At 43.3% G+C, this 60,948-nt stretch overlaps 1 protein-coding gene across 5 annotated transcripts; it reads left to right on the top strand.

Moving 5' to 3' along the window:
• Positions 1-11,512: 11,512 nt before the first annotated feature.
• atad1 (ATPase family AAA domain containing 1) lies at positions 11,513-51,880 on the top strand. 5 transcript variants are annotated; one of them, XM_033034363.1, is made up of 10 exons: positions 11,513-11,711; positions 19,999-20,177; positions 30,034-30,132; positions 32,731-32,851; positions 38,941-39,141; positions 43,280-43,386; positions 45,321-45,410; positions 48,237-48,287; positions 49,705-49,841; positions 50,831-51,880. In XM_033034363.1, exons 2-10 carry the CDS (start codon positions 20,004-20,006, stop codon positions 50,946-50,948), a joined length of 1,098 nt encoding a protein of 365 aa, XP_032890254.1. In that variant the 5' UTR covers positions 11,513-11,711; positions 19,999-20,003; the 3' UTR covers positions 50,949-51,880. The 5 variants fall into 5 exon arrangements, with proteins under 5 accessions (XP_032890254.1, XP_032890256.1, XP_032890257.1 ...); XM_033034365.1 differs by having other exon boundaries at positions 11,519-11,609; XM_033034366.1 differs by lacking the exon at positions 11,513-11,711 and adding an exon at positions 11,848-11,870.
• The last annotated feature ends 9,068 nt before the right edge of the window (positions 51,881-60,948 follow it).

Genomic DNA, 60,948 nt, shown 5'->3' with positions numbered 1-60,948 from the left:
GTTTATTATATTGTTTACAATGTACTATGTTTACATATTCTGTTGTGCTGCTAAGTAAGAATTTAATTGTTCTATCAGGGACATATGACAATAAAACTCTTGACTCTCCAGGTGTTGGCATTGCCTTTACATCCCCCAACATTATCCTGGTCTCAATATAAGGCCGTACCAAAGATATTAGAGGAGCTAGTATCTTTGGGCCTTACTAGGGTTTCCCAGCATTGTGATGTGAATTACCTTTCTGATCTCATACCAGGACAGGCCCAGTGTAGAATTGGACATTCTGTTGAATTCATTTATGGATTCTTGGCCTATGCCAGATTTTTTTAAAATCTTTTTAATTATGTGCATCAATTTTAATACCTTTTATATCGTTTGTAATGTTGGAGGTCTTTGAAAAACGATTTAAAAGCCTCAGGTTTGAAATAATTCAATGTTATGAATTTTCTTGCCATTGAACCTTCCTAATTGGTCCTAGTGTAGGCGGTCAGTGCAATAAGACCCTGTTTTTGGCCTGGATGTACCAGGTCAAAGAAGAGTCCAGACCCGAAAAGTCACCTATTTGAAGAAAGGTTCTGGCTTGAAACGTCACCTTTCCATGTTTTCCAGAGATCCTGCCTGATCTGCTAAGTTACGCAAGATTTTGTGTCTTTCAAAGAAAATCCAGCACATTGCAACAAGAACATTTCTTCCCGAGGTCTGTGTTCATTTTGTATCATGTTGTTCCTACCTGGGCAAAGTGGAACAAAATGCTGGTTAAGAAAAAATTGCATTGTAATCAGATGTGAAAAAATTATTTCATGACATAGACAGAGGTGAGGAAAGTTTTGGTAATATAATTTAGTTTGTCTCCAGGGTATGCACACCATAATAATTGATTTAGACTTTAGAGATAGTGTGGAAACAGGCCCTTCGGCCCACTGAGTCCTGGCTGACCAACGATCACTCCGTACACTAATTTTATCCTACACACTAGGGATAATTTACATTTTCTTTTACCAAAGCCAATTAACCTACAAACTTGCACATCTTTGGAGTATGGGAAGAAACTGGGGAAAACACGCAGTCACAGGAAAACGTACAAACGCCATACAGACATCACCCGTACTCAGGATCATGACCTTTAAATTGGTGATGAGTAATTCCACAGAGGATTAAGATACAAGGTTATTAGATTATTATTAAAATGTTCTGTTATGTTGTGAACGGTGCCATGTTCTCCAGAGATGCTGCCTGACCCGTTGAGCTGCTCCAGCACTTTGTATCTTTTTTTGTTAACCAGCATCTGCAGTTCCTTTATTTGTCACATGTACTGAGATACAGTGAAATTCATTTGTGACAAGTTCAGTACAAGTATCACTATACATAGGCACTTAGATATACCCTAGAAAAGCATATCAGATACAGTACAAGTGTATAGTAGTAGTAATGACACAATATACATTTTTTGAGACAGTGCCATTTTCAAGCCATTTATTGGTCGTTATAATAATAGACATAGTGCTGTTCCACCACCAACTCATTACTTAATCTAGTAGATCAGGATTTGGAGCTTATGGTGAACCACCCATGCTCACCACAACTGTGTACAATGACCAGAAACGTATTTTCCCTGATCTACTGGTATCAACGTGTTCTGAAGCAATTTGATCTTTTTGGAACATAACATTCATGTGGGCGTGCCAAAACTAACCCCGTCCACATATTTTGGAAAGAAAATTAACAGTCTGCTAAGCAAAGCTAGCTGACAAAGCTGTTATGGGTTTAAATGCTCCTGGATATTCAGAACATTCAAAAGCTTGAAAAAATAGAAATTAAAAAATGAGAAACATTAACAACATAAGTACATTTTAAAATGGATAAATGTTAACACGCAAGGACAAATAGTCTTGGAGTAACTCAGCGGGTCAAGCAATGTCTCTGGAGAACTTGGATAGGTGACATTTCTGGTCTGGACCATTCTTCAGATGGATTGCCTGATCCACTGAATTACTCTAGCACTTTGAAATTATATATTGCCTTGGCAAAATCATATCTGGAATAAAATGCACAGATGTGATCTCCTTACTGAAGAAAGGTAAAAACCTATGATTGAGGATAGACACCAAAAGCTGGTGTAACTCAGCGGGACAGGCAGTATTTCTGGAGAAAAGGAATGGGTGATGTTTCTGGTTGAGACCCTTCTTCAGACTGAAGCTTCTCAAGCAGCTGCAGTTCCTTGTTTCTACACCTCGTCAAATGACTGACTTGTCACCTCAAGAATCAATGTGTTTTACTTGCACTGAACCTCAATCATAAGTTGTGCAGGAAGGAACTGCAGATGCTGGTTTAAACCGAAGATAGACACAAAAATCTGGAGTAACTCAGTGGCAGCATCTCTGGAGAGAAGGAATGGGTGACGTTTCAGATCGAGACTCTTCTGTGCCATTCAAAGACATCATTACCTAAGCTACCACAGTTTCATTATTTCCTTAATATCCAATAATCTATTTATTTTGCATTAATATCTGAAGAAGGGTCTCGATATTAACAACGTCACCCATTCCTTCTCTCTAGAGATGCTGCCTGTCCCCTGCTGAATTACTACAGCTTTTTGTTTTTATCTTTGGTTTAAACCAGCATCTGCAGTTCCTTCCTACACAACATTCATTTGAAGAAACTGTCTAAAGAGTATAGTTAGGTTAAACAAGGTCAAAAATGGAGAGGAATGAGATCATGAATGAATTCTTAATGTGTATGAGCAGCAAATTTAAATGGATGGCTGAAAGATTTGAAGGAAAATATCATCTAATCCGTCTTAATTTCACATTCTTACTATTTTTATGTTTCATTTATATCACCTTTCATTCTTCCGGAGAGTATGGTACATTCATTCAAAGTCTCCTCAGAGAATAATCCCGTCAACCAAAAAAATCAATGAAGTAAACCTTTGCTGCAGCCTTTTTAGAGAAGACACAGAAAGCACTTTGGAAAGCAAATGGTAAATTAAATTTTATTGAATGGGATTTAGAGGAAGGAAGTCTTACTGCAACACAAGACTTTGGTGAGAACACACAGTTGTGTGCGTGTGCGCGCGCAATTTCAATCTCCAAAATTAATTATTCTCTAAAAAAGGCCGCAGAAATGTTTTTACTTGATTGATTCTTTTTATCCTTTGTGAAGATTTTGAAAGAATAGGCTATATTCTTTCATCTAATCAAAACTAATATATATAAATCAGAAGAACATGAAATTAAGAAATACGGTATTTGGCTTTTCAACTCTGCTCTGCCATTCAAAGACATCTTTGCCTAAGTTACCTCAGTTTCATTATTCTCTTAATATCCAACAATACTCCAAGACTTAACCAAAATTGATATACGTTTAGAAAAAAAATACATGTCTGAAACATTGAAAATTGGTTTCAAAACGTATTTAAAATATAAACTTAATACTTTAAATTATTAGATGCTCGAAGACACGAGTAAAGTTCATAATATTGATCAAACATAGAAGAAGGCATCGACATAACTGATCTGGCAGAACCAAAACTACACAAGTTAACTTAAAATTTGATCCTTTCAATAAATATAGAATATAGAAAAGTGCAGGACACAAATTGCTGAAGTAACTCAGCAGGTCAGGCAGCATCTTTGGTGACGTTTCGGGTCGGGTCGCTTCTTGAAGATGCTGACTGAACCGCTGAGTTATTCCAGCACTCTGTGTCTTTTTGTGTAAACAAGCATGTGCAGTTCCTTGCTTGTACATAGAAAAGTACAGCACAGGAACAGGCCATTTGGTCCATAATCTTTGTGCTGAACATGATACCAAGATAAACTAATCTCAACTGCCTGTACATGATCCATATCCATGTGCCTTTCTAAAAGCCTCTCAAACACAGTTATTGAATCTGCCTCCACCACCCCTGGCAGCACATTTTAGGCACCCACCATCCTCTGTGTAAGGAAAAGTTACCCAGTACATTTAATTTAAACGTTGTCCCTCTCACCTTACCATATAACCATATAACAATTACAGCACGGAAACAGGCCATCTCGACCCTTCTAGTCCGTGCCAAACACGTATTCCCCCCCTAGTCCCATATACCTGCGCTCAGACCATAACCCTCCATTCCTTTCCCGTCCATATAACTATCCAATTTATTTTTAAATGATAAAAACGAACCTGCCTCCACCACCTTCACTGGAAGCTCATTCCACACAGCCACCACTCTCTGAGTAAAGAAGTTCCCCCTCATGTTACCCCTAAACTTCTGTCCCTTAATTCTCAAGTCATGTCCCCTTGTTTGAATCTTCCCTACTCTCAGTGGGGAAAAGCTTATCCACGTCAACTCTGTCTATCCCTCTCATCATTTTAAAGACCTCTATCAAGTCCCCCCTTAACCTTCTGCGCTCCAAAGAATAAAGCCATAACTTGTTCAACCTTTCTCTGTAACTTAGTTGCTGAAACCCAGGCAACATTCTAGTAAATCTCCTTTGTACTCTCTCTATTTTGTTGACATCCTTCCTATAATTAGGCGACCAAAATTGTACACCATACTCCAGAATTGGCCTCACCAATGCCTTGTACAATTTTAACATTACATCCCAACTTCTATACTCAATGCTCTGATTTATAAAGGCCAGCACACCAAAAGCTTTCTTTACCACCCTATCTACATGAGATTCCACTTTCAGGGAACTGTGCACAGTTATTCCCAGATCCCTCTGTTCACCTGCATTCTTCAATTCCCTACCATTTACCATGTACGTCCTATTTTGATTTGTCCTGCCAAGATGTAGCACCTCACACTTATCAGCATTAAACTCCATCTGCCATCTTTCAGCCCACTCTTCCAACTGGCATAAATCTCTCTGTAGACTTTGAAAATCTACTTCATTATCCACAACCCCACCTATCTTAGTATCATCTGCATACTTACTAATCCAATTTACCACACCATCATCCAGATCATTGATGTACATGACAAACAACAGTGGACCCAACACAGATCTCTGTGGCACCCCACTAGTCACTGGCCTCCAACCTGACAAACAACCATCCACCATTACTCTCTGGCATCTCCCATTCAGCCACTGTTGAATCCATCTTGCTACTCCACCATTAATACCCAACAATTGAACCTTCTTAACCAACCTTCCGTGAGGAACCTTGTCAAAGGCCTTACTGAAGTCCATATATAGAACATCCACTGCTTTACCCTCATCAATTTCCCGAGTAACCTCTTCAAAAAATTCAAGAAGATTAGTCAAACATGACCTTCCAGGCACAAATCCATGTTGACTGTTCCTAATCAGACCCTGTTTATCCAGATGCTTATATATATTATCTCTAAGTATCCTTTCCATTAATTTGCCCACCACTGATGTCAAACTAACAGGTCTATAATTGCTAGGTTTACTCTTAGACCCCTTTTTAAACAATGGAACAACATGCGCAGAACACCAATCCTCCGGCACTATTCCCGTTTCTAATGACATTTGAAATATTTCTGTCATAGCCCCTGCTATTTCTACACTAACTTCCCTCAATGTCCTACGGAATATCCTGTCCGGACCTGGAGACTTATCCACTTTTATATTTCTCAAAAGTGTCAGTACTCTACTTGTTTCCCTTACCTCACATAATTCAATATCCTTCTCCTTGGTGAATACCGAAGAAAAGAAATTGTTCAATATCTCCCCCATCTCTTTTGGCTCTGCAGATAGCTGTCCACTCTGACTCTCTAATGGACCAATTCTATCCCTCGTTATCCTTTTGCTATTAATATAGCTGTAGAAACCCTTTGGATTTACTTTCACCTTACTTGCCAAAGCAACCTCATATCTTCTTTTAGCTTTTCTAATTTCTTTAAGATTCTTTTTACATTCTTTATACTCCTCAAGCACCTCATTACAGCTATGCCTATGATGTTAAATCTACAACGAATAAACTATGGTGCCTTTCTGTTGTCTGCACATCAATATAATGTTATTACGCAGGAATTAACAGCAGTTTGATGCATTAAATAATAGCAATATTGTCTATTATAAATAAAGCTTATTTTCTGTGGGGTCCATAAAAATTACAAGCTTTATAACTAATATCAGTGTTTGAATGAGAATATTACAACTGTCAGACATACCTGATTGCACATTGATGACATGGTCAAAAGAATAATATATAAATTGATGCTGAATTTTATCTGATAAGATTGCCAAATCAGTTTAAGTGATTTCCTTAATAGTGGATTAGCAGTGAGTGAGATAAGTAGAAAGAGGAATATCAGGTTGTTAATAATTTATGCGTGGAAAGCAAAGCTGCCAATAAATATTGAACAGAAAAATAAGATCATTTTGGCAAGACCCTACATTAAGCTCCAATTCAGAGGTTCTGTTTAATTGATAATTTCCAAATACCTTTATACTTTGTGGTTTCAAAAAGGATATCTTTCAATAATATCTTCAGATAACCACAAATTTCAGAATATTTCGGAGAACCTATTAACTACCTTTAATTTGGAATAAAGCACACACACAGAGAAGGGCCAGGGCGAGTTTTATTTTCTTGTGAAGATCAAACGCACTGCTGATTAAAAATATTTGTCGGTGGTTGTAATAAGGTTCAGTTCACAAGTTAACTATACTATGCGTCTTCACCTGTATTCAGTGAGAGAACCCAGATGCCACAGGGCTGCATTGAAATCACTGCACACTTAAAATGTCACAAGTGATAGGAGCAGAACTAGGCCATTTGGCCCACCAAGTCTACTCTGCCATTCAATCATGGCTGATCTATCTCTCCCTCATAATCCCATTCTCTTGCCATCTCCCCACAACCTCTGACACCCGTACTAATCAAGAATCAATCTATCTCTGCCTTAAAAATATCCACTGACTTGGCCTCCACAGCCTCCTGTGGTTAACTTCTCCATACAAGATTATTGGTCTGAAGGTTTCCAAAGTGCCAGTAAATTAACTCAATAAAACATCTAAAACTAAAATTTTATGGGGTTAGAAGATGGCAGAAATCCACAGGAATCATTTTGTGGGGGTGCAAGGTTTGGCTGTGACCACATTAACACTTGCGGTAGGGTGAACTTATGCAATATATTTTATTTACAGTTGTAAGAAAGTACAGGACCACAAGGGGGGCCTCGTTGTCCCTCATTGGCAGCACACATGTGCGTTGGCAATCTTGGGGTTGTCCCGGCAGCTCAGTCCTGGTCTTCGAAGGAGGAAGCGTAGTAATCTTAGGCTTCTCCCTGAGGTTCACCCTTGCTTCGAGAGGAGGCGCTGGCTGTTTCAGATTTATCCTGGAGATCTCAGGTTTATCCTGGTGGCTCAGCTTTGTGGTTGAAGAGGTGGTACTGGTGGCTCAGTCTTTGTCTCTATGTTTGGGTACAGCCCCTCATTGTCTGTGTGCAGGAAGAAGCACTGGCATCTCAGAGTTGCCCCTGCCACTCAATAAAGTTACTGGCTGTCTAGGGCTTCTTCCCAGTAGCTCAATCATGATCACACAGGGGTACTGGTGGTCTCAGATTTATCCCAGAGGCTCAGTCTTCCTCGAACCTGCGACAGGAGAGCACAGCTAGCAGGGAGGTGTCCCACTTTGGTCCTCTTCCCTCTGGTTGGGATGCCTGGGTTTCATTGGGAGTAGGCTGACATGGTTCAAGTGGCCAACCAATATTAGCTAATTAGATCCACGTGTTACCAGTGATGCTGGGGAATGTTGCTTAATGCCTGGGATCCTGGAGAAATGACTCAGAACAACTCCTGACCTTGAAAAAGAGGAACTCCATAATATGGAGTTCACCAGCTCTTTATGAACATTATTTTTTGAAATCAGCAGATTATACTGACTGCAACATCTAGACTGTAGACACCTCTATCTCACGAGCTGCAGCAGATGGTTGTTTGGGAATTTCAAACGTGTGAGAACACACTTTAAAGTACTCTTTGAAATTTTCAAATCATTTCAAAGTACATACGACAACGTACTTCAACAACCAATTATGAGTGTGTTGGAATAGATGTTGTATTTATTTTGTCACCAATTTGAGATGCAAACATGTTTGCTTTGGTCACTTATGACAGCGCCGCCCATCCTGATCAGTCAGCCAGTGGGAGGGGGCACTGTCACAGATGACCAAAGCAAACATTTTCGCAACTCAAATTGGTGACAAAATAAATACATCTATTTCAACACACTCATTGGTTGTTGAAGTATGTTGTCATATGTACGTTGAAATGATTTGAAAATTTCAAGGTGTACTTTAATGTGTGTTCACACAAGTTTTAATTTCCCAAACAGCCATCTGCTGCAGCTCGTGAGATAGAGGTGTCGACAGTCTAGATGTTGCAGTCAGTAAACTCTGCTGATTTCGAAAAATAATTTTCATAAAGAGCTGGTGAACTCCATAATATGGAGTTCCTCTTTTTCAAGGTCAGGAGCTGTTCCGAGTCATTTCTACAGGATCCCAGGCATTAAGCAACAGCGATGTCCCCCAATTGAGTCAGCAACCTATGACACAAGACTTACAGGAAGAAAAACAGGCACATTTATATTTTTAAAAGGGTACAAAAGTGCTGGAGTAACTCAGCAGGTCATGCAGCATCTCTGGAGAACATTAATAGGAAATGTTTCAGGTCCAAGTTCTCCAGAGATGCTGCCAGATCTGTTCAGTTACTCCAGCAGTTTTTAAAAATTTTATTGCAAACCAGAACTGCAGTTCCATATATCTACAGGTTTAAGTTAATAGTGTAAATATTTTACAAACCATGTACAAATAATTGGAATATACATGAGATGGAAGTAACTGAAATATCAAACTTAACAAAAGCAATCAATGTGCGATTTAATTTTATTGAAATTTGTGATAAAAAGAGAAATTATGTCAGAGTGAAATTATTTGTCAGAGAAGTACAAACCACAACGTTTATTTTTGGGGCGAGAGAATTTACAAAGGAGTAATTATGTATGAGTTCATCATGTAAAGCTGGCTCACACTTATTACAAAAATAAGTACAGCCTATTTTACAGGCAGCAAAATTGGCAATAAGCTTGAATACTTTTTTGTCAAATTATTGTTTTTTCTTGGTTGTGTTGGATAACGTGTAAAAAGAAAATGGTCTGTGGAGGGAAAGGAAGTCACTGACAGCAATTTCTAGATTTCAATATTTGCACGATTGTACTCCAAAACTTGCTAAGTGTTAGTTTCACAGTGAGATGACAGTGAACGCTGGCACTTGCAGCATAATTACAACTGGAAAATCTGAGCCATTATTTAATGAGCCAGGTCTTGGCAATGTTTTTTACAACCACTAGGGGCTGGAAAATAATCTCTTTAAAAACACAACCTTGGAATGTTTCTGAAAAGACGCCATGTAGATATAATGTAAAGGTAACGTGTCAGGTACAATGAAGGGGGAACTTTAAGTTGAAAGGGGAAAAAATGTAATAGGAATCTGAGGGGTAACTTTTTCCCACAAAGAGTGGTGGGTGTATGGAACAAGCTGCCAGAGGAGGTAGTTGAGGCAGGGACTATCCCAACTTTTAAGAAACAGTTAGACTGGTACATGTTTGGAGGGATATGGACCATACGTGAACAGGTGGGATGAGTGCAGCTGGGTCATGTTGGTCGGTGTAGGCAAGTTGGGCTGAAGGGCTTGTTTCCACACTGTATTACTAACAGGTGAATGATTTGTACATTTGCAAATTTTAATAAAATCAATTTTTTCAACAAAAAAAAATTCCACAATCATTGCTGTGACCTGTAGAAACAGGAAAACCTACTGTATCCTTTCCTGGTATCAGTGTTACCAGCAATAAACTAAACTAACTATTGAACAAGTTGGCAAATGTTGTACATCTGCTAACCTGAACTAAAAAGGGAAAGTAACTATTTTCCAAAAATCTTCTGTGGTACAAGACATTGGTGAGGCCCCATTTGGAGTATTGAGCACAGTTTTCATCACTCTGCTATAGGAAAGATGTTGTTTATACTGGAAAGAGTGACAGAGAAGATTTATAAGCATGTTGTCAATACTTTAAGGCCTGTGCTCTAGGGAGAAATTGGGCAGACTAGGACTTTATTCCTTAGAGCGCAGCTTTACATGATGAACTCATACATTATTTTCCTTAGAGCGCAGGAAGATGAGACTGGCAGATTAGGGGTCCCATAGGCAACATAAACAAAGACCATTAAAAGATGCCAGTTATACTTCGCTAATGCTCGCGCTGCCCCAGCAAGGCCACCAGCATAATCAAGGACAAGTCACACTCTCTTCTCTTGCACCAGGCAAGTGGTACAGAAGTGTGAAAATGCATCCCTCCAGATTCAGAGATGATTCTACTAGCTCCCTCACCCAAGACCCTCATACTATCTTGCTTGACTTTAACTTCCCCAGATGTTGCCCCAGGATGAATAGTAAATGAGCAATTGTTAACAGCAAAGTTAAGCTAATGCCTGCATAAGTATGAACACCTTCCATGCAATATATTTTCTATAATCTATCACAAATCTAGAAAGAAGGAAAAAAAGACAAAATAAGATATTGGCCTCCTGCAAACCATTCTTCCATGGGTCTTAGTTTATTTACAGGAATCAAAACCATCACTTGGGAACTGAAGTAACAACAGTCTTAAATGTAGAAAAAAGGACAAAAAGTGCAGGAGCAACACAGCGGGCCAGGCAGCATCTCTGGAGAACATGGATAACTTTGTGCCACCTATCCATGTTCTCCAGAGATGTTGCCCGACCTGCTGAGTTACTCCAGCACTATGTCTTTGGTTTTGGTAAACCAGCATCTGCAGTTTCTTGTTTCTGAATCTGCCCCCTGCAATAGATGCTGGTTTACAAAGAAAATGTCACAAAGTGATGGAGTAACTCAGCAGGTCAGGCAGTTTGTGTCACCTATCCATATTCTCCAGAGATGCTGCCTGACCTGCTGAGTTAGTCCAGCTCTTTGTGTTTTCTTTCTATCAATCAGCATTTAGTTTTTCCCCCTAAATTTGCATTTCCTTGTTTCTACATTTACCCCTTACTGGATTACAAAAAAAGATTCAAAATGCTGGAGTAACTCAACGGGTCAGGCAGCATCTCTGGAGAACATGGATAGGTTGAGTTACTCCAGCACTTTGTATCTTTTTTTTTGTGGTAAAGCAACATCTGCTGTTCCTTGCTTCTCAATTTACTCCTTAATGTAGATGCTGGTTTACAAAAGAAAAGACACAAAGTGCTGGAGCAACTCAACAGGTTGCTCCAGCACTTTGTGTTTTTTTTGGGGGGGGGACCATCATTTGTATTTCCTTGTTTCTACATTTACTCCTTAACTTAGAGGCTGGTTTACAACAACAAAAAAAGACATAAAGTGCTGGAGCAACTCAGCGGGTCAGGCAGCATCTCTGGAGGACATTGGCTGACGACGTGTGTGTGTGTGTGGTGGTGGTCGAGACCCTTCTTTAGCAAAGATCCTATAGGATCTTTGTTCTTTAGATTCACTCAACTCTCTGACGAGTCGTCGGAACCACGGAGAGGGTTTGGTGTTGCCCGTACGTTGTGTGGCGGAGGACACGGAAGCGGGCCGGGGCCGGGTAACCATGCGCATTCCCCCCCGCTCTAGGCCCAGGTGAGTCCGTGTGAGGAGCCGGTACCGCCATCCCTGCTTCTCTTCACCTCCCGGAGAACGGCCGCGTCGGGCGCCCTTTGTCGGCAGAATACAAGCACTCAGGTCGGTTGGGCATCGGCTGGAACAGAGGGCCGCTTCTCCGGGGGGAGGGGGCGGATATCACTGCGCCGGGCATCGAGCGACAGCGCGAGCCTGTCAGACCGCCGGGCCGGGCCGGGCGGACGCTGAGTGAGGGCCTCTCGCCGCCGCTTTAACCTTGAGGTGGGGGCCGCAGCTGAATGAACCAATTCAAAAACGCATTTGAATTATATCCATATATTGTTTCTGATGTCACCGTGTCCAACCAGAGCGCCGGGGGGGGGGGCGACGCGACGCGACCTGTCCGGAGATGTTTATAAAACCAACCACCCACCAGGGCAGTCAGTGGGAAAATGACCCTGGAGGTTCACTCAAGGTCTTCGATGTCTCAGCACTTGCGGGCCCGATTTTCAGTGTAAGGAGATCAACACTTTTCCCTCAAAGGTTGTCTTTAAAACCAAAACAATATGCAACCAAAAAAAACCCAATTATTATTCCCGCGTGACGCAGTGTGTTCCGCATGTTTGACTTGTGTCACCACGTCCTCACACTGTTCCCCTCAATCTCTGCCATTTAATAATATTTTATATCATTATAAAAATAATTAATGTTCCTTTTGGCGGTAGGGATAGACTGCTGCAGAAACGAGAATGCTTATGTGATTTATTTTATGATGTTTTATTTCATTTGGGTGTGTGGAATAATTGGAAACAGAAACTGAACTCGCAGGTGTTTGGAAGAATGAGGGGGGAAGGGAGGCTCATTGAAGAATAGTGAAAGTCAAGGATAGAGTGGATGTGGAGAGGATGTTTCCACCAGTGGGAGAGTCTAGGACTAGAGGTCAGAGCCTCAGAATAAAAGGACCGTTTAGGAAGGAGATGAAGAGACATTTCTTTAGTTGGAGGGTGGTGAATCTGTGGAATTCTTTGCCAGGCCAAGTCAGTGGATAATTTTCAGGTGGAGATAGAAAGAATTGTGATTAGTACAGGTGTCAGAGGTAATGGGGAGAAGGCAGGAAAATTGGGTTAGTCGGGAGAGACATCAGCCATGATTAAATGGCGGAGTAGACGATTCTAATTCTACCCCTATTCCTTATGACCATATAAAACACTGTAGATGTTGGATTTTGAAACTAAAGCAAAAATTACAGGAAATACTTGTGGATTGTGTGTGGAAGGGCTCCATCCATTCAAGGCAGTTCATCTTGGCAGACGTGATCTCCCGATTGTCAAACATTGTATCTCCCCTTCCCATACTGTCCTTTCTGTCCTGGGCCTCGTCCATTGTCAGAGTGGTGCCACACACAAATTGGAGGAACAGAACCTCCTATTTCGCTTGAACAGCTTACAACCCAGCGGTATGAACATTGATTTATCTAATTTCAAGTAACTCCCGCATTCCTCTCCCCCACCCCCGTCCAGGTCATCCTATTAGTTCCACTGTTCACAACCTTCTATCCCTATCGGAAGCACATCTTCCCCAGCCAACAATGAGCTGTTATGGACTCCAACCTTCCTGAGGTCATCTTGTTGCCAGCCCTGCTTTGTTCTGGCCTTTTCTATCTTTCAATCTGAAGAATGGTTCTGACCCGAAAAGTCACCTGTTCCTCCAGAGATGCTGCCTGACCCGATGAGTTACTCCAGCATTTTGTGTCTATCTTTGACTCCATCCATTTGTTTGTTTATTCTCATGCATCTGTTCTGGCAATATCACCTTCATATTTCATCCCATGTGTCATTGGGTGATTTCTCCTCAATCTGAAGAAGGGTTCCGACCCTATCCATATTCACCAGAGATGCTGCCTGACCTGCTGAGTTACTCCGGCACTTTGTGTCTTTAAAGTCACCTATACATTTTCTCCAGAGACACTGCCTGACCTCCTGAGTTACATCACCATTTTGTGCCTGTACATCTCAATTAGTTTTATTCTTGCTTCTTGTTCCCAATTCAAGGAAATTGCTCAGGGCCTGTACTCACTGGAGTTTAGAAGGATGAGGGGGAATCAATTTGAAACCTACCAAATGATGAAAAGCCTGTATAGAGAGGATGTGGAGAGTACGTTTCCAATAGTGGGATAGTCTAGAACCAGAGGGCACCGCCTCAGAATAAAATGATGTTCCTTTTGGAATGGAGATGAGGAATTTCTTTATGCAGGGGGTGGTGAATCTGTAGAATTCATTGCCACAGACAGCTGCAAAGGCCAAGTCAATGGGTATTTTTAAAGTGGAGTTTGATAAGTTCTTATTTAGTAAGGATGTCAAAGGTTACAGGGAAAAGGAAGAAGAGTAGGGTATGGCGAGAATAATAATCAGCCGTGATTGAATGGCAGAGCAGACTCAATGGGCCGAATGGCCTAATTTTGCACCAGCATCTTATGGTTCCACTTACCTTGCCTTCCATCCTTGCAGTTCAACTGAGATGTAATTCTCAACATCTCCAAAGTAATGTTACTCATGATAGGTCAACCCTCTCATTCCAGGAATTAGCCTAGAGGATCTTCCTCTAATGTAGTATGTCTTCTCATAAATAAAGGACCAAAACTATGAGCAATAAAAACGTTGTTTAATATCACTAGCATCCTATATAGTTGCAGCAAACGTTCCCATTTTAGTTTAGTTTAGTTTAGAGATACAGCACAGAAACAGGCCCTCCGGCCCACTGAGTCCGCACTGACCAGCACATTAACATTAGGGACATTTTTTTACATTTATATCAAGCAAATTTAACTACAAACCAGTACGTCTTTGGAGTGTGGGAGGAAACTGAAGATCTCAGAGAAAACCCACGCAGTCACGGGGAGAACATACAAACTCCGTACAGACAGCACCCCTAGTCAGGATCGAACCTGGGTCTCTGGCACTGCAAGCGCTGTAACACAGCAACTCTGTGCCGCCTATTTGTGCCCATTGTTCCCTCCACACTTGCTTTCCCAGCTATAGTAGTCCCACCTGCCTGAATTAGCTCCATATCCCTCCAAAACTGTCCTATCCATGTCTCCAGTAACTCTTACAAGCTTCTACAGATGTACCATAGAAAGCATACTGTCGGGTTGCATCACAGCTTGTTTAGTTTAGAGTTATAGCATTGGCCCAATGAATCTTTGCCGACCATCGATCACCCTTTCAAGCTTGAAAGGGTTCAGAGAAGATTTATGAGGATGTTGCCAGGACTAGAAGGTGTGAGCTATAGGGAGAGGTTGATTAGGCTGAGTCTCTATTCCTTGGAGCACAGGAGGATGAGAGGTGATCTTATAGTGGTGAACAAAATCATGAGAGGAATAGATGGGGTATTGCACAGAATCTCTTGCCCAGAGAAGGGGAATTGAGGACCAGAGGACATAGGTTCAAGGTGAAGGGGAAAAGGTTTAATAGGAATCTGAGGGGTTACTTTTTCACACATAGGGTGGTGGGCATATGGGACAAGCTGCCAGATGATGTAGTTGAGGCTGGGACTATCCCAACGTTTAAGAAACAGTTAGACAGGTACATGGATAGGACAGATTTGGAGGTATTTGAACCAAGCACAGTCAGGTGGGACTGGTGTAGCTGGGACATGTTGGTCAGTGTGGGCACGTTAGGCCGAAGGGCCTGTTTCCACACTGTATCACTCTGTGACCCGTTCACGCTAGTTTTATGTTATCCCACTTTTGCATCCACTCCCTTCGCACTTGGGGGCAAATTACAGAGGCCAATTAATCTACAAACCTGCATGTCTTTGGGATGTGGGAGGAAACCGGTGCACCTGGTGGTACCCTACATGGATACAGGGGGAACGTGCTCAATCCACACAGACAGCACCCGAGGTCCGGGTCTTTGGCTCTGTGATGCAGCAACTCCACCATGCCGCTTGGTTTTGGGAACAGCTCAGCCCAAGACGGCATGAAATTGCAGAGAGTTGTAGATGTAGCCAGTCCATCAAATAGACCAGACATCCCACCATTGACCCTGTCTACACTTCACGCTGCCTTGGAAAAGCAGCCAACATAATCAAAGACTTGTACTACCCTAGCCATTCCTCCTCCTTTTGCTCTCTTCCAGCAGAAGCTTGAAAGCACACTCCACCAAATTCAGGAACAGCTTCTTCCCCTTTGTAATCGGGTCTCTGCGCAGTCCATCCATGAGTTAGGGTACTGTCCGATTCACCTCTACCCCATTGAGGAGATTGAACTTTGTCTATGGAATTGATGCACTACAATACTGAGAACTATATTCTGCATGTAATACCTTCCCCTTTGCTCTATCTATTGTACTTGAGTGTGACGATTGAATTTATGTAGTATACAGCTTCTTGATTAATACGGGTGTCAGAGGTTATGGGGAGAAGGCAGGAGAATGGGGTTAGGAGAAAGAGATAGATCAGCCACGATCGAATGGCGGAGTAGACTTGATGGGCCGAATGGCCTAATTCTACTCGTATTCCTTCTGACCTTATATCTGATCTGATTGAATAGCATGCAAAACAAAGCTTTTTACTGTACTTTGGTACACGTGACAATAATTAGCCTAAACCTAAACACTTATTTGAGCATCTATCTTCAATGAATCATTTCGGCTCATGGGAAAGTTTTCTGCTGCCATGGTTTCTGCCTCTCCCCATGAGGTAAATATTATGAAGGGCAAGTCATTTTTGAAATGTCAAACCAGCCACAGCTGGTCTTCAATGCGTGGGCACTTTCAGAAGTCTTTCCACCCACCCTCTCTTTTAAAAAAAAAAAAAATCAAAAAAAAAAATCACTTGCCTTAATGACCCCACTCTCTCCAAGAATATCATCAGACTCCTACCATTAATTCTGATCTTCCGGCTCAAACTTGCTCAACCCTCCTTGCGTTCTCATAATCCCATAATAACATTTCTGCCATTCGCAGCACATAGCCAGGAAACCATTTTGGGCACTATCTTTTATTTTGTCTTTGTCATCGAGGATGGTTCGCACAGTCAATGCCTCAAGATTTAACAAACAGCTGGCATTAACACTTCTGCATGGTGATTTCTTAGAGGGGTTGCGTTTCTCAGAACAAATAGAGCATTTTGAAGCATGATTAAGGATGCACAGAATAAATCATGATGAATTCTGACCACAAATAGATCTCCATGACCTTGTATCATTGTATCTTATATCCGAGGGCAGCACAGTGTTGCTTTACAGCACCACAGACTCGGGTTCCATCCTGACTACGGGTGCTGTCTGTACGAAGTTTGCACGTTCCTCCTGTATTTCCTCCGGGTGCTCTGGTTTACTCCCACATCCCAAAGACTTGCTGCAGGTTTGTAGGTTAATTGGCTTCTCTAAATTATCCCTAGTGTGTAGGATAGAACTAGTGAACGGGTGCTCGCTGGTCGGCACACACTCGGTGGGCCGAAGGGCCTGTTTCCATGCCGCATCTCTAAATTAAACCAAATAAAACAAAATGCTGGAGTAATTCAGTGGGTCAGGCAGCATCTCTGGAGGGAGCGGACAGGAAATGTTTTGGGTCGGGACTCTTTTTCAGTCTGGAGAAGAGTCCCGACCATAAACGTCGCAGGTCCCTTCCCTCCAGAGATGCTGCCTGACCCGCTGAGTTACTCCAGCATTTTGTGTTTTACCCAAGCTTCCAGCATCTGCATTTCCTTGTCTCTAGTTTGTTGTACCTTCTGATTATCTTGCTGTATCTCATGAACCACCAGATGTCTTTGCGCCAACATTTGCTGGTTTCTCAAGTTTGAAAACATAATTGCCTATCGGTTCTTCCTACTAAAGTCAATGAACTTTTCTTCATCTCGGCATTAATATAAACATGAAAATCTTGAGGTCCATGAAAATCTTGATTCCTGACCCACCCTATCCACGACAGTCTGTTGACATAAATATTTTTTAGCATCTTTAGTTTAGTTTTTTTAGTTTGAATTTTTACACTATTATCTTCCTTTATCCCACCCTCCAAGCCTTATTCATGTAACTATTTTTTGCATGATGCCTTTTTAAAAATCAGAGGTGATATACCCATTGTTTGCTGGTTTCATCCTCAATTTACCTTTTAGATTTGTCTAAAGTTATTTTCTCTTCTTAAAACCACAGCAAAGTATATATGCCTTTTTGTGATTTTCTAAGTCTCTTATTACCAATACCATGAAGATCAGTTCATGTTTTGTTGACAGACAAATATCCTTAATTGTATTGGGGGCAGCAAAGTGGCGCAGCGGTAGTGTTGCTGCCATACAACGCCAGAGACCCAGGTTCGATCCTGGCTACGGGTGCTGCCTGTACGGAGTTTGTACGTTCTCCCTGATACTCCGTGGGTTTTCTCCTATTGCTCCGGTTTTCTCCCACATTCCAAAGACTTACAGGTTTGTAGGTTAATTGGCTTCAGTAATATTATAAATTGTCCCTAGTGTGTAGGATAGTGCTGGTGTACGGGGTGATTGCTGGTCGGCGCGGATTCGGTGGGCCAAAGGGCCTGTTTCCGCGCTGTATTTTTAAAGTTGAAAGTGTCGATCTACAGAGGGATCTTGGGGTGCATGTTAATAATCTTTTGAAAATGGTGACACAGTTGGGTAGGATTATTGAAGAAGGCATTTGGTAGGCTTGCCTTCATAGGCTGAAGTTCGACAGTAAGGAAGGCAAATTCAATGCTAGCAGTTATATCAAGAGGACTGGGATACAAAAACAGATGTAGTGCTGATGCTCTATAAGGCGCTGGTCAGGCCGCATTTCGAGTACAAATTTGGGCCCCATATCTGAAAAAGGATGTGCTGGTTCTGGAGAAGGTCCAGAGGAGGTTTACAGGAATGATTCCAGCAATGAGCGGGTTAGCATATGATGGCAGCGCTGGGCCTCTACTCGCTGGAGTTTGGAAAGTTGAGGGGAATCGTCATTGAAAGTTACAGAATAATGAAAGGACATAGCCTCAGAATTAAAGGGCGCTCCTTTAGAAATGAGGTGAGGAGGAACTTCTTTAGTCAGAGGGTAGTTAATCTGTGGGACTCATTGCCACAGAGGGCTGTGGAGGCCAAGTCAGTGGATATTTTTAAGGCAGAGATAGACAAATTCTTGATTAGAGTGGGTGTCAAAGGGTTATGGGGAGAAGGCAGGAAAATGGGATCAGGAGTCAGCCATGATTGAATGGCGGAGTAGACTCGATGGGCCGAATGACCTAATTCTACACCTATAACTTATGAACATGTTTGAAGATCTGAGAATCACGATTGTGATGTCTTCTTGCAGCTGGATAAAACATTGATTAGGCTGCATTTGAAGTATTGTGTTCTGGTCGCCACTGTACGGAAAGGACATGATAGCAATAGTGGGAAAGAGAGAGTGCAGAAGAGATTCACCTGGATGTTGCTTGGAATGGAGGGCTCCACGTATAAGGAGATATTGAATAGGCTGCATTTATTCTCACTGGAACATTGAAGGCTGAGGGGTGACCTTACAGAAGGTTATAAAATTATACGAGAGGGCATAGATAAGGTAGGTAGTCAGTCTTTTTTTTCTTTTCTTTGGTAGGGAGTCTAAAACTAAAGGACGCAAGGGAGAGGAGTTTAAAGGAGATCTGAGGGGTACATTGTTCCCACAGTGGGTGGTGGTTATGTGCAATAAGCTAGCAGAAGAACAACTGAACCATCCTATCACCATCTAGAGAACGGTCCTGACCTACCATCTACCTCATTGGAAACCCTTGGACTATTTTTAATCGGACTCTGCTGGATTTTATCTCTTTATCCTGTGTCTGCATACTGTGGTTGAGTTGATTGTAATCAATTATAAGCTTTCGACTGACTTGATAGTTCGCACAAAAAAGCGTTTCATTGTACCTCGTTCATGCGACAATAAACTAAACTAAAACAGGCCGAATGTGAATAACTAGGATTAGAGTATTGGGCGGCACGGTGGCACAGCGGTAGAGTTGCTGCCTTGCAGATCTTGCAGCACCAGAGACCCGGGTTCGATACCGACTACGGGTGCTGTCTGTACGGAGTTTGTACGTTCTCCCTGTGACCTGCGTGGGTTTTCTCCAAGATCTTCAGTTTCCTCCTACACTCCAAAGACGTACAGGATTGTAGGTTAATTGGCTTGGTACAAGTGTAAATTGTCCGCAGTGTGTGTAGGATAGTGTTAGTGTGCGGGAATGGCTGGTTAGTGCAGACTCGGTGGGCTGAAGGGCCTGTTTCCGCGCTGTATCTCTAAACTAAATTCTAGTAGGCATGGTTGGCATGGGCAAGTTAAGCAGAATGTCCTATCGCTAAGCAGTGCAGCGCTATGACTCTAATAGCTGGAAAATTGACCGTAACGTTGTATGTTTTCTTACCCCCCTCTCCATCATTTATCTTGCAGCAAAGATGGTCTTAAAAGATATCCCAACGGAGTCTTTGGCCCGACCCCTGTCACGGAATGAAATCGTTGGCTTAATCTTTCGCCTGACAATATTTGGTGCCGTGACTTACTACACCATCAAATGGATGGTAGATGCCATTGATCCCACAAGAAAACAGAAAGTGGAAGCACAGAAACAGGTTGGTTTTGTTTCAATTTATAACACGCACAGACCACGGGCAACATGGTTGAGTGTGCCAAAAGGAGCTTTTTCACAATTAACATACATCTATATACATTGATATACATTAATGTACAATTCTATGAAAATGAAATTGGTTTAGAATATTTTTCGCCTTTTCTCATTTTGTACATAGAAAATAGGTGCAGGAGGAGGCCATTTGGCCCTTCAAGCCAGCACCTCCATTCATTGGGATCATGGCAGATCGTCCCCAATCAATAACCCGTGCCTGCCTCTCCCCATATCCCTTGATTCCACTAGCCCCTAGAGCTCCATCTAACTCTCTCTTAAATATAATCCAGTGATTTGGCCTCCACTGCCCTCTGTCAGGGAATTCCACAAATTCACAACTCTCTGGGTGAAAACGTTTTTTCTTACCTCAGTCTTAAGTGGTCTCCCCTTTAATTCTAAGACTGTGGCCCCTGGTTCTGGACTCGCCCAACATTGGGAACATTTTTCCTGCATCTAGCTTGTCCAGTCCTTTTATAATTTTATATGTTTCTATAAGATAACCCCTCATCCTTCTAAACTCCAGTGAATACAAGCCTAGTCTTTTCAATATTTTTACAGTTCAATCTTTTCAACAGTAATTTATAATCTGCAGGATGTGGTATTGTCAGCTGTAAGATGTATATTACGTACATGAACAGAATGTTCATGAAAGGCCTGGTTAGAGGATGTGGAGAGGATGTTTCTACTAGTGGGAGATGCAAGGACCAAAGGCCCTAGCCTCCGAATAAAAGGAAGTACCTTTGGAAAGGAGATGAGGAGGAATTTCTTTAGTCAGAGGGCGGTGAATCTGTGGAGTTCATTGCCACAGAAGGCTGTGGGGGCCAAGTCAATGGATATTTTTAAGGTGGAGACTGACAGATTCTTGATTAGTGAGGGTGTCGGGGTTTATGGGGAGAAGGGGTTTAGAGGATAGATCAGCCATGATTGAATGGCCTAAGGTAGACAAAAGTGCTGGAGAAACTCAGCGGGAGCAGCAGCATCTATGGAGCGAAGGAAATAGGCAACGTTTCAGGCCAAAACCCTTCTTCAGAATGGCCTTGAATGGCCTCACCTTGCTCCTATAACTTATGAGCATACACAACAGTTGAAATACTTGGAGATACAAGGAACTGTGGAATGCTGGAATCTTGAGCAAAGCACAAAGTGCTGGAGGACCTCAATGGGTCGGTAACACCTACAGAGGACATAGATGGGCAACGTTTCGACCTAAGAAGGGTCCCTAGCCGAAATGTCACCTATCCACATCCTCCACTGATGCTGTATTTATTTATCTGCTGGTGAGTTGAAATATTTGTGTCATTTGTTGGATGTCCTTGAAGTTGCCAGTTGCTGAATATATTTTGTACATTAAAATGAAGAACACAAATGAGGGTGAGCTATTCATAAACCTGCACGACAAAGCCATCTAATTACGAGAAACTGACACAATAATATGGTTGAGAAATGTAGGCGAAGCTATTTAAAGTGGGTAGTTGACACCAAATGACCAAAATCTCAAAGTCACAAAGCATTTGTCCCACACAAGATTTTATTTCTTCATTAAATGTTGAAAAGGACAAACTGCAATTTTCAGGCATTGACAGGTTTTAGTTGGTACAAGCAGGCCAGGAATAGGAGGATGGGGACTCTGTACATTACTGCTTATTTACATTCGTACGGTATTGATTTGAGATCTCGTATTTTGCTCACTGGTTAGCAGGCAGCAGATAAATAAATGAGATTGAGATCAGATACTTCCTTTCACCAAAGACTGGGATGTATCTTAAAGTACTCATATCTCTAGATTAAAATTAATTGACAAACCAAGTTTTTTTTGTTCATTTGTGGTACTATACAGGATATTTAAGTCGGTGAACCTATGCTTTCTTAAAAAAAGATCTATAACATACACAGAACAAAATGGGCATCACGGGTGGCATGGTTGCTGCCTTACAGCACCAGAAATCCTGGTTCGATCCGGACTTCCCATGTTATCTGTACAGAGTCTGTACGTTCTCCCTGTGACTGCGTCAGTTTTCTCCTGGTGCTGCGGTTTCCTCCCGCACTTCAAAGACATACAGGTCTTTAGGTTAAATGGGTAGAAAGGAACTGCAGATGCTGGTTTACACTGAAACTAGACACAAAATGCTGGAGTAACTCGGCGGGTCAGGCAGCATCTCTGGAGAAAAGGAATAAGTGATGTTTCGGATTGAGAGGGAACTCTCCCTTTCCTCTGACTTCAGTCTGAAGAAGGGTATCAACCTGAAACGTCGTCTTTTCCTTTTCTCCAGGTTGGCAGGTTAAATAGCCGGTAAAATTGTAAAATGTCCCTAGTGTGTAGGATAGTGTTAGTGGACTGGATGGGCCGAAGGGCCTGTTTCCGTACTGTATTTCAAAATGCCAAAGTAAAGTAAAGTGTAACTAATCCAAGATATCGAAATCGACATATCTTGTGTAAAGCGGTGTAAGAGTCTCTACCAGAAACATCACCCATTCCTCCCCTCCAGAGATGCTGTCCGTCCCGCTGAGTTACAATACAATACAATACAATTTATTTGTTGTCATTTGAACCCAGAGGTTCAAACGAAATTTGGTTTCTGCAGTCATACAAACAAGAAGAACCAAGACACAACACAATTTACACGAACATCCATCACAGTGAATCTCCCCCTCACTGTGATGGAAGGCAAAGTCTTATCTCTCCCCTGCACTCCTCGTTCTCCCGATGTCAGAGTCAAAGCCCCCGGCGGGCGATGGTAAATAAGTCCCGCGGCAATTATAAAGCCGCGCCGGGTGATGCAAGGCCGCGCTCTGGGTCTTGGTGTTGGAGTCCCCGGCGTGCACTAACAAGTCCCGCGGCCATTTAAAGCCGCGCCGGGCGATGTAAGGCCCCCGCTCCAGGTCGTCTTCAACCCCGCAACTCGGGCGGGAGAAGTCGCCGTTGCGGAAGCCTCGAAAAGCGGTCACCCAGCAGGGACCCGCGGGCTCCCGGTGTCACCGTCCACCGGGCCGGTGGCTGGAGCCCCCGAATCTCCTGGGTCGGGCCGCAGCAGCGCGTCACCACTGCTCCGAACTCGGCCAGCTCCACGATGGTGGGTAAGTCCGCAGCTCTGCGACTGGAGCCCCAGGTCGTTCCGGTTGGAGGCCGCTCCACGGTGCTCGGCCCCAACGACAACGGAGACCCGACAGAGAAAAGGTCGGGTTCTCCGTGCAGGGGAAAGATTTAAAAAAGTTTCCGCACCCCCCGACCCCCACACACATACCCAGTTTAAAAAAAATTAAAACTACATACAAACGAGACAAAAAAAACAAAAACGACAGACGGACTGCAGAGGCCGCTGCGATGTGAGTTAGGGGAGATCTTATAGAAACTTACAAAATTCTTAAGGGGTTGGACAGGCTAGATACAGGAAGATTGTTCCCGATGTTGGGGAAGTCCAGGACAAGGGGTCACAGCTTAAGGATAGAGGGGAAATCCTTTAGGACCGAGATGAGAAAAACTTTTTTCACACAGAGAGTGGTGAATCTCTGGAACTCTCTGCCACAGAAGGTAGTTAGGCCAGTTCATTGGCAATATTTAAGAAGGAGTTAGATGTGGCCCTTGTGGCTAAAGGGATCAGGGGGTATGGCGAGAAGGCAGGTACGGGATACTGAGTTGGATGATCAGCCATGATCATATTGAATGGCGGTGCAGGCTCGAAGGGCCGAATGGCCTATTCCTGCACCTATTTTCTATGTTTCTATGTTACTTCGGCTGTTTGTGTCTATCTTTGGTTTAAAACAGCATCATCTTTCATATATATATATAAAAAATTATATATATAAAAAATTAAATCCTAACCACTTGAAGGCTTCAAGATGCCAACTAATTTTGCAGTGAATCAGTACGTTCTTCTGTTTTACATGTTATAGAAACATAGAAAATAGGTGCAGGAGTAGGCCATTCGGCCCTTCGAGTCTGCACCACCAATCAATATGATCATGGCTGATCATCCAATTATGGCCAATTGCCGAGTGCTACATCACATTTACAATCAACAGTGAGTTACCTTCTTCCAGATGTGTCTTTGTAATTTCCTATACAAAATAATGGTGATTTTTTTTAAAGCTTGAATCTCTGCTCTGAACAATTTTCAATTCAGTTTTGTGTATGGATTATAGAATGGTACAGCACAAGTACATGCCCTTTACCCGCAATGTCTTTGCCAAACGCAATGCTAAAGCCAACGCTTATCTGCCTGCATATAATCCATATCTCTCCACTCCCTGCACATGCATGTGCCCATCCAAAAGTGTTTCAAATGCCACTATCATATCTGCCTCTATCACCATCCCTAGCAACGCCTTCCAAGCACTCGCCACTCGTGTGTAAAAAAAAAAACTTGCCCTGCATATCTCTATTAAACTTTGCCCCTCTCACCTTTCACTTATGCCCTCTAGTATTTGACATTTCCATCCTGGGTAAAAGATTATGACTGCCCACCCTATCTCTGCATCTCATCATTTTATATACTGCTATCAGGTCTCCCTTTAACTCCGGCGTTGCAGAGAAAACAATCCCAAGTTTGTCCAACCCTGTAGCTAATATCCTCTAATCCAGGCATCATTCTGGTAAATCATTTCCAAAGGATTCTTTGGACAGGCATCTTTTCCAAAGCCTCCACATCCTTCCTGTAATGGGGTAACCAGAACGTGAGTTGTGATTACTGTTAAATCATACAAGCTATGTGCTATAACACCAGGATAAGTGCTCAACCAAGAAAGCCAAGCCCAATGCCAAAGTAGTATCTAATCTACTTATACATACTTGTGCTGTAGGAGGATAACATAAAACCACAAAATGCTGGAGTAACTCAGCGGGACAGGCAGCATCTCTGGAGTTAGACAGGCACATGAATAGGACAGGTTTGGAGGGATACGGGCCAAAAGCGGGCAGGTGGGAACAGTGTAGCTGGGACATGTTGGCCAGTGTGGGCAAATTGGGCCGAAGGGTCTGTTTCCATGCTGTATCACTCTATGGCCTTTAGTATTTGGAGATGGAGAGAGAGGGGGAGAGTGCCTTGACTTTATATCTGTGGAATGAGTAAAATATAATGTCAAAGGGATTTTCTGAGAAGCGTTCAACTTCATGTCATTTGTGACGAGGGGGAAGTTTAGTCAATTAGTTTGGTATATTATTGTCACGTGTAGCGAAGTGAGGTGAAAAGATTTTTTGTTGTGTGCTATCCAGTCGGCCAAAAGGCAATACAGGAATTTCTTATGTTTTGCAACATACTAAATTCCTCGTATGTTGCAAAACATACTTGGCGAATAAAGTGTGATTCTGATTCTGATGATTACAATCAAGCCGTCCAACAGTGCACAGACAGAATGAAGGGAATAATATTTAGTGCAAGATAAAGTCCGATTAGAGATAGTCGGAAGGTTTCCAATGCGGTAGATGGTAGGTCAGGACTGTCTCTCGTATCGATAGGATTAAGTAATTTTGAGGGGTGTTTGATGCTGTTATGTTGGGTTATGTGACAGCCAATTTGTGCAAAATAAGGTACTACAAATACCGCCAAAGTAAGTGATTGGATAATCTGTGTTACAGATTGTTATTGGGAAATAAGCATTGGCCTGGAAATCAGGGTGAGCTCAATTGTTGCCTCGATAATGTTGTGGTGTTTTATTTACATCTATCTGAAGTAGCAGACAACATCTTGGTTTCTTCTTTCCTCCAAAAGACAGCGCTTTGAAAAATGTAGCACCTCCTCAGTATTGTATTGGAGTGTCCCTCTAGGTAGGTGCACAAGTCTTCGAATGGCATCTGAACCCATAACAATACTGATGAAGAAAACTTAGCACAATGATAAACCAATTGATTTAGTATTAAACAGCATATATTTCCAGTGCTGAATTACTCTGAGTAAATGGGTAGACACAAAGTGCTGGAGTAACTCAATGGGTCAGGCAGCATCTCTGGAGAAAATGGAGTCTGAAAATGAGGTGGATGGTAGGACAGATCACTCTCTATTTGGTAATAGGATCGAGTAATTTTGATGATGTTTGATGCTGTGGTGTTGGGTTATGTGACGACCATTTTGTGCAAAACAAGGTAGTTCAAACATAGCCAAGGTCCATTTATTCAGAGTAGTTCAGCATTGGAGATTTATATTTGCTGTTTAATACTGATCAGACCTCGTTCTCTGGTCCAACTTCTCTCGGCGTGTTTTCATCATTGAGCTGACGGTCCCCTGGGAGGAGGCTGTGGACGAGGCTTATGAAAGAAAAAAGCTTTGATATTCAAACCTTGGAGCAGAGGCAGTGGAGAGAGGTTGGAGTGTAATGCCCCTGTCCCACTTAGGAAACCTGAACGGCAACCTCTGGAGACTTTGCGCCCCACCAAGGTTTCTGTGCGGTTCCCGGAGGTTTTTGTCAGTCTCCCTAATGGTCGAAAGTGGTTTTTGATTCTTATATGTTCATTTCAAAAAATTCAAAACCGGCCACGACTAAAAATAGGTTGCCATTTTAATAATCGGTCATTTTTTAGTCGAAGCCGGTTGCGATGCTAGTTGAAGGTGATTGCCGGAGGTTGCAGGTAGTGGAAGGTAAGACCTCCCTGGTGGAATAAAACTGGGTGGGGAAAAAAGGCAGGAGAATGAGGTTAGGAGGGAGAGATAGATGATTGAATGGCGTGGACATGATGTGCCGAATGGCCTAATTCTACCCCTATCTCATGATCTTATGATCTGGTTCTCAAAAATGGGGATTGCAGAATTTTGCTTTAGTTGCATTTCAATATCGTTATGCTGCTCGGTCTGTCTCATATTTAATGAGTTCAGTTTATAGATACAGCGCGGAAACAGGCCCTTTAGCCCACCGAGTCCGCACCGACCAGCGATCCCGTACACTAGCAGTATCCTATACACTAGGGGCAGTTTACCAATTTTTTGCCGAAGCCAATTAACTTACAGACCTGTACTTCTTTGGAGTGTAGAAGAAACCAGAGCACCCAATGAATAGGCAATTGTTAAGTGTTTATTTTCCATTTAAAACAGTAGATTTTACTACTTTAGAAAACTGCCATGAAATCATGATCTATCGGGTACAAGCCTTCACATATTTTTATAGATGTTATCCTGATATACTCCCATGCATTAAGGCCGCAGCAACTCCATAATTAGTGTCACCAACCACACCCTCAGCCAATTCAATTAGCAATAGACTGAAGTAGCTAATTGTAGCTTATTTTGTATTTACACATGAGGAAAGTACAATCTGATATAATTATGAGGATAAATTTTGTGTTCGTTTTCTAGGTCTGCACAAAACGTGAGAGTCTTTAGTTTACAAGTCTTTAATGTTTCACTCAATGCTGGCAGCAAGACACAATGGCTATCCGCATACTGTCTGCCAACAGGATAAACTATATACAAGACATCTCCCTTTGTCCTGTGCAGCGCCACATGCTGCACGGGAGGAGCAACGTGTCCTCCCACCCCGCACCGTCCACCAAACATCACACTCCCCCTTTCCAGTTTGAACGTCTCTATTCCTGAATGAGTTGCTTTGGGGGAGTACCACGATTGCAACATGCCGATCGACGAAGGACCACAGGAAGATCGGCGGGGAGTTCATCTGGCGGAACTTCGTCAAAGTCAGGTACTCCAGGATCCACATGATTCAGCACCGGGGTGTCCGACTGCTTGGTTTTGGTCAGGTCCTGCGCAGTCTTCGCTGGAGGAACGCGGCTTCTTAATTGGTCATCATGCCGTTTGCATTGTCCGTCTTGGCCTTGGACGGTGTACATTTTGGTTCCAATGTGAGCCATGATCCTGCCAGCGCACCATTTGCTTTCCTTGGGGCGTGGCAGTTGCCAATGTCGAATTTGGACTTGTTTGATTTTGTTGGCTGAGTGCACGCTTTATAAGAGTTACGGGTCGGGTTCAAAATTGATAGGGGAGAGCGCACTTGACGTCTGGACACTGGAGTTCGACCGGTAGTGCAGTTTGGGGCGGTTCGATATTGCTGTTAGAAATCACGCAATCGTTTCGATTCTTACAGCACATTTCATGGCCTGCTTGAAAACGCCGACGAGCCGCTCTGCCTCACCATTTGAGGGTGGATGAAAAGGTGCTGATGTCAGATGCACGATTGAGTGTTGTTTGCACCAGTTACCGAACATTTGCGAGGCAAATTGGGGTCCATTGTCGTTTACGATTGTTAAGGGCAATCCCCAAATGGCGAACAAATCGTAGAGAGCAGAAGTGGTTGTTTCGGTGGTTGGATACTTATTCATTTGGAATAACATGTGGCCATTTCGAATGGGCGTCCATGACGACCAGCCACAAGGCCTCCTGGAACGGTCCGGCAAAATCTATGTGGATTCGCTGCCATGGTTGGTCGGGGACGAGCCATGTAGAGGTCTCTTCCGGCGGATTCGGCGCTGTTTCGGCACATGGTGTGCAGTCCTTGCCATGGTTGGCTAAATCGGTCTCGATGTTTGGCCACCACACATGCATGCATGCGGGCGAGCGCCTTAATTCGCACAATTCCAATGTGTGTCGTACAACATTTTCAGAAATAGCGATCGCAGTTCCGTCGGAATGAACACTGGAATATCCTGGAGTCCGGTTTGCTGTCATGGAATCTCCTGTCCAAAGATCCTATAGCGAGCTATAGGATCTTTGCTCCTGTCTGCCTCTTAAATCGACCGGTCACCTCTCATCATCCCTCTGTCTGACCTCCCCCTACCCTGCCGTGCCTCAGAGACAGGCTTTGTTCTGCTGCTACTGTTCTCCTCTGAACAGTCATCTTTCCCCCCCCCCCCACCCAACTTGCGACAGCATCCATAAGGGTATACTTGGTCTTTGAGCAGAATGGCCACTGAGGAATGTCAGAGTGTGGCCCAGTGCAAATTGGAGGAACAGCACCTCATATTTCGCTTGGGCAGCTTACTCTCCAGAGGTATGAACATTGGTTTCTCTAACTTCAAGTAACCCTTGCTTTCCCTTTCTCTCCATCCCTCCCCCTTCCCATTTGTACGACCAGTCTTATTGTCTGCGACTACATTTTATCTCTGTTAGCTTTGTTGTTACCTTCTCCCAGCTAACAATGATCTATTCTACATTGTCCTTGATCTCCGGTCCCTTTGCCCTGTTTTCACACCTTACACTTCCTTATCTATCTATCCCCTCCCCCTCCCCCCTGACATCAGTCTAAAGAAGGGTCACTCATTCCTTCTCTCCAGAGATGCTGCCTGAGTTATTCCAGCATTTTGTGTCTATCTATGGCCACTGAGGATTCTTGTACTCTCCGCTCACTCCCTTCCCCTTCCCTGGTGGCCATCTATATCCTTCCTGCCTTCACCTTGGGTGTGACCATCCATGTTCTCCCAGAGGTGCTGCCTGATTTTGTTGAGTTTGTCTAGCACTTTGTATCTTTTGTTTTGTAAACCAGCATCAGCTTCCATCCACCAACTTTTCTTTGTAGTTTTAAGGTAATATTTATTCTAATTTATTGCCTTGCTTTTATTCATTGAGGAGAAATAAATGTGTGCTTTGGAGTTAGACGCAAAGAAACATTTTCACTTGAACAGGTGTCAGGGCTTATGGGGAGAAGGCAAGAGAATAGGGTTGAGACGAAAAGATAGATCAGCCATGATTGAATGGCAAAGTGGACTAGATGGGCCGAATGGCCTAATTCTGCTCTTATAGCTTATGAACTGAGAGTTCAATTCTTGCTATTTAATATTGTCAATGTATGAATAGATCAACATGCCAATGTGATCATGAGGCTGAGCTTGCTTTCTGTTACAATTTGGATTGATTATTGACTTCCAGGCAGAGAGGCTAATGAAGCAGATCGGTGTGAAGAACGTTAAGCTAACCGAATACGAGATGAGTATTGCAGCACACCTTGTGGACCCACTGAATATGCAGGTACGGCACGCTTCAATTATACTTAAGGTCGGCACAAAATGTTGAAGGAACTCAGTGGGTCAGGCAGCGTAAGGTCATGTGATTGGAGTCTAATTAGGCCATTCGGCTCATCATGTCTAATCTGCCATTCAATCGTGGCTGATCTATCTCTCCCTCCTAACTCCAATCTTCTGCCTTCTCCCCGTAACATCTGACCCCCGTACTAATCATGAATGTATCCATCTCTGCCTTAAAAATATCCACTGACTTAGCCTGCACAGCCTTCGGAGGCAAATAATTACACAGATTCACCACCCTCTGACTAAAGAACTGTCTCCTCATCTCCTTCCTAAAAGAATGTCCTTTAATTCTGAGGCTATGACATCTGGTCCTAAACTCTCCCACGAGTGAAAACATCCTCTCCACATCCACTCTATCCGAGCCTTTCATTATTCTGTATGTTTCAATGAGGTCCCCCCTCATTCTTCTAAACTCCAGCGAGTACAGGCCGACAAACGCTCATCATAGGTTAACCTACTCATTCTTGGCATCATTCTTGTAAAGATTCTCTGGAGAAGGGCCATTCTTAGCCACGTGTGTGACCAAAAATATGAAAAATTGTGGAATACATCTCTTCTAATTCTGAAAGCATTACAGGTATATTGTTGTGTATTGTATATATATATTTTTAAGTTTATAAAATGAAATGTTTATGTTATGCTGACAATATTTGTTTAGGATCAGAGGTCAAATATGACTGGTCACGTGTGTGGCCGCACACGGAAGCAATTTAATCCTAACTCAGTATTTATTATCTTACAAACTCTGTGCATTTATTTTTTTTTAAATTATAGTTCTGTAGATAGGTAAATAGCAATAAATAAGATTAATCTCTTACAAGAATTTTTTAACGTATTACTTTACGTAATGACATCTGGTCACGTGTGTGACACTTTGGTTCGCTTTCCCAAGAATGGCCCAGAAAAGGAATAGGCGACATTTCGGGTCAAGACCCTTCCTCAGATTGAGAGTCAGGGGAGAGGTAAACTAGAGATAAGAAATGGTACAGCTGTATAATTGTTCTTGGACTGGTTGGTGTAGAGATGGTAATGATTGTATTAACTGTGCAATGTTGCAATTGCAATATAGTGGGCTTCTCATAAAGCAACCTGCACTTTTCTTAAGCTGAAGATAGACACAAAAAGCTCCAGTAACTCAGCGGGTCAGACAGCATCTCTGGAGAAAAGGAACGGGTGACATTTCGGACCCTGAAGGGTCTCGACGCGAAACGTCACCTATTCCTTTTCTCCAGAGATGCTGCCTGACCCGCTGAGTTACACCAGCATTTTTTGTCTATCTTCGTTTTAAACCAGCATCTGCAGTTCTTTCCAACACTTTTTTAAGCTCGCAATTTGAATGTTTTCATTAAAGGATCAAGCCATTATAGGCTTCACCAGGTTTGGTCAACCAGTGGTGGAAGATTATAAGATCATAACAAAGCTAGACACAAAATATCTTAGCAGGCCAGGCAGTATTTTTTGGAGAAAATGAACATGACATTTCCGGTCGTGATCCTTCTTCAGACAGTTTGAAGAAGGATCCCAAACCAAAACATTATCTGCCCATTTTCTCCAGAGCTGCTGCCTGACCTGCTATAATTAGCATTTTCTGTTAATGCTTGGTATAAACCAGCATCTGCAGTTCCTTTTTATTACATAACCATAACACAGAGAAGGGGATGGGAGAATGCAACCTTCACATGGTCCGCCCTGTTTTGACGAATGCAATCAACCTGGTGTGCACAATCAAATAAGATCAAACGGAACAAGTTGTCCTACAACTTTAGGCTGTGCACGCCGTACGCAACAAGAAGAAGAATACAGAGAATTAGGCCATTCGACCCATTGAGTCTGCTCCACCATTCGATCAAGGCTGATCTGTTTTTCCCACTCAACCCCACTCTCGTGCCTTCTCCCCCGAAACCTTTGACACCATTTCTCTGCCCAGTTCTGTAGCTGATCTATATCCCACAGTATACTTTGTCTGCAAATTTATTAACCAAACCTCAACATTTGACATCCAATTCGTTGCATATATGTACTGTACTTACAACAGAGGTCCCATCAAAAGGTCCTTGTGGAACTCCACTGATCACAAACACCATTCCACCACAACCCTCTGTTTTCTACGAAGCCAGTTTTTAATCCACATGAATATGCATTTCATATACTGTTTTCACTGGATGGTTTTGTTTCAAACATTACAAAAAAAATTAACAAATCATAAAGATAGCATTTCAAGTTCAAGTGAGTTTATTGTCATGTGTCCCTGATAGGACAATGAAATTCTTGCTTTGCTTAGCACACAGAACATAGTAGGCATTCACTACAAAAACAGATCAGTGTGTCCATATACCACAATATAAATATATACACACATAAACAAATAAACTGATAAAATGCAAATAGCAGATAATGGACCACCAATAATCAGAGTTTTGTCCGAGCCAGGTTTAATAGCTGTGGGGAAGTAGCTATTCCTGAACCTGGTTGTTGCAGTATTCAGGCTCTGTTCACGCATTACCTGGTTAATACGCCTTCATCTGCCTGCTTTCAACAGGTTACATGGGATGACGTTGCTGGCTTGGATGATGTGATTGCAGAACTCAAAGACACCGTCATATTACCAATTCAGAAACGGCACTTGTTTGAAGGTTCCAGGCTGTTGCAGCCTCCAAAAGGTAAACAGTCGGAGGGGGTAGATGGTGCAGGGGTTGAAACATATCTTGTGAGCCTCATATCTGAGGAAGGATGTGCTGGCTTTAGAGAGGATCCAGAGGGGGTTTACGGGATTGATCCCAGGAATGATTAGGTCAACAATTGATGGCACTGGGCCTGTACTCGCTGGAGTTTAGGATAATGGAGGACCTCAATGAAACTTACTGAATAGTGAGAGGCCTGGATAGAGTGAATGTGGAGAGGATGTTTCCATTAGTGGGAGAGTCTTGGACCAGAGGCCATAGCCTCAGAATAAAAGGACCAAACTTCACAAAGGAGATGAGAAGGAATTTCTCTAGTCAGAGGGTGGTGAATCCGTGGAATTCATTGCCGCAGACGGCTGTGGAGGCCGAGTCAATGGATATTTTTAACGCTGAGGTCGACAGATTGGTGATTAGTACGGGTATCAGGGATTGTGGGGAGAAGGCAGGAGAATGGGGTTGAAGGGGAAAAATAGATCCACCATGATTGAATGGTGTAGAATGATTGAATGATGTAGTAGACTTGACGGCCCGATCCTTTGGTTATTGGGTGTTATTTGTTCAGATTCAGATTCAATTTTAATTGTCATTGTCAGTGTACAGTACAGAGACAACGAAATGCATTTAGCATCTCCCTGGAAGAGCGACATAGCAAATGATTTGAATAAATAATAATGAGTGTCCGGGGGGGGGTGATTGGCAGTCACCGAGGTACGTTGTTGAGTAGAGTGACAGCCGCCGGGAAGAAGCTGTTCCTGGACCTGCTGGTTCGGCAACGGAGAGACCTGTAGCGCCTCCCGGATGGTAGGAGGGTAAACAGTCCATGGTTGGGGTGAGAGCAGTCCTTGGCGATGCTGAGCGCCTCCGCAGACAACGCTTGCTTTGGACAGACTCAATGGAGGGGAGCGAGGAACCGGTGATGCGTTGGGCAATTTTCACCACCCTCTGCAATGCCTTCCGGTCGGAGACAGAGCAGTTGCCATACCATACTGTGATGCAGTTGGTAAGGATGCTCTCGATGGTGCAGCGGTAGAAGTTCACCAGGATCTGAGGAGACAGATGGACCTTCTTCAGTCTCCTCAGGAAGAAGAGACGCTGGTGAGCCTTCTTGATCAGAGTTGAGGTATTGTGGGTCCAAGAGAGGTCATCGGAGATGTTGACTCCCAGGAACCTGAAGCTAGAAACACGTTCCACCTCCATCCCGTTAATGTGGATGGGGGTGTGCGTGCCGCCTCTGGACTTCCTGAAGTCTACAATGAGCTCCTTGGTCTTCTTGGAGTTAAGGGCCAGGTTGTTGTCAGCGCACCATGCTGCTAAGTGCTGGACCTCCTCCCTGTAGGCCGACTCATCGTTGTTGCTGATGAGGACAATCACCGTTGTATCACCTGCATACTTGATGATGGTGTTAGTACCATGTACAGGTGTGCAGTCATAGGTGAAGAGGGAGTAGAGGAGGGGGCTCAGCACACAGCCCTGTGGAACGCCGGTGTTCAGGGTGAGGGTTGAAGAGGTGTGCTTGTCTAACCTAACAGACGGGTCTGTTGGTTAGAAAGTCCATATCCAGTTGCAGAGGGAGGGGTCGATGCCCAGGTTACCGAGTTTGGTGATCAGTTTTGATGGTATAATGGTGTTGAATGCTGAGCTGTAATCGATGAACAGCATTCTTACGTAAGTGTCTCTGTTGTCGAGGTGGGGCATCCTCCGTACTCCTGTTCTTGCGGTAGGCAAACTGATAGGGATCCAGTGTGGGGGGTAGGCAGCTTTTGAGGTGTGCCAGGACCAGCCTCTCGAAGCACTTGGTGATGATGGGGGTAAGTGCAACTGGGCGGAAGTCGTTGAGGCTTGCCGCAGTGGAGTGTTTTGGCCCTGGCACGATGGAGGTGGTTTTAAGGCACGTGGGGACAACTGCTTGAGCAAGTGACAGGTTGAAGATGTCAGTCCAGACGTCTGTCAGCTGCGCAGCACTAGCCCTGAGCACGCGCCCGGGGATGCCGTCAGGGCCAGCAGCTTTACGTGCATTAGTCCTACTCAGTGCCACGTATACGTCGTAGGGGGTGAGTGTGAGGGGTTGGTGATCGGCAGGTAGCACAGCCTTGATGGCTGTCTCTAGATTGTCCCTGTCGAAGCGGCCATAGAAGTGATTAAGCTCCTCAAGGAAGGAGGCGTCGCTGGATGTGGGGTTGGTGTTGGAGGGTCTGTAGTCCGTGATGGCCTGGATGCCTTGCCACATGCGTCGGGGGTCGGAGTTGTTGTTGAAGTGCTCCTCAATCCTGAGCTTATGGCAGTGCTTGGCCTTCTTGATGCCCCTCTTCAGGTTAGCCCTGGCTGAACTGTAGGCTCGAGCATCGCCTGACCTGAAAGCGGTGTCCCGTGCTTTCAGCAGTAGCCTGACCTCGCTGTTCATCCATGGCTTCTGATTCGGGAATATGGTCACCTGTTTGAGGGAGGTGACACTATTGATGGTGGAGTTTATAAAGTCCAGAACAGAGGATGTGTAGGAATCAATGTCCGTGTGGGAGTCAAGGGTGGCCTGGGCTGCAAACGCCTTCCAGTCAGTGTTTCCAAAACACTGCTGAATTGTGAAGTCCGCTTCCTCTGACCAGACTTTAACTGTCCTCACAGTTGGTTTAAGCCGTCTGATGAGTGGGGAGTACTTGGGGAGCAGGAACAATGAGACATGATCAGACTGACCAAGGTGGGGGAGGGGGGTGGCTTTGTAAGCTTCAGCCATGTTGGTGTATTTGTACATCGCTGATAACATGTCAAAAGTGATAGGATCATAATTAGGCCATTCGGACCATGAAGTCTACTCCACCATTCAATCATTGCTGATCTATCTCTTCCCCCTAACCCCATTTTCCTGCCTTCTCCCCATAACTCCTGACACCCCTACTAATCAAAATGTTCTCTCCCTGCTTTAAAAATATCGATTGACGGCTACAGATTCCCTACTCTCTAACTAAAGAAATTCCTCCTCATCCCCTTCCGAAAGGAACGTCCTTTATTTCTAAGGCTATGATCTCCAGTCCTAGACTCTCCCACTAATAGAAACATCCTCTCCACATCCACTCTATCCAAGCTTTTGTCAGGATGGCTGAGTGGTCTAAGGCGCCAGACTCGAGGACTAAAGTCCTTCTGCAGTGCAGCGGGTGTTCTGGTCTCCAACTGGAGGCGTGGGTTCAAGGGTGGCACGGTGGTGCAGCGGTAGAGTTGCTGCCTTACAACGCGAGAGACCTTGGTTCGATCCTGACCGGGTGCTGTCTGTACGGAGTTTGAACTTTCTCCATGTGACCACGTGGGTTTTTTCCAGGTGCTCCGGTTTCCTCCCACATTTGAAAGACGTACAGGTTTGTAGGTTGATTGGCTTCTGTAAATTGTCCCTAGTGTGTAGGATAGAACTAGTGTACGGGTGATCGCTGGTCAGCGCGGACTCGGTGGGCCGAAGGTCCTATTTCCATGCTGTATCTCTACACTAAACTAAACTGTCAGTGAAAATGGTCTGAAGAAAAGTATAATTCTCTTTCTTTTAAAATCTTTTTATTAATATTTTTCAAAAACCAAAAAAATAATGATAAACATAACAGTGATGTTGATACATAGGGATCAGGATTACATTAACAACAAGTGTAATCTAAATATGAATCCAGTGTCAAAATACACATTGGGTATAGACCTCCCGGTCTCTATGTACATAAAGTTAAATGTTTAAAAGAGAACTTGTATATATAAAAACAAATAGATAAAAAGACGAGGGAAAAAAAGAGAAAAACAAAACCCCCTAAACTGAAATAAGCAAAATAAAATCTGGGCTGCAAAGAGTTTCAATAATTTAGATCCTTGTTTGTCGTCAAGTCCGTTCCACCGTATAAAGGTAAGAGAATTAGAGGGAACAATTTATATCGTGTGAAAATATTGAATAAAGCTTCCCCAAGTCCTATCAAATTTGACCACGGGTTCAACAATGTCACTCCTAATTTTTTCTAAATTTAAACATGATATCGTTTCATAGTGTGGTCGGAGGATTAGAGTCCATTTAAATAAAATAGATCTTCTGGCAATTAATATAGTACAGGTACACAACCTTTTATTCGAAAGCCCTGGGACCAGACACTTCTCGGATTTCGGAATTTTTCGGATTTCGGAATGGAAGATTTTTAGCGTAGATTAGGTAGGTAGGCGGGTGGCTTGAAAAGTCTGGAGCGGCTGCCTCCTCCCCGGAGACCGGGGAATCATTGTAAATCATTGCTTAAATGTTAGTCAGTTAGTTTGGAGGGATTTAATGTGGTGGGGGGGGGTGAAGGGGGGAACTTTAATTCTTAGTCCCCTACCTGGTCGGAGAGGCGGCGAGCGGGCAATCCAAATCCAGCACGGCCTGCGGCCGGCCGCCCGCAGCCCCAGCTCCGCGATGTTGGGAGTCGGCAGCCACAGCGCTGGGATACCAGCGGGGAGCGGGCAATGCCTTACCGGGTCGCCGTGCGGTAAGCTCCGGAGCGCTGTGGCCGCCGACTCCCAACATCGCGGAGCTGGGGCTGCGGGCATCCGGCCGCGGGTGGCGCTGGATTTGGAGCGCCGCGCAGCCAGGGGTAGAGTTGCCGGGGTCGGAGCTCCAACCGGCGCCGCCCGCGGCCGGACGCCCGCAGCCCCAGCTCCGCGATGTTGGGAGTCGGCGGCCACAGCGCTCCGGAGCTTACTGCACGGTGACCCGGTAAGGCATTGCCCGCTCCCCGCCTCTCCGACCAGGTAGGGGACTAAGAATTAAAGTTTCCCCCTTCATCCCCCCCTTCACATAAAAGCCCTCCAAACTGACTGACTAACATTTAAGCAATGATTTACAGATGTTTAAGTGTCTCCGGGGAGGAGGCAGCCGCTACAGTAGTACAGACCTGGGTTGACCGTGGGTCGTTTCGGGTCAGGTTTGGTGCCAAACGCGAGCTTTGGTGTGCAGACGACATCCTGGAGAAAATGTCCGGTTTTCGGAGCTTTTCGGTTTCCGGAATTTCGGATAAAAGGTTGTGCACATGTAGTATAATTCTCAATGAATGTCATTACTGTGACAGAGTAATTTGGGTGGATGTTGATTGAGCACCATTCAAGTGTAACCAACACTTGCCTCTTTGTAGCTGTGTTGAATATTGGAACAAATTGTGTAGATGTGGGTGTATCAATGTGAGTGTATTTTAACCCACATAAAGTTGTTTTTATCTATTAGAAACATTTAATTCTAGGATTTTTTAATTTATAAATTCTTTAAAAGCCATTATGTACAAATATTCTGTTTGAATTGTACATCAAGGGGTTGAAAGCAGCTGGCCATCTCCTGTTATAACCCAATCTGTGTTAACAATAGATTTAACAAATTCACGGTGTGATGTGGATTGCAATATTCTGTGTTATTAATTTGGAATAAAGTGATGTCCTCTATTCATTTTGATAAAGTGTCGCAAAATACTGCACTAGTACAGGTCCTCCACCGATTCTCCTGCACCCTTGGTTCCAGAGCCTTTCTGGATGATCCGTTTTGCCCGACCAGAGGAGGTCACGGCCTCCGAGAGGAGTCCACCGGTGCAGGATCGGTCCTCTGAGGGCCCGAGATACCAACCCGCCGAGTCGGCTATGGGAACAGATCTGCCGGCTGCGGCCGGGCAGTGGTTGCAGAGCCCCGGTTGCAGGGGGCAAATTCGAGCCGCCGATCGGCCGTGGAAGTCCCGATGAGTAACTTACCCACACCGACCAACATGCCCCATCTACACCAGCCTCATCTGCCTGTGTTTGGCCCATGTCCCTCTATGCTATCCATGTACCTGTCCAATTGTTTTTTAAAAGTTGTGATAGTACCTGCCTCAACTTCTGGCAGACTGTTCTACGTACCTACCACCTTTTGGGTAACAAAAGAAGTTACCCCTCAGGTTCCAATTAAATATTTCCCCCCTCACCTTAAACCCATGCCCTCTGGTTCTTGATTCCCCTACTCTGGCTAAAATACTGTGCGTGTACCCTATCTATTCCTGTATGTGTGATTTGATGATGAGATCCTTAAATAACTTTCAGGAACGCTCTTTGTTTCATTTTAGGTGTCCTCCTATATGGACCTCCAGGCTGTGGTAAAACTCTCATCGCCAAGGCTACTGCTAAAGAAGCTGCGTGTCGGTTCATTAATCTGCAGCCGTCCACCTTGACTGATAAATGGTACGGAGAATCCCAAAAACTGGCTGCAGCTGTATTCTCACTGGCTGTAAAACTGCAGCCTGCCATCATCTTTATTGATGAAATTGGTAAGCTTGTATTATTCCTCTTTAGACATTAGAGATACAGCGCGGAAACAGGCCCTTCAACCCACTGAGTCTGCGCCGATCAGCGATCACCTTTTAAACCTCTACTCCAACAGAGGCAATTCTTACTACAATATAGCAATCTAATAATGTATAGTGCAAGAGACCCTTCTTCAGTCTGAGGAAGGGTCTCCACCCTAAACGTCACCTATTCCTTTTTTCTCCAGCGATGCTGCTTGACCCACTGAGTTACTCCAGCACTTTGTGTCTATTTTCAGGCTAAATTATGTCCTGTTACATAATTTAATTACTCTTCAATATACAGACCACCCCCACGTTGCAGCTGTTCAAGTGACGGAAATCCGCCCTTGCAATATCCATAAATCACCTCACTGAAATTTGAGATACAGAATAAAATTCTCTCTGTTAGAATGTATGTGGGGGGAAAAATACAGTGAAGAAACATAAGATCTCATTTTCCAGGCTTCCTGTGTTATGACTGACCTGACTAGCAGAAATTTGACCATGCAAATTGTCCAATACTTTTTAAAGAAACTTCCATGTTAACAGCAATAATACCGATTTAGATTTATTATTGTCATGTGTACTGAGGTGCAGTGAAAAGATTTATTTTGAATGCTATCCAATCGTCAGATAATGGTGTACATAATGTATACAAGAACTGCAGATGCTGGTTTAAATCGAAGGTAGACACAAAATGCTGGAGTAACTCAGCGGGACAGGCAGCATCTCTGGAGAGAAGGAATGGGTGACGTTTCAGGTCAAACCCTTCTTCGGACTTTATGGTAGACATAAACAGAAATCAAACCAAACTCAGGTACTGCAGGTATAGCAAAGGGAAAGATACAGAGTGCAGGATATAGTTCTCAACAAGGTAGAGCAGAGAACATAGACAAAGTCCAATGTGCACAATGAGATAAAGGCAAATCGAACAGTATCCCACCTTATGGTAGGATCGTTCAGAAGCCTGGTAACAAGCCTGGTATAAGGTTATATATCCCATTGGTTTAATTATGTGTATAGCTATGGAGATTATTTAGTGAAATGAATGGATTGTAGCAAGTGTATGTAGAGTTTAGTTTATTGTCAAGTGTACCGAGGTATCCTGAAAAGCTTTTTTGTTGCGTGCTAACCAGTCAGCGGAAAGACTATGCATGATTACAATCAAGTGTATAGATGCAGGGTAAAGACAATAACGCTTAGTTCTAGGTAAAATCCAATTCATGATAGTCCGAGGGTCTCCAATGAGGTAGATGGTGGGTCAGGACCGCACTCAAGTTGGTGATAGGATGGTTCATCAGCCTGCGATACAATATGGCTAACTATAGAAAATTGATTTTTCTGACATGGCAAATCTGGCTTACAATCATTTCTCGGAAGGAGAACCCTTAAGTAATGCTGGTACTGACTATATCCACTTTCCCAGCTGTCTACACAGTAATGATTGCAACAGACAGCCACCTTGATTCTATAAATTTAGTATTAAATAATATGGTTCATGTCGTACCACAGATTGTTTCCACATGTTTATGAGTAAACTTGCGATCTTTCTTACATTCTGCAGCTCGCAGGGTCCAGGTTTTGCACCCATATTAAAGCTTAACACTTTTCATCCTGATTACATTATCAGACAACAGTATGAGTTCAGTTTTTCAGGTTGTGAGATGGGGTCTTCAGTTGTTGCATTTCTCTTCATCACACTAGTTCTGATTTGTTTTATGCTGCTGAGGTTGGGGAATTTGTTCATGTTTTCTGACTCCAGTGTTTCCAAATGTCCCTACATTAAATTTATTTGTTGAATTTTATTTATTTTTCCTCGGTGTTGACTTTTTGACCAAATTCCAAACTACTTATCTATTTATTGCCCTAACAGTTTGTAACCTTAAGGACTGTTTCCAAGGCACCGGATTTTATTCAGGGACCTTCCCTTTAAGTTTAACATGGAAATATGAATGAATCCTCGACAGAACTGGAAGATGTACATTGCTTTATAAGATGTTTTATAAGAAGCAGAATTAGGCCATTCGGCCCATCGAGTCTACTTCACAATTCAATCATAGTTTATCCATTTTTTCTTCTCAACCCCATTCTCCTGCCTTCTCCCTGTAACCATTGAAGCCCCGACTAATCTACTGATCTCTGCTTTAAAAATACCCAATGACTTGGCCTCCACAGCCGTCTGTGGCAATGAATTGCACAGATTCACCACCCTCTGGCTAAAGGAATTCCTCCTCATCTCCATTCTAAAGGTACTTCCTTTTATTCTGAAGCTGTGCCCTCTAGCCCTAGACTCTTCCACAACTGGAAACATCCTTTCCACATCCACTCTATCTAGGCCTTTCATTATTCGGTAGGTTTCCATGAGCCATCCCTATTGTGAATGGACAATAGCTCTGCTTAATCAAATGTCATGTGTAGGAAGGAACTGCAGATGCTGGTTTAAACCGAAGATAGACACAAAAAGCTGGAGTAACTCAGCAAGTCAGTCAGCATCTCTGGAGAAAGGTGACGGCCTGAAGAAGGGTCTCGACCCGAAACGTCACCTATTCCTCTTCTCCGGAGATGCTGTCTGACCCACTGAGAAACTCCAGCTTTTTGTGTCCATCTTAACCAAATATAATGTTGTTAATTGGTGAAGGAGAGGTGGAAAGCAAGCTATGCTGCTGCTACTTGCATTCATAACACTCGCAGGGAGAAAACAACCGATTTTCCTTCCTTTAAAGTGTTCTGCTCAATTAATTCTGTATCACTCAAGGATCACATTTTGGGCAGATATTAATTACATGACTCACAACCCTAATTATTCAGTGACTATTACATTCTGTTGATATTGTAACAAAAAGCAAATTGCAAAAGGTCATTTATGGTGCTCTGTGTCCTAATGTAAGAAGAAACGTGTATTTAGCTTCCCCATCCTGTGTCAACAAATGTGGCTTGTGACACTTCAGGATAAATGTTATTTTTTCCAGTTTGAGCTTTAGCTCATTCTTTTGCTTTGAGTTTCCAGCTGCAGTGGCTGGGTGTGGAAGGAGAATGAGTTTCTACTGAACCGAGAGTTGTGGTGATCTATGTTTGCTCAGGGTATTTGGGTTCAATGAATAACTTGTGCTCAAGAAATATTACTCACTGAAGAAGATATGCCATGACAACCATTTCCTCTCAGATCTTTACATACACTGGGGCGGCACGGTGGCGCAGCGGGTAGAGTTGCTGCCTTACAGTGCCAGTGATTAAATATACTTGGAGAAAACATTTTCAAAGAGGACATTTGTCATTTTTCCATTCATACTTGAACTCCCTTCCATGTCGAATACTGATGAGTAACGCCATCTATTTCTGTTACACATTAAAAAAAAAAAAACCTTGCTTGAATAAAGTTCCTTATTTGCCATTTTTCTGTTAACCTTTCCGATTGCTTTATTTTTCTTTATTTATGGTTAGCAAGGTTTCCATTTGTGCATGTTGTAGGTTAGCTTTGGCAATTTCAAACATGTCTTTGGACTGCCCTCTCTTTCACAAGATGTAGTATAATTTAGGTTCTTTAGTGTAGTTTATCATTGTCACATGTGCCAAGATACAGTAAATGTTTTGGTTTGTGCAAGTGGATGATAGAAGTTCTTTTTTTTTTAAGAGATACAGCGCAGAAACAGGTCTTTTGGCCCACCGAGTCCGCACCGACCAGTGATCCCTGCAAATTAACGCAATCCTTCACACACTAGGGACAATTTTATCCATACACCAAGCAAATTAACCTACAAACATGTACGTCTTTGGAGTGTGGGAGGAAACCGAAGATCTCGGAGAAAACCCACGCGGGTCACGGGGAGAACGTACAAACTCAGTACGGACAGCACCCGTAGTCAGGATCCAAACCCGGGTCTATGGTGTTGTAAGGCAGTAACTGTGCCGCCAATATGTTGCCAGTATTGGATATATATTTCCAATTTTTATATTGTTTGCTTTCGAATTTGTCACCTAGTGGAACTATTTCTTTACAAACAGTTTTTTTTTTTAATCCACTTGTTCATCTGCACTAATCTTGTTAATGGTTTCATTTTATAAGTGCTATCCTCCAGTGTCAAGAGTTTGATGCTAATGATTTTTTATACTCTTCCCTTAGATTCTTTTCTGCGCAATCGGTCCAGCTCTGACCATGAAGCCACTGCGATGATGAAGGCTCAGTTTATGAGCCTCTGGGATGGACTCGAAACAGACTTCAACTGTCAGGTGACTGAACTATGAGATTTCAATGTTAATATTCTGTGTCTGTTCATTTATCTGTGGTGGCACGGTGGCGCAGCAGTACAGTTGCTGCCTTACAGCGCCAGAGACCCGGGTTCAATCCTGACTACGAGTGCTGTCTGTAGGGAGTTTGTACATTTTCACCTGTTTCCTCCCATGCTCCAAAGACGTACAGGTTTGTAGGTTAATTGGCTTTGGTAAAGATAGAAAATTGTCCTTGGTGTGTAGGATGGTGCTAGTGTACAGGATTCACTAGTCGGTGCCGAAGGGCCTGTTTTCGAGATGTATCTAAACTCTCGATTAAACTAAACTAAACTATTACCTTTGTGTTTAGTTTAGAGACACAACATGGAAACAAGTTCCTTTGGACCACTGAGTCTATGTCGATCGTTGATCATCCAAATCACACTAGTTCTAAGTTATCCCACTTTCTCAACTACTCCCTACAGACTACAGGCATTTTACAAATTACTAATTAATCTACAAACCTGCACGTCTTGTCCTGCCCAATCCTATAAGATAGCCTATCTTGTTCTCAGATCCACAGTTCCCACAAATCTAAGCTTACCTCCACACCTCAAAGATTTTTAAAATTTAAACTAAAGCTTGTCGTCTTAGTTTAAAGTCACCCCGTGGTCTTGATAACCCCACCACTAGTTCCATTATTGATTAGTCTTTAGCCCCACAAGAACCTTGCCTTATGAATCTTCCCCTTGTGTGAATAAATCATCCATCAAAGATAGTAGAAACAAGGAACTGCAGATGCTGGTTTGCACCAAACATAAACACAAAGTGCTGGAGTAACTGCGGGTCAGGCAGCATCTTTGTAGAAAAAGGATGGGTGACGCTTTGGGTTTGAGACCCTACTTCAGACTTTTTCAGAAGAAGGGTCTCGACCCGAAACGTTACCCATCCTTTTTTTCCAGAGATGCTGCTTGACCAGCTGAGTCACTCCAGCACTTTGTGTCTATCCATCAAAGATACCCGTGAGTATTTTTAACCATCCCGTTATCTTTCGGTTTAGATTTGTAATTGTCATGTGTGCAGAGTGAAAAGCTTTGTTTTACAGACTAGAGTCATAGAGTGATACAGTGTGGAAACAGGCCCTTCAGCCCAAGTTGCCCACACTGGCCAACGTCCCAGCTACACTAGTCCCACCTGCCCGCGTTTGGTTCATATCCTTCAAAATCTGTCCTATCCATGTACCTGTCTAACTGCTTCTTAAATAGTGTCCAAACATACTGTACAACACAGTTCAGATATACAATATTTACATACAATAGGTTCAAACTCAAGAACAATAGACAAAGCAAAGGGAAAGATACCGAGTGCAGAAATAGTTTAATTTAGCAATGAAAAGCTTGTTTCTCCGTGATAGTTTATGTAGACTACACTGTGTGTGGACATGTTTCTCTTTTAGTTTAGTTTAGAGATACAACGCGGAAACAGGCCTTTTGGCCCACTGAGTCCGCACCGACCAGCAATCCCCGCACATTAACATTACCCTTCACACACCAGGGACAATTTACAATTGCGCCAAGCCAATTAACCTACAAACCTCTACGTCTTTGGTGTGTGGGAGGAAACCAAAGATCTTGGCGAAAACTCATGCAGGTCACGGGGAGAACGTACAAACTCTGTACAGACAGCGCCCGTAGTCGGGATCGAACCCGATGTGCCGCCGTGCCGCCCGATTTAATTTGAATGTGTGGGATCCTAAGTTTGCTACAGCCATGATCAGTATTTATGATTAGCTATTATGCTTTTATTTTGCTGAAGAATTAAAAGTATTTTACTATAATTTGGAGTTAATTGATGAGAGAAATAATGAAACAAAATAATGAAATTGTCGATTACGCTGTTCCAAGGATATCACTTCTTTTAATAAAAATTGTGTTGTACTGATGCCCTGCACCCAGGTAATCGTGATGGGAGCCACCAACCGACCACAAGATCTAGACACTGCCATTTTGCGAAGGATGCCAACAAGATTTCATATAAACCAGCCTGTAAGTATTGATGTGGGAATAATGCTTTAAGATTATCGAAACATAGAAAAATAGCTGCAGGAGTAGGCCATTCAGCCCTTCGAGCCAGCACCGCCATTGAATATGATCATGGCTAATCATTCAGTATCAGTACCCTGTTCCTGCTTTCTCCCCATATCCCTTGATTCCGTTTGCCCCAAGAGCTATATCTAATTCTCTCTTGAATACATCCAGTGAATTAGAAACATAGAAAATAAGTGCAGGAGTAGGCCATTTGGCCCTTCAAGCCAGCACCACCATCCAATATGATCATGGCTGATCATCCAAAATCAGTGCCCCGTTCCTGCTTTTTCCCCATAATCCCTTGATTCCTTTAGCTCTAAGAGCTAAATTTAACTTGCACTTGAAAACATCCAGTGAATTGGCCTCGACAGCCTTCTGTGGCAGAGAATTCCACAGATTCACAACTCTGGGTGAAAAAGTTTTTCCTCATCTCAGTCCTAAATGGCCTACCCCTTATTTGTTAAACTGTGACCCCTGGTTCTGGACTCTCCCAACACGGGGACCATTTTTCCTGCATCAAGCCTATCCAATCCTTTAAGAATTGTTTATGTTTCTAAAGATCCCCTTTCATCCTAAATTCCAGTGAATACAAGCCCAGTCGACCCATTCTTTAATCATATGTCAGTCCCGCCATCCCGGGAATTAACCTGGTAAACTATGGTGCACTCCCTCAATAGCAATAATGTCCTTCCTCAAATTAGGTGACCAAAACTGCCCACAATACTCCAGGTACAGTCTCACTAGGGTCTTGTACAACTGCAGTAGGACCTCCTTGCTCCTAAACTCAAATCCTCTTGCAATGAAGGCCAACAGGCCATTAGCTTTCTTCACTGCCTGCTGTTCCTGCGTGCTTACTTTCAGTGACGGATGTACAAGCACACCCAGGCCTCCACTGCCTTCTGTGGCAGAGAATTCCACAGATTCACAACTCTATGGCTTAAAATGTTTTTCCTTATCTCAGTCCAAAATGGCCTACCCTTTATTCTTAAACTGTGACCCCTGGTTCTGCGCTCCCCCAACATGGGGAACATTTTTCCTGCATCTAGCCTGTCCAATCCCGTAAGAATTTTATATGTTTCTATAAGGTCCTTTCTCATCCTTCTAAATTATCATTGCTTAATATTTATGATTATGACCTTAGAAGATAGAGCAGTACAGCACAAGAACCCTTCGGCCCAAAATGTCTGGGCAGAACATGATGCCAAGGAGATAAGTTCTAGGAGCGGAATTAGGCCATTCGGCCCATTAAGTCTACTCTGCCATTCAATCATGGCTGATCTATCACCTAGTTTGCAATTTTAAACCTTACAGAAATATATAGGACAGATTGTTCTAAGTACAGATTATGATGAGGTTAGTAAAAGATTCTTAGGGCGGTGAATCTGTGGAATTCTTTGCCACAGAAGGCTGTGGAGGCCAAGTCAGTGGATATATTTAAGGTAGAGATAGGTAGATTCTTGATTAGTACGGGTGTCAGAGGATATGGGGAGAAGGCAGGAGAATGGAGTTGGGACAGAGATAGATCAGCCATGATTGAATGGCGGAGTAGACTTGATGGGCTGAATGGCCTAATTCTGCTCCTATCACTATCTTATGAAGGCATGGGCAGACCAGCAGTAGCATAGTTAGTTGATGTAGTCTAGTGTAGGAAAAAATAGAAGGATTATATTTAGGAAGTTAGAAGAAGGAAAGAAATGCACCTTAAATAATAATAATGCAAATAGGGCAAAGCACCATGTTAGATGTTTAGACCTGAGAGATACCGTATGGAAAAGGGCCCTGCGGCCCACTGAGTCCACACTTACCAGCGATCACCCCGTACACTAGCACATGTTACACACTAGGGACAATTTACAATTTACAGAAACCAATTAACCTACAAACCTGCACATCTTTCAAGTGTGGGGGGGGGGGGACACCTGAGCACCTGGAGAAAACCCACGAGGTCACGGGATGAACGTACAAACTCTGTGCAGACAAGCACCCGTAGTCAGGATAAAACCTGTGTCTCTGGCGCTGAAAGGCAGCAACTCTACCGCTGCGCCACTGTGGTTTTACAATGTTGTAAAGAAAATATCATTTGGATGTATTTAAGAACAAAAAATATTAGGTGAGGGCGTTGTAAAACATGCGGTTCTTTCATGTGACATGAACATTGCTGAGAATGCTGCATTTATTGGCTTAATTGCTCTACAACGACCTGCTTGGTCATTTCCATTCAAGAATCCACTGGACTGCTGTGGGTCTGGGCACATACATGCAAGGATGGCCGATTTCCTTTCCTAATTGACATTTTTTTACACCAACCTTGATTCATGGGCAACATCACAGGCAATCTTTTTTAAGTTCTTCCGTTGCTGTGGCTGAGTTTGAACTGTGCAGGAAGGAACTGCAGATGATGGATTAAACCAAAGATAGACACAAAAAGCTGGAGTAACTCAGCGGTGTCAGGCAGCATCTCTGGAGAGAAGGAATGGGTGACCATTCTTCAGACCGTCACCCAATCCTTCTCTCCAGAGATGCTGCCTGTCCCCGCTGAGTTACTCCAGCTTTTTGTGTCTAAGTAGAGTTTGAACTGATGTCTTCAGACCATTGAATGTGGATGTTTAGATTGCTCGTCAATTTCCGTAACCACTATTGTCTCAGAATTTCTATGCTAGATGAATATGATGGTATATTCCAACATGATGGGTTTTGGCAGAAAGTATTACACGAATTGGCGTTTTTTCGGTAGTACTGTGTTGCATGTTATTAAACTGATTTTTTTTCCCCTTTGTTTCACAGAACATCAAGCAGCGGGATCTAATTCTGGCTCTAATTCTACTAAATGAAAAGGTTTGTGGCTTGAAATAAAAGCCAATTGAATTATGTTATTGCTTGGATTGCCAAATATTTTCCATACTTGGCTTGAGTATTTGCTTCTGTAGTAATATATCAGTTTGATTTTAATAATCTATGCATTCCAAGGCCACATAACATTGCTTATAAATGTTCTACTTTTGTTACCGTTGTAGTTCTCCCTTTATTAAAAGCAAACAGTAGGATTTTGATTTTTTAAATAATATGGGACCAGTATTTGACATAAATACAAATGAACCCATTTAACTATTGCAAAGTGTTTATGAAGGAACTGCAGATGCTGGAAAATTGAAGGTACACAAAAATGCTGGAGAATCTCAGCGGGTGCAGCAGCATCTATGGAGCGAAGGAAATAGGCAACGTTTCGGCCCGAAGCGTTGCCTATTTCCTTCGCTCCATAGATGCTGCTGCACCCGCTGAGTTTCTCCAGCATTTTTGTCTACCTAACTATTGCAAAGGCTTTGTTATTGTTGTATCTTGAATTAGCATGGATACCTGATGCTGATGCTAGTAAATAGAAATCTGAGAAACTTTCTGGAGTCATTAAACATGTTATATGTATATTGACATGTTCACATATTGTGTGTGTTGACATGTTACATGTGTGATGCGTTATGTGTGTTGACAAGTCCATGTATTATATGCATGTTGATGGGTTAACATGTATGTAGGTTGACATGTTTACACGTTGTATGCATATTAACATGTTTGCGTGTTGTAGCATGTTGACATGTTTTTACGTGTTGTATGCATGTTGACGTGTTCATCTGTTCATATATATATATATATATATATATATATATATATATATGTTGCTGGCCAAGATTCCCCATCTACGCTAGTCCCACCTGTGCACATTTTACCCGTTTCCTTCTAGACCATTCCTATCCTGAGCTACCATTTACCCCATTGAAGACCATCAGACTATCTTTAATTGGACTTTACTTTGCACTATATGTAATTTCCTTTATCCTGTATCTCTACACTGTGGACGGCTCGGTTGTCATCTTGCATGGTCCAGGGTTTCCATCCTGACTACCTGTGTTGTCTGCACACAGTTTGTACGTTCTCCCCGTGACCTGCGTGGGTTTTCTCCGGGAGCTCTGGTTTCCTCCCACACTCCAAAGATGTGCAGGCTTGTAGGTTAATTGGCTTGGTTAAATTGTAAATTGTCCCTAGTGTGTGTATAGGAGAGTGTGAGTGTGCGTGGATGGCTGGTCGGCACGGACTCAGTGGGCCGAAGGGCCAGTTTCCGCGCTGTATCTCCAAACTAAACTAAATTATCTATATACCTGTCCAAATGTCTTTTAAATGTTGTTGTGCTACCTGCCACAACTACCTCCTCTGGTAGCGTGTTTCTAGAACTAAAATATATTATTTTGTTTCTTATTAGGTTGACAATTGCGTGAACTTGGCTGAAATTGCCAAGGAAACTCATGGCTTTTCGGGAAGTGACCTGAAAGAGCTGTGCAGAGATGCTGCCATGTTCTGTGTCCGAGATTACGTCAATGGTTCTGAGGAGGAGCAAAGGTTTGTAAGATTCAGAGTTTTTTTTCTAAGATAGACACAAAATGTGGGAATAACTCTACACATCCGGCAGCATCTCTAGTGAAAAAGTATGGGTGATGTTTCATAGAAACAGAGAAAGTAGGTGCAGGAGTAGGCCATTCGGCCCTTCGAGCCAGCCATTCAATATGATGATGGCTGTTCATCCAGAATCAGTACCCCGTTCCTGCTTTCTCCACATATTCCTCGATTCTCTTTCGGGTCGGGACCCTTCCACAGACCCTGTATCTAAGATACAGTTTTTGTAGAGTGATGTCCAATTGGATCGAAATTCACAATCGAGCAGTCATGAAGGATTTCACTCATCTGATGTATGGCGGATTTTGAATGTTTCGTTTATGTGGACATGATTGTCAGTACATAGTGACAACAGTATGGTTCTGAATGTAACCGCACTATTTGAACGCAAAACACTACAGCACGAGAACAGGCCCTTCAGGCCACAATGCACCAAACACGATGCAAGCTAAACCAATCTCATCTGCCTGCACCTGATCCATGTTCCCCTATTCCCTGCATTACCATGTTAGAGCCTAAAAGGCCTTTCCACGCCACAATCGTATCTGCTTCCACCACCACCCTGGCAGTGTGTTCCAGGCATCCATCACCCTCTGTGCAAAAATGAAAACGTAATCCCCCTCCCCCTTTCTTTCTTTCTCTCTCTCTTTTCTCTTCTCCCCTCTCCCCACTCCCCACTGGTCTGAAGAAGTGTCCCAACCCAAAACATCACCCATCTTTTTTTCTCCAAAGGTGCTGCCCGACCCACTGGGTTGCACCAGCACTCCCACACTCCAAAGTGTCTATCTTCGGTATAAACCAGCATCTGCAGTTCCTTTCCACGCACTAAATTTGTTGTTTTGTCAATATCCCCGCATGTAATATTTTGAACGTGATCAAGGCAGATTTTGCACCCCTTCATTCAACATGTGTTCACATTCTGCTTGTTTTAACAGCGACAAGGAGAGGATCCGTCCCATCAAACAACAGGATCTACAGAAGGCAATAGACAAGATGCGGAGGTCTAAGGAAGCCACCGTTTCCAATGGTTTGATGCACCTCAGCGTAGACTGAGGGTCCAGTGTACGTGTACAGTTTGGAGGTCAAGTTGAGTTGTACCTTTGCTTAGTGACTTTGCTAAACGACGGCTCTGACTCTGCTCACGGCAAGAGCTGCAACCGGAGAAAGAAGAAGAGGGATTCTTCCCCCCTCAAAAAAAAAAAAATCAAATTTCTGTGAACGTAACACCACCTATCCATTATCTAAACCGAACCCAGCAACCCCTCTGGTTCATATTCACAGAAAAACTTACACCAGACTATTTGTGTAATTCTTATTCACTGGATTGTGTTGATAGATATAATCGGATTTTCTGTAGCTGGTTCGATTTGTGACTGCATTTAGTATCACTGTTCACAATGTAAAATGGGAAAAGTGCTGCTTGAATGATGCAAACTCCAGAGGAAATGTCAGTGCATCTTTAACATGAAGTGAGAGCACCAATTGGCTCACACTCTGCAATCTGCATCAATTAATGATGAATTAGATTAATTACAGGGCCCTGAACATGGAATGAAATAATGTGAAGAAGCTATTCAAAGCAGTTTCTGACTTTTGGTTGAACCATGGTCGAGTTTGTTAATTTAATCGCGAAACCAAGCAGGTTATGCTTTTTAAATGTTTTTTTTTTTTTTTTCCAGTTCAAGGTAAATAAATATTGAAAGTCCAAATGAGTTTTTTCTATTATTTGGTTTTTTTTTGGAATGGATACCTGCAAAGTATTGTACAGATTACTATGTTGGTTAATAATTTAAAATAATATAAAAAATATATGTGCATTTAATTTTTTATGTCTTATCAAACTAACTATTACGAGTCGGTGCTCATTTTTATTTTTTACAAAGAATGGCTCAAAATTATAAACCGTTCCTCTGCTAACGGGAAAAGAATGACAGAATTTAAATGAAAGGGAACGGAAGATTTACAAATAATAAATTAATGTCCATAATTTGGCTGGTTGATGACTCATGATTGGGGTTGGTTGACTGGTGGAATCAGGGCATGGGTTTGGAATTGTAGGAATGAGAGTGATGTCTACAAAAACTTCTTTTAATAAGTGGGTAGCTAACACACTGCCTAGATGGGGGCGGCACAGTGGTGCAGCGGTAGACGTGCTGCCTCACTGCGCCAGAGATCCGGATTTGATCCAGACCACTGGTGCTGTCCGCACGGACTTTGTACGTTCTCCCTTTGGGTTTTATCTGGGTGCTCCGTTTCCTCCCACACTCCAAAGACGTGTACGTTAACTGGTATCCGTGGAAAAAAATTGACCCTGGTATGTAGGATAGAACTAGTGTTATCCTACGGGTGATCGCTGGTCGGCACGGGTTCTGGTGGGCCTAAGAGCCTGTTTGCACGCTGTATCTCTAAACTAAACAAAATTAATTAAAAAAATTGTGTGCATATTCACTGGCGTTTAGAAGGATGAGGGGGAATCTTATAGAAACATATAAAATTATAAAAGGACTGGACAAGCTAGATGCAGGAAAAATGTTCGCAATGTTGGGCGAGTCCAGAACCCGGGGCCACAGTTAGAATAAAGGGGAGGTTATTTAAGACTGAGGTGAGAAAAAACTTTTTCACCCAGAGAGTTGTAAATTTATGGAATTCCCTGCCACAGAGGCCAGTGGAGGCCAAGTCACTGGATGGATTTAAGAGAGAGTTAGATAGAGCTCTAGGGGCTAGTGGAGTCAAGGGATATGGGGAGAAGGCAGGCACGGGTTATTGATAGGGGACGATCAGCCATGATCACAATGAATGGTGGTGCTGGCTCGAAGGGCCGAATAGCCTCCTCCTGCACCTATTTTCTATGTTTCTATAATTTGACTAATCGATGGGTTGATTTGATCGGGATGGCTGGTGGAGAGAGGGCATGGGTTCAAGATTTCAAAGCAGATCAAGCCAAACTTTCCCTTCCATATGCACGCCATTATATTTTTAGACTTTAGAGATACAGAGTGGAAATATGCCCTTCGGCCCACCGAGTCCACGCCGACCAGCGATCACCCCGTACACTAGCACCATCCTCTTGTGATGTTTGCAAGAACTTATTTTAACATGTGGGTAGTCAACGCACTGTCTAAATATTTATTTCTTTTGGTTACTATGTATTTTGGGCGGGAGGGTGGGATCCTAAAAAAATATGGTAGAATGGAGAAGTCGAATCATAATAGTTCCAACTGAGGGATATCTGTCAGCACAAAACTGATCTGATTGTTATGTTTAAAGATTGCTGTCAGTACCTTTACTAATCAATGTAAAATTAAAGCTACATTTACAGATGTGGAATTTTCTCCGATTTCAGTGTTATTGATACCAGAGAATTTTGCCAAATCACTATTGAGATCTGATCTTTCACTTTCACTTGCCTAATTTAGTTATTTTAACACTATTTTAATAAAATCCATAAGGTGATCAAAGACTTACAGCACGGAAACAGGCCCTTCGGCCCAACTTGTCCATGCCGATCAAGATGCCCATCTATGCTCGTCCCACCTGCCAGCGTTTTGCCCATATCCCTCTAAATCCTTCCTAACCATGTACCTGTCTAAATGTCTTTTAAACGATGTTATAGTACCTACCTCAACTACCTCCTCTGGCAGCTCGTTCCACATAACCATCTTACTCTGTGTGGAAAAAGTTGCCCTTCGGGTTCATATTAAAGGTTAAATGGGTAACCTACAAAGGTTATAGGTTAATTGGCTTCTGTAAATTGTCCCAAGTGTGGGATAGTGCTAGTGTACGGAGTGATCGCTGGTCGGTGTGGACTCGGGCGAATGGGCAAGTTTCTACGCTGCATCTCTAAAGTCTAAAAATATAATGGTGTATGTATGAAGGGTAAAGTTTGATCTACTTTGAAATCTTTAAAGAGATGAGTAGTGTTTGAAAGGCTTTTAGAGAAGCACACAGAAGTGTAGGGATAGAGGGGCATGGGTCATGTACGGGAAGATGAGATCTGTTTTAACTAGGCATCATGTTCGGCACAGACATTGAGAGCCGAGGGTCTGTTTCTGTGCTGTACTGTTCTCGGTTCTATAACTCACTTAAGAATAATTGACAAAATTCTGGAGTAACCCAGTGGATCAAGCAGCAATCTCTGGAGAATATGGATAGGTGACTTTTCAGATCGGGAGCCGCCTTTAGAATGATTGCAGTGGTGAGAAAGTTTGAAAAGGCCAGAAATGGGCAGAAGACAAAAGGCTATTACATAGAGAGGAGGTGTGAAATTTGAAACCAGAGGAGGGGATTTCAATGGAAAGGGACAGGATGGGGGCAAAGAGACAGGGTTAGTGTTGGTTAGTTAAGGGCCTGTCCCACTTGGCCGTCATTTACGCGACAGGCGTAAAGTGACTGACGCGCGACCGTCATCATGCGCCTTCAAATATTTTGCCTGCTCTGCAAGTAGAATTAGTCAACATATTGACATCATTTGTTAAGTGAAACATTGATAATATTATTGTTCGCCGGAAAAATTCATTTACTTTTAAACTTTCTGAATTACTCCCAACAAACACAAAATTGTATTCCATTATAGCAGTTTGAGGTTTTGAACCCAGCTTAAGATTTAGTTTGCAAATTTTTTTTTAAATGGTGTTAGTAAAATTGTTGGTGGTTATTTAATAAAAAACTAATTTGGTTACTAGTGTTTTACGATATAGAATCTGCAATCCATACCTGGATGTTAACTTTTGAAACATCCTTAACTAACCACTATGCCACGCGCAACTCCATACTCTTCCACGCCTCTCCATGCGCCCGTCCCGCGCTACCCCACGCTACCCGTGCGTCACAACGTGACAACAAAATTTTTGGAGGTCGCGTAAATGAAGGCCAAGTGGGACAGGCCCTTTACCTGAAAAGGGAGAATTCAATGTTCATACCACAGGGCTGTGAGCTACCCAAGGAGTATGAGATACTGCTCCTCCAGTTTGCATGTGGCTTCATTCTGGCGATGGAGGAAGCCCAGGAACAGAAAGGTCAGCATGGGAACGGGAAGACGAGTGGGAATGGGAGATCCAGCAGACCTTGGCGGACCAAGCACAGGTATTTGGTGAAACGGCCGCCCAGTCTACGTTTGGTCTCACTGATGTAAAGGATGCCTCACCCCCTTCAGAAGATGGACACAAAAAGCTGGAGTAACTCAGCAGGACAGGCAGCATCTCTGGAGAGAAGGAATGGGTGACTTTTCGGGTCAAGACCCTTCTTCAGACCTTTTCACCTGCTTTGCTCTCATCTCTATTGGTGCACCCATTGTGGCCTCCTTTACATTGGGAATCTTAATGAAATTACTGTTTCAATGGATAGCCTCCATTGGGTTCATAGGAGTTGAATTAGGCCATTTGGCCCATCAAAACTACTACGCCATTCAATCATGGCTGATCTATCTCTCCCTCCTAACCCCATTCTTCTGCCTTCTCCCCATAACCTCTGACACTTGTACTAATCAAGAATCATCTATCTCTGCTTTAGCCACTGACAGCCTCCATAACCTTCTGTGGCAACGAATTCCACAGATTCACCACATTCTGGCAAAATAAATTTCTCCTCATCTTCCTAAAAGATGGTCCTTTAATTCTGATGCTATGACCTCTTGTCCTAGACTCTTCCACTAGTGGAAACATCCTCTCCACATCCATTCTATCCAGGCCTTCCACTATTCTGTATGTTTCAATGTTTCTATTTAAGTGGTTACAACCACTACTTCTAGTGCGTATTTAAATATTTATTTTAGTTGGGTAAATGAGATCATGATGGAAAAATAAAATCTAAATGGGCAGATCAGAAGGATAAACACAGAATAGTACAACATAGGAACAAACCCTTCAGGCCCACAATGTCTGTGCCGAACATGATGCCAAGTTAAACTGATCTCATCTGCCTGTATCTGATCCATATCCCTCTATTCCCCGCACTTCCACGTGCCTATATAAAAGCCTTGTAAAGGCCACTATCGTATCTGCCACCCCTGGCAATGTGATGCAGGCCTCCACCACTCTCTGTGTGGAAAAAAAACCTGTCCTGCGCATCTACATTAAACTTCTCCATGCTCATCCTAGAGTATATGCCCTCTATTGTTGGACATTTCCACCCTGGGGGAAAAAACAAGTTCTGCCTGCCGATTTTATATACTCATGGTTTTATATCTCATGGTTTTATATACTGCTATCAAGATTCCCCTCAACTACCGACATTCCAGAGAAAACAATCCAAGTCTACCCAACCTTTGCCTGTAGCTGAAACCCTCTAATCCAGGCGGCATTCAGGGGGGAAAAAATTCAACAATGCTCCAATCAGTCTGAGGAAGTGCCTGTACCCGAAACGTCAGCTCCCATTTTTCTCTAGAGATGCTGTCTGACCCGCTGGTTATCCCGGCATTTTGTGTCTATCTTTGGTATAAACCAGCATCTGCAGTCCCTTTTTATTACAAAGCTGCAATTATTTGATTATCTCTTAAAATAGCACAACAGAGATAGATAGATTCTTGGTTAGTACAGGTGGCAAGAGGTTATGGGGAGAAGGCAGGAGAATGAGGTTGGGAGAAAGAGATAGATCAGCCATGATTGAATGGCGGAGTAGACTTGATGGGCCGAATGGCCTAATTCTACTATTCCTAATTACCTAATTACAGAAGAGATATTCTATATTGCTTTTTAAATGGTGGTGCAGCTGATCGAACTGCTGCCTCACACCGTCAGAGAACCGGGTTTGATTCTGACCTCGGGTGCTGTTTGTGCGGAGTTTGCACGTTCTCCCTGTGACATGCATGTGTTTCCTCTTGATGTTCTGGTTGATGGAACACATACATTGAACCAGTATGAACGGGTGATTGATGGTCGGTGTGGACTCGGTGGGACGAATGGCCTGTTTTCATGCTGTATCGTTCAATCAATCTTTTGATTGTGAAAAAAACACACAAAATGCTGGAGTAACTCGCGGGTCAGGTAGCATCACTGGAAAACATGCAGAGGTGACATCTCTGTTTGGGAACCTTCTTCAGACATTGTAGTGGAGTGAGCCGGTGGGGAGGGAAGAAATCTTATCTACTGTACGTGTCAAATGTGTAATTGGTTGCTTTGTTGAGGTTCTATTCAGCAGAGCTGGAGTCAAATCTTCATTGTGGTAGACACAAAATGCCGGAGTAACTCAGAGGGACAGGCAGCATTCTCTGGAGAAAATGAATGGGTGACATTTCGGGTTGAGACACTTCGCTGGAATTTAGGAGATTGAGGGGGGGGATCTTATAGAAACTTACAAAATTCTTAAGGGGTTGGACAGGCTAGATGCAGGAAGATTGTTTCCGATGTTGGGGAAGTCCAGGACAAGGGGTCACAGCTTAAGGATAGAGGGGAAATCCTTTAGGACCGAGATGAGAAAAACATTTTTCACACAGAGCGTGGAGAATCTCTGGAACTCTCTGCCACAGAAGGTAGTTGAGGCCAGTTCATTGGCTATATTTAAGAGGGAGTTAGATGTGGCTCTTGTGGCTAAAGGGATCAGGGGGTATGGAGAGAAGGCAGGTACGGGATACTGAGTTGGATGATCAGCCATGATCATATTGAATGGCGGTGCAGGCTCGAAGGGCCGAATGGCCTACTCCTGCACCTATTTTCTATGTTTCTATGTTTCAGACTGAGAGTCGGGGGAAGAGGGAAACTAGAGATATGGAAGGACAAGGTGTGAAAACGACAGATCAAAGCAGACGATGATCAAGGAAATGTAGAATGGCTCATTGTCGGCTGAAGGGAAGCTGACAACGAGGCATACAAACAGTAAAATTAATCAGGAGGACAGTGAAACTATTTGGAGAACTAAGGTAGGGGAGGGATGGAGAGTGCGGGTTAGCAAGAGTTACTTGAAGTTGGAGAAATCAATAAGAAACAGAAATCAATAATCATACCGCTGGGTTGTAAGCTGCTCAAGCGAAATATGAGGTGCTGCTGTTCCAATTTGCGTTTGGCCTCACATCCTCACCGTGGTGATCTGCTTCCTCTGCGTTATTCCAATTTGTCTCTTGCCCTGCAATTATTTCCAATTTGACAATTAGTTTAGTTTAAAGATACAGTGTGGAAACAGACCCTTCGGCCCATTGAGTCCGTACCAACCAGCAATCTCCGTTCACTAGTTCTATCCTACACACTGGGGAAGATATACAGAAGACAATTAACCTGCAAACCTGCACGTCTTCAGAATGCGGGAAGAAACCGGAGCACCCGGAGAAAACCCACGCCATCATAGGGTGCATGTGCAAACTCCGCGCAGACAGCACAAGTAGTCAAGATTGAATGCGAGCCTCTGGCACTGTAAGACAATAACTCTACCGCTGCGCCACTGTGCCTGCCCCTACGCCACTTAGCCTGAAGCATGTACAAGCCTCTATCAGTGGCTGCGTAACACCCATTTTAGGATCGGTCGTGCCATTCAATGGTTGCCAAATTCAGCCATTTTTATGCTGCCCATTTCTCATCAAATTCCACAATCTGTGTGGATCACATAGAATAGTATAGCACGAGAATGGGCCCCTCAACCCTCAATGTCTATGCCGAACATGATGCCAAGACCATCACTAAATCTACCTGCACATAGCCATTGCCCTCCATTGCCTGCATATACATATGCCTATCCAAAAGTCTATTAGATACCGCTAATGTATCTTCAACCACTAGCCCGGCCGCATATTACAGGCACTCACCACGCTGTGTAAATACTTGCCCCGCACGTCTCCTTAAAGCTATGCCCTCTATGCCCTCTAGCATCCATAAAGACTCCTCACACCCTTGTAACGGACTGTTCGAACTACTTCCCTCCGGCAGACGTTACAAGGCCTTCTACGCCCGAACCTCCAGACTCAGAAACAGCTTTATTCCCAGAGCTATAGCGGCTCTGAACCGGCCCTGCTGAGTGCCCCCCACCCCCCCTGGACTGTCTCCCTCGGATGGTCATGTCACACAGCTTATTTATTGATTTTACTTTTCTTTTACATCGGTTGGAAGCTGCATACTAAATCTCGTTGCACTGATGTGCAATGACAATAAAATATATTATTATTATTATTATTATTATTATTATTTTGTTTTTCCATCCTGGTAAAAAAAGATTCTGACTGTCTACCCCATCCATGGCACTCGTAATTTTATATACTTCTATCTAAACAGTGGAGTTGCTGCCTTACAGCACCAGTGACCCTGGTTCGATCCTGACTACGGGTGCTTGTCAGTACAGAGTCTGTACGTTCTCCCCATCACCTGCATAGGACTTCTCCAATTCCGGACATTCTCCGGTTTCCTCCCACACTCCAGAGACGTACAGGTTTGGAGGTTAATCAGCTTTGGTAAAAAAAATTGTGAAATTGTCCAAATTAAAAATTGGTTTTAATGTTGTTATTGTAACTGCCTCAACTGATTGGCTTAGTGTGTGTAGGATAGTTTAAAGGGCCTGTCCCACTTTCCCGAGTTACTCAAGAATTCTCCCAAGTTTTCCCCTTGATTCAAACTCGGAGAATTACGGTAATAGCCAGCCGTAGGTACTCGGGACTATTTTCTTTACTCGTGGACATTTTTCAACATGCTGAAAAAACGTCCCGACTTACCTGATGCCCCGAGTACCTACAGCTGGCATTACGTGCCGCTACGAAATATCAACGGCCTCCTACGGACTGGCTACGGACATTCTCCGAATTTGATTCAAGGGGAAAACTCGGGAGAATTCGTGAGTAATTCGAGAAAGTGGGACATAGCCTTAAGTGTGCAATAGGATTTTGCTGGTCGGCATCGACCTGGTGGGCCAAAGAGGCTGTTTACGCACTGTGTCTCTAGACTAAACTAAACTAAACTAAACTAAACTATCAGTTCTCCCACAACCTCTGGCGTTCCAGGGAAAACAATCCAAGTCTGTCAAACCTCTCTCTCCCTGTAGCTAAGGCCCACTAAACCAGGCATCATTCTGGTAAACCTCTTCTGCACCTTTCCAAAGCCTCCATATCCTTCCTATAATGGGATGACCAGACCTGCACATAATACTCCAAATAATCACACGCAGTAAAATGTAGCAGCCCCTTTCTTTAACACCACATAAATATGATGATGGATTTATCAGAAGATCAGATCATTTCTGCACAGGATTAAATTACTTTTAGGGATGTTCGCGATAGCTTTTAATTCTGAAATTGAACTCATGATTAGCAAAATAACATAACCACATGGGCTGTTTTAGTTGAGGCAGGGTTGTGATCTTAGCTAGGTCACCTGTAAAAGAATAGGTAATGTTTCGGGTCACCTATTCCTTTTCGCCTGACCCGCTGAGTTCCTCCAGCTTTTTGTTTCTACCTTCGGTTTAAACCAGCATCTGCATTTCCTCTCCTGCACATCTGTAAAAGATGCGGTTAACACAGGCACGGAAAACTGCAGCTGACCAAAACAAGGTGCGGCACAGTGGCGCAGCGGTAGAGTTGCTGCCTCACAGCGCCAGAGACCCGGGTTCGATCCTCACTGTGGGTGCTGTCTGTATGGAGTTTGTACGTTCTCCCCGTGGCCGTGTGGGTTTTCCCCGGGTCTTCCAGGGTCTGTTTCCACGCTGTACCTCTGAACCAAACTAAACAAAGTGCTGGAGGAACTCAACGGGTCTGGCAGCATCTGTGGATGGAAATGGATAGGTGACATTTTTTGGTCGGGACCCTATTTGGGGTCTGTAGTAAGGTCCTGGCCCTTCCATTCCCTCCACAGATGCTGCCTGACTCACTGAGTTTACACTTTAGAGATACGGCACGGAAACAGGCCCTTTGGCCCATCGAGTCTGTACCGACCAGCGATCACCATGTACATTTGCACTATCCTACACACTAGGTATGACTTAACATATGGTAAGGGTTTGAAGGCACTGGGCCTGTACTCGCTGGAGTTTAGAAGGATGAGGAGGGATTGAAACTTTCATTGAAACTTACGAAATAGTGAAAGGTCTGGACAGAGTGGATGTAGAGAGGACGTTTCCACTAGTGGGGGAGTCTAGGACCAGAGGGTAT

This window comes from Amblyraja radiata, chromosome 15 (assembly GCF_010909765.2).
Source record: "Amblyraja radiata isolate CabotCenter1 chromosome 15, sAmbRad1.1.pri, whole genome shotgun sequence".
NCBI lineage: Eukaryota > Metazoa > Chordata > Chondrichthyes > Rajiformes > Rajidae > Amblyraja > Amblyraja radiata.
Note: the sequence above shows the minus strand (reverse complement) of the source record. Positions and strands in the feature narration are given on the sequence as shown.

Coding starts and splice junctions, on each gene's coding strand:
- atad1 (XM_033034363.1), top strand. CDS start 20,004: ATGGTCTTAAAAGATATCCCAACGGAGTCTTTGGCCCGACCCCTGTCA. Junction 20,178..30,033: donor AAGTGGAAGCACAGAAACAG/GTTGGTTTTGTT, acceptor ATTGACTTCCAG/GCAGAGAGGCTAATGAAGCA. Junction 43,387..45,320: donor AAACAGACTTCAACTGTCAG/GTGACTGAACTA, acceptor CCCTGCACCCAG/GTAATCGTGATGGGAGCCAC.